This window comes from Haemaphysalis longicornis, unplaced genomic scaffold, assembly GCF_048455015.1.
Source record: "Haemaphysalis longicornis isolate Haplotype H1 unplaced genomic scaffold, Haemaphysalis longicornis Haplotype H1 scaffold_10, whole genome shotgun sequence".
Lineage (NCBI taxonomy): Eukaryota > Metazoa > Arthropoda > Arachnida > Ixodida > Ixodidae > Haemaphysalis > Haemaphysalis longicornis.
The window spans coordinates 31,368,639-31,440,727 of NW_027526204.1; the positions used below are offsets into that span (position 1 = coordinate 31,368,639).

At 44.1% G+C, this 72,089-nt stretch overlaps 1 long non-coding RNA gene across 1 annotated transcript; it reads left to right on the plus strand.

Moving 5' to 3' along the window:
* The first annotated feature begins 26,267 nt into the window (after positions 1–26,267).
* LOC144157677 (uncharacterized) lies at positions 26,268–33,107 on the plus strand. Its single transcript, XR_013319819.1, has 4 exons — positions 26,268–26,368; positions 26,822–26,854; positions 29,153–29,239; positions 32,921–33,107. It is a non-coding gene; the product is annotated as an uncharacterized LOC144157677 (long non-coding RNA).
* Positions 33,108–72,089: the final 38,982 nt, after the last annotated feature.

Consider the following 72,089-nt stretch of genomic DNA (forward strand, 5'->3'; position numbering starts at 1 on the left):
ATCAGCTGCATCAACTTTTCGAAGCAAATACGTCGCTTGCCAAAAACAAATGAGCAACAGAAAACATTCTCTTTGCTTACTTTTTTATTATGCACATCAAATTTACGATAAACCTGGCCTAACAGTGGCAAGAATATGAATGAAGCTTGTTCCAAACACAAACACAATAGTAGAGAAAAAATAAAACAAGTGCTGCTCATGAAGCGCGAACCGATCCCTACTTCATTTAACTGCTTGAGAAGCCTACAAAACAGAAGTATTCAGGTAAATGGAAACGAGATTCTCCCCGGTAATTGGCCGACCGGCCAAGATCACAGTATGTAGTTAAACAGCACTATTGTAGAATTGTCCAGCTTAGAAGGTTTGTTCTCTCTGCTGCATCCGCCACTTGTCCACGCAAATACCTTTACGTTGTTGCGCCTCTAATAAGTAAAAAAATGTTCACTACAATGGTAAATACACGCTGCTTACTAAATACAGCCCCTAGTACCATCCTTAACGCATGAACGTGCGAAAATATTCAGCCTGAACTTTCCGCCTGTTAAACACTCACTATGAAACATGCAACGTACTGCACTATTTACGGTAGCAGTTACTTGGCTCGTTCTTGAGAAAAGAGTCCGGAATTTCACCGAAAATGGACTTCACACTCATTGCAGTCGCGCAAGGTAATATGAAAAAAGTCCAATAGACAAAGCAACACACCAGCGGTTCCGTGAAGTTTTGTTGTGGCTACTGTAGTAACAAACAATTAATTGCGACTGAAATGTCGTGCCGTCAACATTTTATTAGCGCAAGTTCTTTTTTTCTAACAATGCGGGATCAGACCACAAGGCAATGCACTAACTACAAAATGGGTTCGGAACGCACGAACGTTCATTTTTTTTTTTGCACGGCATCTATGCCAACTTTGAGGTAGGTGAGAAGCCTTGGGACCTTTTAATACATTCTATTTTTAAGAGGTAACCGAATAAAGCAAAAATTTAAGTGACGCTACAAACCTAACTGATTGGGTATATAACTGGTTACGGTGTTGTCGCCGTCGCTCACTTCTGCCTCGTCGGACGCGCCAGATGTGAGCCGAACCGAGGGAGAAGCCCAGCGGCGGAGTTGCTCAAGAAAATAATGAAACTAAAGCTTTATTTATAGCTAGAGTTTAATGAAGTCACCTTAATACATCCGTAACTGATACTGCACACCAGTCTCGCTTCAACGCGTACTGAACATCGTGAACCTGCAGTGGGTGCACTGGTGGCCTGAATGTCCAACCAGACAAAAGGTCCAACGAGTCGGAAGGTTCAATTCGTCACGTGATCAGAGAGCCTGAATGTCCAACGAGACGAAAGATCCAACAGGACGAAAGGTCCAATCGAGCCTGAATTTCCAACGAGACGAAAGGTCCACCGAGTCTGAAGGTCCAATCGAACCCAAATGTGCCGTACGTGAAGGCACCACTTTGAAAATATATAATTGCCTTCAATCAGCATCGACGTTCGCTCCTTCGTTTCAAGTATAGTTGTCCATAACTTAATAATTGCATGTTATTCCATCGGGAGCGATATCCGACAGCGGTATTCATTATCCCGATATCCATCGCGAAAATATTAAAGATGAGTTAAAACAGGAATTTAGGGACAAGATATACAGCGAGTATTCAATTGCGGACAGCCATGCATGGTTGGAGGGCTATAGATTAATTGATGACGCCTAGTGATCTATAACGTGCGCTCAAATGTGGACACACTGATGCTTTTGCATCTCCTACGTTACGCTGCGTAGTCACCAACCGGAAGTTTGTGCTCAGTAGTGCAGTCAGTACTTTGCATACTGAGCTGCAGGTGCGTTGTAGTAACTTAAACATAAATTGGAGATGGGCTTAGTAAATTAAACGTACTGTGGGGATGTGCGCAATTAAGCACTGTGGGGCTCTTGAACCGAAGGAGCCAGGTATTTCTGTATTACGTCACCGCTGTCGTCGTGTGGCGTAAAATATCAATGTTTTTCAATTGTTCTTATTGTTCTTTGGTTAAACAAAAGTCTTTGAGGGCTGGTATGGAGTTGAGTGGGTGACCGAAGGCTGGCTCCATCGAAATATACTGTTGCATTTGGCATTCTGAACCCCTTTAAAAAGCGAGACACATAAACACCTGAACAAAGAAAAATGAGAGAGGATTATGAAGACGTGGCAACAAGGGTTTCACAGAAATTCCGAGTGTATATGCGCACACGTTGCTATTTCCTTTTAGCGTTTCGACTCCGCGCACAACTTTATACTAGTTTCTCTGTGACGCCGGTCGACTGAACAGATGCTAACCGTATCTGCCTTTTGAAAATTCCGCTTTCCGATGCGTAAGTGCTAAATTTGGCGAGTAGGCTTTAAGGACGATTTTTCCTAGGTTCTAAAGCTCATACCTCTCGATTATGCAGAAGTGTAAATAGATAGAGTTACTGCAAAAATGTATTTACCGGCATTAGTGCAACGCGTGCATTATGCACAATCAAGAGCACCAAATATACTTTTACCGAAGGCTTGAAGAAGCTCTGAGCCTATATGGTCAAAATATTTGCCTTTTCAGCTTACAGCGTGGTAAGAAGTCTAAAGTTGGAACAAATTCGTGACTAAATGGAAAATATATGTTGTAGATGTCCATTTTCTTTCCCTTTTCTAGCGTGTATTTTACGGCTGACGCTGGTCATCGCATTTTTCAGTTAAATGTATTAGGTTAAGCTATAGTGCAAAACTTTTGGAAAGTTAAACGCAGATTGTTGGTGTGCACCATCAAGCATTTTTACGCCCATGGGAGCCTTAGAAAGTATATCGTGTGTCTTTTATATGTTTCGTTTAAATATTGTTTTAAAAGTTGTTCTCATGCGAACACTATTTTAAGTTGACTCACTAAAAAGTGGTTGGTAATGAAATAGGGTAGGCCTTAACACGTGCAATTAACCAAAATTAACGAGACACATTACTGAGATACCATGAGTGCGCCTTGGTGAGAAAGGGAGCCATATCAAAACTTGTGGGGCGATTTTACTTGAGTTTTGCTGCACACCCCATATTTGAGAAAAAAAAATTTGCCAAGTTTTAATAGAATTCAGTATCACGCAGAAGTTATGAATGTTTGTGTTTGAACCAAGGCCAAAAATATTAATTCTGAGAAAGTCAACAAGAAAGAATTCAAAGAAGCCCAGCGCATGCACAAGATAAGCCTAAATTGCAGCTAGCTTTGTCTTCGGTCTTGCTCTTGTCTGATTTATACCATGCTTCATTGGACTTGCTGAGCAATGACGCCTCTAGGTCAGTCTCGGAGTTCGACTTCCTTGTGTTGCTCGCCGGCAAACTTTCATTGTTTGCCTATTGTTATATACTTACCATATTGTGGCTGCCAATAGAAGAGCTAGTAGGCACAGTAAGCCATCCAGAAAGCAATGGAACAGCTTTTCTGACGCGCCCTCAAAGCCTCCGGAACTCCAACAACACATTCAAAATATTGCGTGTCCGCATGGTCAGACGTTTAGTATTCCAGTTGATAAATACTCTGGGGAGAAGAGCCTTGGGGCATTATTATATTTTTGTCCGTGATATTCTTTTTATAATAACCAGAAAAGAACTGCAAGTCCGGGCTATTTGTGTTACGCGCAAAACTGGAGTACTAGCTGACACAAAATTTCAGAGCTGAGATAACTATGTAAAATGCTTCCTTTGTATATGAAGATATGTCCCACCAAGTTTCAGCAGTAACCGTTCAATATAACATATTGCCACTATGCAACTGCTGTTCACCAGAACTGAAAAATGCTTTTAATGAGGAGAACTTGTTTCTTGCTCTTTTACTTAGAGAACCACGGATGACCGGCTCTACGAGCACGCGCTCACGAAGATCGCCCGTCATCTTCACGGCTGGGCATTGGCAGTGATGGTTGGTCTTACAGAACACACACTCTCCTGCCGACCATGACAATGCGGCATCAGCTTTGTCTATGCTCTGGAACGGGTTAAGCATGCCACACTATTTCCAATTCATTTTAACCTTTGCATGCACGAAAAAGCTCAGAATGGATACCCTTTCAACAGCGGCATCAGCATGATGCCATCTACCCCTGGCTCCGAACTGCCAACGACAGGTCTCCCGTGACGTGCTAACGTGATGGCGGCGGTTGGCAGGTGCTGCTCCGCGGTGTGCATCACGTCGCGGTTTTGGAATTGACGTCATACTGCCCGGGCGCGCGTCCACACCGGAAGTGGTGCGACAAGAAAAATAACGTCACGCGCGCCCTCCTGTCATGGCGACTGCCGCGGTGCTCGTTTTGTCGCAACCAAAAGTGACACGAATAAACGAGGCTGTAAATATTTGGTTACGTTGTTGGGCGACCGCCTAAAGTACCATTCTATGATTAGTGGGCTGATAGGAACCCATAGCATCGAAAAAACATAACAAAAATTTCGTGTCAGTGCTCCTTAATGTTTTCATTTCGTAGAAGCCGGATGTGTTAGAACCTATGGATAATTTAATGATTTTAAATTATGAATGCACTATTGAAAAGACAACATGAGCAATGTGACATTTTTGTACGTAATAGAGTTGGTAAATACCCAGAAAAGAGTCACGAATCATAGCATTCTTTCTTGATACACAAATCTGTCCCTTTCAGTTTCGGTTTCGAATACACCAGGTTAGTATATATTTTTATGCATTTTTAACGGAAAAAACACTTCCGAGGATAACTTTTTCTCAATGACACACTTAATAAGCTTGAACACAAAAAATTTAGATCTACATGTTCGTGATTTTCCCCGTGCTCCATATCTGAAATATTTTTCGGGGCACCGAAGTCTCGACACATGCATTGTAGGCGAAAGCCTGGTGGCACTTTTTTATGAGTGCTGAACTGCTACATCGTATTGGCATCTCTTTCTTTGCGTTCGTTTTGCCGTCTCTCGGCGCTAACTACCTCGACGGCCTTTTTTACTTTTACATCATGTTTGCGTCTCTTTTAAATGCGAATGCATTTATTAGCTGAGGGTTGTCTTGCTCCGTTGGCCGGCGTGCGCCTGCATTCCTCCAGCGCGAGCGCACGTGAGCGCGCGCCTCGTAGTTGTGCCTTCGTCGCCGTCGTCGTCGTAAATGCGAATGCATTTCTTAGTCGGGGGTTGTCGTGCTCCGTCGGCGTGCGCCCGCAGGTGTTATCTCTCCGCCGAGCCGGTGGTGTGGATGTGTTCGTCAAGCGCTACTTGCCTTTCCGCGAAGAACTGCGACAACGACAGGCGTCACTCCTCGTCCTCGATCGCAGTGTCTGCCCGAGTGCTACTGCTGTGGCTGATGACGCCGTCAACGAGTACTACTTTGCTCGAAGCGGCAAGGACGGCGAGTACTGCGGTGTTAGTCTCGTGTCTACGGGTATGGGAACTTGATATCGCACGCCGTTCCCACGTTTCCCGTTCGAGACACGTCTCCGTACAAGGACTTGTACACCCTTGCCTACACCGGAGACGGAGTCTTTGTGGTGACCGTGTACCTCGCGCCCAACCTCGCTCGAGACGCCGTCGCCGCGCAGCTGGACGCGGCTATGGAAAGTGTGCGCATGCGCTCCAAACCCTCTGACCCCATAGTCTTGGTTGGCGACTTCAACGTTGACGTGCGCAAGAAGAGTGGCGAGTGGCTGGTCGAGTACATGCAGACCAGGCACTCTATGCATTGTCTCTCTGCCGGCTTCGACACGTGCGCCACTACCATTCACGGGAGTTGCATTGATCTGGTCCTTACGCGAAACTGTGACGCGCGTATGCTTCTCAAAGACCCTTTGACCGTACACTTTAGCGATCACAAGGCAGTGATTGTGGCCGTCAGGCACAACGATCACACAAACAGGTGCTGATGAATAAATGATTACGTTCACACTCTCGTCATTAATTACGCCATTACTCGCAGCACACTCATCGGTGCACCCAATGCATTCGCATTTCTGCACGATTCCCTTCGGGGAGGTGTGGGGGAATTTTTTTTAACTTTCGTTTCTTCGTCGTATGCAGCAAGTTGCTTCATCAAGCAGGCTGGCACATGCCGCAGCTTCTGTAGAATCAGACTTGAGCGAGGTTGACGTGCACCTCTTCTACTCACATGTGTCACGTTCACGTATTGCGCTGCACACACTGCTCTAATTCGCTCTATGACTGACATTTCGAATAATACCTTTGTGAAGTGCGCACATAATCACCTCAAAGCTCCCGATTCCTCAACAATCCCCAAAGTGGGTATGTGCCGTAAAGCAAGAACCAGCGACAATTTTTGTTCTACTTCCAAAACTTCAAAAGCGCATAAGTTACCACCTTTTCTCATTGTTTCCACGGTACAGATTAACAGGAAGCCGTCATGTGGTTTTCTAAAAGAAGTTGTCGACACTTTTATTTATTTTACTGCGCTGTTTTCTCTGGAGCATATCGTTAGCCTTTCAAGGAAGGCTATGACGAACACTTTAACTGATAATCTGTACCCGGTGTCCGTCTATGACCAGCCCTAATTACGGGACCAAGGAACAGGGTTTTAGACGGTGTCAATCGTGTGTGCGTGCCGCGAAATGACAAAATGTTTTTTTTTCTTTAAGCTTCATTCGCAAAAGCTTTCACTTAAACGTGGCTGCTCGAAAAAGGGATGTTGATCTTCTGGTCAGACTTCTGTTGTTTGTGCAATCAGTAATAAACACCTTTGATAATCATTAATCACCTGCCCTTCCTTGGCTTTTTGTAGCGCCCGTGTCGACGCCGGAGTCATTCAGGATCAATCTCACAACGAAACAAAGCTGTCACTTTAATAAGGTAAATTTTGCGGCTTGTTTGGTTTGTAAACAAGCGGCACACGGAATGCGCCGCAGAATTTAAAATTGAATCGCGCTTGCGCAATTAAGCAAAAATTCATGCATTTCGCTAGGCACATATAGACAGATGTGAAAAAAACTCGGCCGAATCGTATTTGGTGTTTTAACTGCTTTAATTAGGTGGCTGCAACTGGCGCATCAACACACCTGGGCGTCAGCTGCAAGCGCCCGCCGTTCTGTGGAACGTTTATATATATGTGTTCATTTATTGTACAATAGAAACAAAGGAAGGTCCACCAACAGGCATAAATTGTCTCGCCTAAGGGCGGACACCGGAACGCATGGTGGTGTAGGGGAGGTGCGATAGGGAGGATAGAGTACATAGGAATCGGGTAGAGGGCTCACATAAATATATAACACATGGGCTAGAATAAGAAGGGACATAAATTGTGTTGCGGGAAGTGAGCTAGTGGGTCACGTGGTCACCCCTTTTTTTCCTAATAATACAGCTCATTTCAGCGTAGTGTGCGTTAAAAGTAGGTTTAGTAGGGTTCCAATGAGGCAATCGGATTGCCTCGTTATGAACACAAGATTGGTTCATTCGAAAGGCTTTCGAATGAACTAATCTTGTGTTTTGTCTGCATGGCGCCTTTAAGGAGGAACAGACTGACACAGCTTCCACTATAAATACAGAAATCAGAAAAGGACGATGGCGTTCTAATGCTGCGACGCTACACGTAACTCTGCTATGCAGAACAAGCACGGTCAGTAAAGTCGCACCATATCCTCCTGGGACCCGACGTATGACCCCAGACAACGCACATACATCCTAGGTAAGTACTAGGGATGTCCCACCTGGGAGTTTGGGAACTCCCAGGGACATCCCACTTAGGTTCCAAAAACATCCCAAGTGATATACAAAAAGACCTCTCGGATGTCCCAGACTAGGACTTTACTGGGAGGTCTAACATCCCGTGCAGAACAAAGAAAGGAAATTCTTGGGATGTTCCAAAAATGTATTCAAGGGTTCTTTTCAGGACATGTGGGATTAATATTTGTGGGTATAGCTTAACATTCCATTGCAACAGAGCTTTTCCTCCACTCAGGTGCACAATTAGAACTCTATGCAAAACCTCCAAAAACATGGCCCATACCCCCACGTGGGTATGTGCCATGTCAGCGGCCAGGCAGCGCGCGCCCATCTCCCCCCGTTGCCAAGGAAGACGAGGAGATTCCTGGCCAATCCCCCACGTGGGTATGTGATGCGGACATCGCCGGTGGACGCAGGTTCAGGGTCGCTTAAGAAGTGCATTGCACTTAAAAGACCATTGATTATTATTTATACACACTTATTAGATGCAGTTTTAAAGCCAGGGAGAAGTTAGTTTTATTCCTGACGTTATTAGGTATATTGTTCCAAATATGGGCGCCATTGAATTGAATTAATCTTTGTCCGTAGGTGTTACGGCAAACAGGCAAATTAAATTGGTTATTAGTTGCAGCTCCGGTGCTTACTTTAGGGGAGAAAAATATACTCAACGGCAACGGATCGCTATGTTGCACTATATTATGAATTGTTAGAGTAATTTTTTGCTTGTACACAAGGGTAAAGGGCAATATTCGTGTTAGCTGGAAAAGGGGTCTGCTAGGTTCTACTGAATTTGAAAACCTTCTGGGACTATAAAAACTTTCTGGGACTATAAAACATTCTGGGACTATAAAATCGTGCTCACTGACCAAGTCCAGAAAGGACTTGGTCAGTGACCAGATGACCAGAAGAAGTTTTTAGACCAGACGACTTTTCGTTGAACACTTGAATAACAGTTTTCTGCGTCATTTATAAGCGAGATAATCTAGAAGTAAACCGAACCTCAATCCAGCAGATTTATGCCACTAGCCTCAAAGCGCCTTTTACGGCCTCCAATTTGTAATTTTTCTTTCCCGTAAAAACTCAGCAGGGTATTTATGTATCGGTTTTAACATTGCGTATGAACACACCGTTTTGTGAGCTCAAAGGTTTTCTGTGTCACTGTTTTTGTGCCCTTACCTATAAATTAAGCGTATCTCTAAGTGGCAAATTATTGTCATGGCACTAATGCTGGAGGGGCCAATAAATAACATTAGAAACAAATATAAAAAGCTTTCAGTTGAAAATCTTGGGTATTGGTGGAGACAACTCACTTTTATTCATAATGCACTCTAAATAATAAAAAAAACATTACTTTGGGATATTGAAGTGCACAACTAGAGACGTGAAAACTATGAATCACAGTTGTAAAAGTAATATTGTATGTGGGGCCCTCATTCAGTATAAACGGTCTAATAGGTGTTCACGATCATGCCTGATAACTTATAAAAAACATTCCTGCAGTTTTCAACTTGGCCTTCATATTATAAAACCCTCACCACCAAATAGCTGAGCAGCTAAAACACACGGTGGTTTTGCAGTGGCAGAAGCGTTCTACTTGTGAGCTCATAAACGTGGGTTTGGTCCCAGCCGCGGCGGTTGCTTTTTTGATGGAGGCGATAAAAGAAAACGCCCGTCAATAGACATTTTTGAGCACGTAATAGATCCTGCGGTGGTCAAACTTACTTCAGAGCCCTCAACTACTACAAACCTAACAGCTTGCGTTTATGTGCTATAATCCCCAAATTCAATTAAGAGCTGTGAAAGAAATCGATATGTTCAATGTATAACCTAAAAAAACTATTTTCGGAGAACTCCAGGCTTTTAGACCAGCCTAAATTACAAATGAGGTAAAAAAAGAGCTACAGCATGCCGCAAAAACGTTTCACATACCTAGCGCAGCCCATTTTGCACGTAGAATTCAGTGTCTTCAAATGTGGATCCCACAATAAAGAATATACCGGAGCAGCTTCTCTAGTTTAGATATATCGCGTGAAATTAGGGAAAGCACACTTCCTAAACTTTTCTGCTTTGGCGAGAGCACTAGCTATCTGGAAATCAATCGAATATCTCAAAAATATCTATAGAGCAAAAAACGCCGATTGTTCACCTCATGTCCATAGCTAAATGCTATTTTCACTAAAGGTATTTGACGCACAACTATGTTTAAAAGAGGAAAATGAAAAACAGTTGAACACAGCGGTTATTTTGAGAAACGGTACAATGGATTAGTATACAACAAGAGAAGAAAAGCAGCAAAATGAACCGAAAAAATACAATGCTGAATCAAGATACAACTTCTTAAAAAACAGCCAGATATTACTCTATGATAAAAATATATATTGAGTGATACCAGGAGGACACGTGTTAATGTATCAAGCTGTCCTCTATCCTGTTCAATTCTATTCTATCTACACTGTTCAATTCCATTCTATCTTTCAAGGTGTGCTCTTGAAATACAGGTAATATTATTTTATCGGACTAGCCGAGAGGTTCGACGACAACCTACAAGGCTACCCGATAAAAAGTAAACAGAAGAAATAACTTTCGGCCTGCATACAGGTAGTCGCTTTGATATAAAACCGTAACACATAAAATACAAAATCGTAAGTCCAGAAAAGGTGACAATCGTAATTACGGTTTTATTCGACGAAGTTATCCCCGTGATATATATATTCACCTAATCACAATATTGCGCTAGTAAACACATTTACACACAATGTGACTTGCAACGACGCAAGAATGATTTTTATAGGGCTATTCGGTGTAATGTTTAACAGGTACATAGCCCAGAAATGAGAATTTTCCCAAGCAATATTTATAAACCGTTATGCTATGGTGGCACGAGAAGCGCTTCAGTTTGTGTCAGCCCCTATAAAACGTCTCTATGTAGTACTAGACAGAGCAACAGTGAATCCTTAAAACACTAAACATAATTTTGTATTTTGTGTGTTGATGGATTTTCCGTATTACGAGCCTGGGTTTCTCTAACAGCGGTACGTTAAAGGAAGGAACTTATCATACACTGATGACATATCGTAGCCAAGCTTGAAGCTTGCACTTAAAACAACCTGCCCAAAACACAGGCCCGGAACTGGATTTAGAAATCAGTTTCGCGTTAACTTTCGCACACGCAAAAATAACTTTTTCAGACGGTAGGTGCCCGTCTAGGAATTTTGTTTCAATTTGTTAATGTAGCTTTTGTCTCAAATTACCGAATTACGTCTACATGTGGTGCTATTATGCACTTTTAAAATTAAACACACTTTAAAAAGGAAGATTGTTTTTTATTCTTCTAATTACAATGCGAACATTTCTTTCCCGTCTTGTACACTATACTTTCATTTACTTTGTAGGTTGCTTCTGCGCAACAAGTTTCTGTTCAGTACGTTTATTAGGAAAATCGCATTCTTTCCATTGGTTGCTTCATTTTATTAAGCCAATCTGGTGACAAAACGCTGTCATCCTATTCTGTCATTGCGATTGTCTTCTTTTGTGGTCTAGTATGACAAGAAGATCACGTGAATAAAAGAAAAAAAAACACGAGACGATCACGCCAAATCGAGGGTTTCGGTGTTATCGATTAAATAACAGCCTTGTTGTAATTTCCAATACATTTTTTTTCTTCTTAATACAGACGCGAGTATGTCAAATCTAAATGATAAGCTGCCGCTCAGCATGGTAAGTAAGATATGACTGATGCAATATTTGGGCGGGAAGTTCGCATCAAAGCAAAAACATTGGCAGTCATTCGGTATCCCAGTCGGTTCGGTGAAAAGCTGTGCAAGCCGAAAAAGTGAGCAGAGGTTGTGGAATTCCGTGCTCTGGGAGGAAAATGGGACAAGGTTGGTACAGGGGGAAGGAAGTCTACATTAGAAAAGTTAAAAACACAAATACCAAAACCCTAGCCGTTGGGCGATGCGTGACACTGAGGTTTAGCACATGTAGCTCGACAACAAAATTGAGTGGTTTGTTGGGGGGCGATAACAAACCCCGAAAAGGGTGTAGTACACATGTCCAAAGTATGCCCACACAGTTTCGAGTTCAGTGCGTAAGCTAATCGGATAAGATATGATGAGTTTGTTTGTGGCTAGAAGAGCGCGACCGCATTGTAGCAAAGTGCGGTCAAAGCGAAAGGTGGTAAACCGACATGGACTGTTACAAAGTTCAGCGCCGTGCACGCTTGAGTAAAACCGACTTTCTGTTATTGTAATTACAGTCGATGCCGCACATATCGAACCCAGATATATCGAAATATTGCATTTATCGAACAGTCCATACATCCCCTGCGAAATCCTATGCAAAAGAATATTTTATTTATCGAATTATCGATATATCGAACTATTTTTCGATCCCCTTACAGGTCGATATATCCGGGATCGACTCCATATATCAGCTTTGCACGTGTCAGCTAAAGAAATAAATGAATGTCATTTCTCAGCAATACTTCTAGAATAAGCGAGTAATAGAGTAGCAGGGGATAAGGCAGAACTTCACCTTGCGTTTCTCTACGTGGTAGGAGATTGTAAGCTGTGTGCTACGCTTTCGTTCGCGTGTGGTTTGTGAGATGCATGTGTTTTGGGAACTCCGCGAGCGGATTCGTTTGTGGTTTTATTTCGACAATTGTAGACATAGAATTTCTTACCAAGAAACAGCATGTTTTGTCGCAAATAAAACTCGGAGGGATTTGGTAAGTTTTTGTGATATACAGAAGTCTTCGCCTTTATTGGCGAGTAGCCGATGAGTAGTATTCCTATACACTGATGTTGTTTTCTTATTTTGAACGCAGTGCTAACATCTGTTTTTTTATTTTAGCGAAGAGAACTCATTTGTGAGGGGGTAGCATTTTGGAAGAAAAATGTTCCGATTAGGTGCCCACGCTCTATCTCATTCGTACAGAGCTCACTGGCGAGCGCTGCTGCTGACACAGAAACTACCATTTGCTCGGTCTTATCCTATGTTTCGCACTCGTCTGGACTGCCATACAGGAGACGTTGTTTCGTACAGATATATCTTCTAAGTTTTGTAGTTGAGACGGCATGGCATCGGCCTAAATTTTGAAGCTATGAAATTATGCTGTACCATCGTCATCGGTTGCAGTTTCAAGGGATACAATTCGAGCGAATGTATCTAGAATTTGATGTAAGTGAAATAATGTTAGTGCTGAGCTCTGTGGTGCACGCGTCTTGGTGTAAGGTGATAGCATTCGGAGCGCCCCATGAACTCCTACGTCACAGCAAAAGGCCACGCAACAGCAGTCATCATCATCGACCTCGTGCGCTGCAATTCTGGGGCGTGCGCGGAAAATTTAAAACCGGGGCTTGGCCCTGCTGCCAATCAGCTTCAGTGAGTTAGTGAGCGAGTTTGAGAGGGAAAGAGGTTCCCAGCGTGCACCACATATGTATCGCAGTATCGAATGGCGCCATTTTTGAACCAGTAGGAGAGGCTGTATGACCCGAGCGCCCCCCTTGAGTGGAAGTTACCTTGTTAGTGGCGCCATCTGACGACGTCTCTGCGAGCCTAAGTTTTCGATTACCACCTTTTTAACTACCTGCTCACGCGATAGATGGCGTGGGCATTCTGCTCTTCGCGAGCAGGGCTGTGAAAAGAAAATTGCTTCCCAGATCGGCCGGGATCGAAACTGTCACTCTCGGGTTGCGAACCCGACGTCTATCAGGGAGGCTATTCTTATGCAAAGCGTTCGAGGTGATCGTGGCTCTTCACCGTTGCCACGGACGCTGCCGTCGTTATCCCGCGCTGCGCACTGGGAATTTAGCGGGTAATTTGAAATGGCGGGGCTTGGGGTTGGACACCGCTGCAGGCACTTGTTATTTCCAACCACAGCGCCGTTGCCATGTACGCTGCCGTTGTGAGGCCGCGCTACATGCGGAGAAATGAGCGGTCAATTCGAAAGTTGTAGAGCGTGGTGGCATTGCAGAGAAATGACACTGTTCACAGCAGCTGCGTTGCCTTGAGCGCTGACGTTGCTAGGCCATAGGGTGTATTCACAGAGCCTTGGACCGCGCGGCGGCGCTACCTGCGCGACGGCGGCGACGCCATATTTCAGGTTGCACTCCGCCGCGTGGGCAGCGCGTTGCGCGACGCGAAACGTTGTTTGCGGCGTGGTGCTGGCAAGAACGTTCGTGTGGACGGTGTTTTTGTCTGCGTGATTCGTGTGTTTGAGAATGCCTGGTCGTAACGAGTATCCAGCATTGTTTTCGCTGCGAAACTCCGGGTGCGCTGTTCACGTCTACAACCGCAGACCCGAAGCAGGCCGAACGACGAAAGCAAGCGCGCCGTTTTTTTTTGTTGTTGTTGATGTTTATGTTATTGTTGTTGTTGCTGTTGCTGCTTCGAAGCGAAGGCCAGGGCAGTGCTTTAAGACGGTATGATTTTGCGGGACGAATGCAACTGTCCGATAGTTTGACAGGCGCGGCCAGCGGCGTGCATACCCCGGTCTGTTTTGGCGATTTCGCGCTATCCCCGTGCGCCGATTTCATTATTTCCTGCGTTGCTTGAAGCGACCGTGGCGCGAGTTGAGAAAGTTTCTTCACCCAAGGCTGCGAGGAATTTTATGTGGTGGTGGAGTGTGAGAGAGGAGCTGGTTTTACCGTGCACCACCCAGGCATGTTGCACGCTTCTTGAGGAGTATGAGATACTCTGAGGTGCTCTGGCGACAGTGTTCTGTGCGTTGAACGCACGAAGGTCGTCCATTTGAGCTCCTAATGAAGCGGAACAATTACGCACAGGGTCTGGGTGGAAACCATGGTCGAGGTAAGTACGTGATAAAATTAGGTATGGTGGCGACAACAAAGATCCCACCGATGATTTTCAAGTCTTTCCCTTTCGGTAAAGACGAAGCGGAAATTATAAGCAGAAAAAGATTATGGAACACGTACGCTTTGGCTACTTCGAAAGCAGCGCAGAGACAAGTGACAAAGGCTGCTCTAGTTTGTCCCTGCATACGTTAACGTTTTAGTCTCTGCGCTTTTTTTGATGTATTCAAACTGTCTACCCAGCGTCAAGCTTTAGTGTCTGATCACGTAACACGCTTGGTCATTAGAGAACAGTCGAAGGGGACGACGAAGAATTGGATCAATTTGGATGCGCGCAATTACCTGGGAAGCAGTATTGCATGTACGCGTGCGTTCACCTCAACACTCGAAGTATAGCCCATGTTGAGGCTGAGACGCCAGTATGGTTCGTCTCATCCATAAAGTACGCCAGCTACTTTAATTTGTGAACATTTTAAGCATGCGAATGTTTCAAACATGTGACGAGGTGTAAGGTGAAAGCTCCGACGCCCATCGTCCCGGGGCCCACCTGGATGAAACGGGTTCCAACAGATTCGATACTGATTAGCCATATTATCGATAACGTCTTTGGGAATTCGTCGAATGAAGACAGACAGCCGTCAAGCACTGCCCTAGCCGTCGCTTCGAAACAGCGAAAGGAAAAAAAATACACGGCGCGCTTTTTTTATTTTGTCGTGTGGCCTGCTTCGGGTCTGCGGTTGTAGGAGACCAGCGCAGTCCGGATTTTTGAAGCGAGAACAATGCTAGCTACTCGGTAGGACGAGGCATTCGCAAACCCACGAATCACGCAGAAAAAACACCGTCCACACGAACTTTCTTGCCAGCAGCACGCTGCAAACCACGTTTCGCGTCGGGAAACCCGCTGCCCGCGCGCCGGAGTGCAACCTCAAATGTGGCGTCGTCGCCGCCGCGCAGGTAGCGCCGCCGCGCGGCCCAAAGCCCTGTGAATACACCCTATACTGCATGCCGCAAATGTGTGCTCGGGTAATTTGAAAGTTGCCTTTACTTGTATTTTACACGAATACCGTTAGCAAAACAAAACAGAATCCATATCCATGCAATTTGCTCAAGCGTGAGCCGGCGCTAAGCGTAAGATGGCCGAAGTTAAAGAATGCTTCAAACGCGATCACCTAGCGCAGAAAATGAGTTACCTTTTCCCACAGACGAAGGTCGTTATCGGAGATAGCGCGGTCATGGCGGGTAAATTTTCTGTAAGTTTTTTTGTTAAATTCACCACTGTCTGTCTTTTTCTGCGACAGTTTGGGCAAGTATCGAGGCAAACCATCGCAGACGCAACGTTTTCACCATGATTTTAGTGTTGCCCTGGTCGAATAGTCGTTGCCTTTCGTAATGCAAAACATAAAGCGAAGAATGAATTTTGTTGGCTTACTAAAAGCCGGAGATAATGGGATATTCCGGGCGAACATGAGCTTACGCTTGCGCCAAACCATTCCGTTATTGAACACCTGAACGCGATGCTCTCCAGACTGTATGAAAAAACAGATTTCCGTACTTTCATTTGTGATCATTTTGAAGTTACCGCGAAGTGCGACGGAGCCCTCGAATTTTCCGCAAACCTTGCGAGGCTTCTCGGAATGCTAAGAAGGTTTCACGGAAGAGATGTAGGAATAAGGGGTGGCATTATCGCTGTTTCTTCTCTCAAGATGCATGGAAAAGTAACCCCGCATTGTTTTGTAAGGAGCCAGTTGAACGATTCCATTCGCACCGAATTGTACGGGTTGGCCTCTAACTACGTGAACATAATCAATGACTCATGCGTGCAGGTCGCGCAGCATAAACTTCTCAACTAACGTCCGAAAACAAACATGTTAATCATGGGAACAGGTTAAGCGCCAGACACAACTGGAGGAAGGAAAACAGACAGGAAAGGGGCGCCCCTTTCCTGTCTGTTTTGCTTCCTCCAGTTGGGTCTGGCGCTTAACCTGTTCCCATGATGACGTACCAACTAGCTCGCATCGGCGCATTAATTCAAAACCTGTTGAGCCTATAGCTGCCGGTCGAGGGATGAGTCTTGATATACCCCGAGCTTACTTACATGCTCGGATTTCGGGAGCAGACAGCATTAAATGCAGTTACCCAAGCTGGGCACGATGCAATTCTTTTTACATCTCTTCAGAGCCTGTTGTGTACGTGGACATTGTCAAGGATGAGCATGAAGGCGACACGAAAGCACCACTCCGGCGACTGCTTCCAATGCGTACAGTGAACAGAAACGAGCTGCTATCCTACTCGTTTTTGCAATATTTCTATAAGAAATGCTCGCGAAGGGAAACTGGCGTCACTTCCATTGAACTGGTGAATGAGGGCGAAGAACCATTGCCCTCTACAGCCGGCTCGACTAAAAGTGTCGGTGGTGTTGCATTTCAAAGGAAATCTATCTGCTACCTGACCCCTACACCGCGGTGTCGGGGTCAGGTGCTGCCTTGCACACTTTGGTGAAGAAAATAGAGATGTACCGTACTACTGTACCGGGTGCGTGTTCTAAGTGGTTTCGGGATTTTTGAGCGATGCATCGGCGGGAATTGCTGCCATTGTACGCACACTCGTTGCGCCCTAACTGCGTAGTAAAATAATTTCTGCGAGCCGTCAGACGGCGCGACAGTTGATTGATTTGATTGTGAGGTTTAACGCGCGGACGTTATGCATGCGATTTGGCGCGAAACAGTTTAGCTGTAAATCGGCGGATCGGATCATAATGAGACTACTGTAATTTTGTTTCCCAATACTTATGTATTTAATATCCACCCTATTGCGCAATAGCGCTAAATTCTACCCCCTTGATTTCGTTTCATAGTTTTAGAATTTGTCCTTAAGTTTACACACGTTCGCAACGAATTTTTGGCTCATAGGGAAAGTTGAGTCCAAGCTATAGGTATGCTTGTTAAAAGCCACACTCGTTCAATGTTCTCGACCTGCCTCAGACGTGTTCAGACACATCGCATTTGATCTCACATTTTATCCGAGGAAGGATTCGACGTTGTATACGAAACTTGAGATAAATCGCGTTGCCTTTCACCCGGATTTCATTCAGTTTCTCTGCAGTGCAGGGACACCAGCAGAGAGGGAAAACGCTATTCTCATGACTGCCATAAAGAACCAGTTCTTTTTCCGGCGGGAAATTTGCAAGAACGTGCGCGCATGGTCGCTGATTCTCTCCAAAGCTGTAAATGAGTGTCTGAAACACTCCTGTCATTCGAATACTCGGTGATAAACGCGTACAAAATTGCACAGTGAGAGAACAGCGTGTACAGAGACGTGGTTTCTACCTCTCCTAGCCCCAGCAATCTTTGGACATCTCTCGAGATTCCGTAAGTAAAGGGTGCGCGAAAATGAGTGCCAAGTTATATCTGGTACTGTTTGAGGACGATATTAACAAAATGTCGCGCAACGTATCACCGGACGATGTAAAGGCAAAGAAAATTGTCGAGGTGCTATTCCTATATCTAAACGGACGAGAATATGTCGATGCGTGCAGCGTCGCCGGAACACAAGTATCAGACAACTAAATCCGGCGCAGAGCCTTTTAAAGACGTGATCACTTTCATTGCTCCATACTTTAGGCGGAAAGCGGGAACGCTATGTGAAGCTACTCGACCCCGAATTACAGGGGAATATGCTAGAAATTAAACTCAAGCCAAGAGCGCTGGCGCAAACAAACGTGAGAGACCTGATTCACCCTGTCCTGAGTAACGCAAAAACTCTAAAACCACCGGCCGAGGTTCTTGAAATTCTGCCTGATTTGCTAGAGCTTAATTTACCGGGAACGGTGGTAAGCACAAGTAGAAGCGGCGAGCCGGAAGCTAAGCGTCAGCCTGAACGCGCCAAGCGAGAACGTACGACATAGACGCGGTGGTGGAATACTTTGAGTGCCCATGCCTCCTTAGCCATTTTTTCCGCAGACACCGAAAGAAAGCATCGCATATACTATGACATGTGCGTGACGTTACAAAGTTGACGGAACTCGAAGAAGACGGGGGCGAGTCAACAAGACTACACCAGCCTTGGCGGACTACGACGATTCGCGACCGGCATCCGTGTAACGCAAAGCTAAGGAGATTGTTCAACGAATTGACAGCTGCGTGTATCGCGAGGCACGCGGGAGACACGCGCAATTAAAAAAAATGTGTTCGCAATGTATGCGCACTATGAAGAATATTTGGCTATTACAATATATTGCACTAGTTTCTCCGGCTCTGCAATAATTGCTTCAGTCGTTTACTTGCGTTGGTGCCGCTATTTAAGAAGTGGCCGATGAAGTCATTCGGGGTTTCCCGAATGCATGCTATTCGACAAGTGTACTGAATGTGTGTCGAGAAATACTCAGGCATACTCTCGCGAAAAGAATATAGATCATTTAAGCACTCATTCCATCTACAAGGCTAAAATGTTGGAACGTGTGCAACGGACAATTTAAAGGCGCACGTTTCGTTACATGAGTGGTACCAGGGCTAAAAGCTAATTTTCCACTCTTCCGCTAATGTCAGCTCGTACAATTCTGGCCCCCATAAGCGTCTACACGGTTTCTCACCACGGGTTGTAAAATCCGAGAACGAAGTGTTTTTTGAAATGCTTTATCCGCCAGCGAAATGCGAGATGCGTTTGCAACAGGAGACTGTGCGTCTTCAGTTACAAAAGTGAGCTTCTCACAACACTTTTCGGCAATAGTTTAAGAACGAGATTTCCAAGGTGAGCGAAATTGTCGTTGAGCAAAATGCCATTACATATCGCCCGGTTTACCTGAATTATGGGATAATCTCGGGTACTTTTAATGCCAATCAGCTGACCAAAGTTACATTTATTCAAGCAGAACACATGTATGCCGTTGACCGAATATTCGCACGGGGCGTCCGAAAAAGTGCAAAAAAGAATAAAGTACATTGACGTTGCTTCAATAATTCCCCGATAACTGGAGAAACGAAACGGATATGGCGCGGTAGAAGTATACGACTGTTTTGTCTATCGGGAGGGAGGAAATGTCGTTCACCCTAGAGCGGCCTAATAAAGGCTTGCGAGACGTAAACAAGGCCAATAAGAGGAAAGGAAAGGAAAGCTTTGTTATTAAAGTTCCAAGGTTCTTTCCTGTACTTGATGGCGGTGTGATTGGAAGGAAATCAAAGACATCGCCGATATTTAGCATCGTCAAAATGCATTGTCGTCTGCGAGTGTTGCTGCTCACGCTCGGAGCACTTAAGGTGCGGGGTTTCGGGTTGTTATTATATGCTCCGTGGAGCAATCGTTCTACGTACGGAAATTGTAGGCTGCTCGTCACGCTGCACGAAAACAACAGGAAATCATCCTGCTATAAATGTCGGCGCAATGGGATGCCGCGATTAGAGAATTTACCAATAGAGCGCCAACTAGAAAATGGGTTTTCTAGTTGGCGCTCTATTGAAACTCATTTTGAAACTTGACCACACCCGTTTCATCAATCAGTTCACGAATGGCAGAGAACAGTTCGTAAAACATCGAAGACTTGTTTTACTCTGTGCCCCATGACGAACTGTTCTCTGCCATTCGTGAACTGATTGATGAAACGGGTGTGGTCAAGTTTCAAAATGAGTGCGGTGTCAGTGCTGATGCTTTCCTTGAGTTGGTGGCTTTGTACCTCTCGTCGACTGTAGTTCAATTTCGTGACCGCACTTTCATTCAAAAGACAGGAATCTGTATTGGTTCTGCCGTGGCCCCTGTATTGTGCAAGATGTTCCTGTCTAAGTTCGATCAAAAGCTTAAGGGAGTCACAGAAAGTGACGTCAGAGTGCTTCGCATGTTTCGTTACGTGGATGATTTTTTAGTAGTGTTAAAACTTTTGCCCTCTGACTGCCCGAAACAAGTGGCTGAAGACATTTTAAAGCATTTTAAGGCGTGCTCCGAAACCCTAAATTTTACCTTTGAACTTGCTGAGAATAAAACCATTAGGTTTTTAGATTTAACGCTAACTTTTAAAGACGACAGCCACGTTTGCTGGATTTACTCACCTAGGACTAAGAAGGCGCTCCTTCCGTTTGATTCGAGTCACTCCAAATTGGTAAAAAGAGGCATAGCCACATTATGTTTCCGCAGTGCACTCCAAAAAAGCTGTGTCCACGCAATCCAGGAAAGCCTGGACTGTCAGGCTCAGAGGCTAAATGCAGCGGGGTTTACCAGCACAGTGCTTACGGCAGTCGCTGAGTGCCTCCATGTTAAGCTTAAAAGGCAACAGAAAAGTGAACAAAGGCCTGATGAAAACAAAGAAAAAAAAAATTTCAAGTGATGCCTTACCTTCATAAAGTGTCACACAACTTAAAGAAAATTGCTTCGCGGCATGGTGTGCGATTAGTGTTTTCCGCGCCATGTAAGCTGTCTGGGTTGTGCACGCGCATTGAAAATGCGGGAAAAAAGAGAGGTGCGTGTAAAACGAAGCATGAAAAGCAATTCGTAAAGTGTGACGAAAGAGTCATTTACAACATTCCGTTGACGTGTGGTAAGGTATATATAGGCCAAACAGGTCGATGCATCAACGACCGGTTACGAGAGCACTGCGCGTTGATCAGAGGGCAAGGAGCCGGTCATCTTTCTTATCACTGTCGTCAGTGCAAACGTCAGGGCAAATGTGAGGCTTTGTTTGAAAGAGTGACGATTCTGGGAAGAGGCAGGACTAAAACAGAGAGGGAAATAATTGAATCGCTCTACATCAGCCAACAGGAAGAAGGAAATTGCGTGAGCGTTTCTTCCATCTCCCTCAGCGATAAAGAGATCGCGTTCCTACAAAGCTGAGCGGAAAAAAGTGTATTACGATAGCGTTTTATCAGACCGTGCGTACTTGTTGCGCATGCGTAGGCTTGGTCGTTCTCTGGTTGTTTCTGTTTTTCAATTAAATTCTCAGTTGCTAGTCCAGCGTGTGTGTTGTCTCGTCTCTTCTACGTCTTCCGTCTATTTCGCTGGTTTTTTCACCTTCAAAATGTACCAACTGGCCCAGCAAGCTGCACTTCTTCAGTACATTTCTTCTCCTCTGGGCTCTTTTCTTCGTGTTCAACCTGCCAACAACCGAGCCAATTTTTGTGTCAGCGCTATCGCCTATACCTCGTGCCGTGCTCGTTACTTCTCGTTTTGCCTCAAGTCGGGTGCACCTCCTCCTGGAATCGTCTCGTTGTTTGGTCTACTGGAACCTTCTGCAGGCCACTGGAGAAGATTATGCCGGATTTTGAAATCGGAATGCTGGAGACAGGTAAGCCACCTATATGACTGGCTTCGAATCCTTTGTGCAGAGGGACAGAATCCTGTGACGGGTCAGCGCAGGTTCCAAGAAGAACGGCAACACGCCGCACAGCTAACCGAATGGTACTGGCATGTGGTTAGACGGCAGTTTCCCCCAAAAAGCAAGAAACAATCTTCGGGAAACTCTGTGACGTACCTTTCTGGAGCCTCTCTGCCACAAGGCCTTGAATGCACCTTGCGAAAAGGCCCAAAGTACAGCGTGGAGCCTACCATGAAGAAACATGAATTGCTGGCCACCGTACGTGGTGTCACTGACAAGGTGTCCGTGCAAGAAAAAGACCACTGCGTCTCTGAAGGAGTTGATTGCTTGGCAGGAATACAAGAAGGTAACCGAGGCGGCAAAAACGGAGAGTTGCAAAGGATTGTAAAGTATTTCGTGGATCACAACCTGACGTTGCTGACGTCTGACAAAGAAGGAGGTTTCGTAGTGCTCCCAAACGAGACTTTTGGTGAAAAAGCGTCGGCAGCCATTCGTAAACATTTTAAGCCTGCGGGGATTTTACCAAAGAAGGCAAAGACGTCTGCTGTCAAGAAACTGAACGAGTTGAACCTGGAAAGTCTGGCAAAAGCTGTAAAGAATAGTGATGGTTTAGAACTGAAAGTCTTTTTCGCTGCGAAGACACATAAAATAAACTGCCCGCTTCTAGCGATAGTTACTGAAGATGGATCATGGCAGAAGATACTCGGACGGTTTCTGCAGCGCCAACTCAACTCCCTGAAGCCACATGACCCTTTTGAAACCCGTAGCTCTATGGACATGGTTTCATCGTTACAAGAAGGTCTGCCAGGGGCTACTACTGCCTTGTCAGTGGACATCGAAGACTTGTTTTACTCTGTGCCCCATGACGAACTGTTCTATGCCATTCGTGAACTGATTGATGAAACGGGTGTGGTCAAGTTTCAAAATGAGTGCGGTGTCAGTGCTGATGCTTTCCTTGAGTTGGTGGCTTTGTACCTCTCGTCGACTGTAGTTCAATTTCGTGACCGCACTTTCATTCAAAAGACAGGAATCTGTATTGGTTCTGCCGTGGCCCCTGTATTGTGCAAGATTTTCCTGTCTAAGTTCGATCAAAAGCTTAAGGGAGTCACAGAAAGTGACGTCAGAGTGCTTCGCATGTTTCGTTACGTGGATGATTTTTTAGTAGTGTTAAAACTTTTGCCCTCTGACTGCCCGAAACAAGTGGCTGAAGACATTTTAAAGCTTTTTAAGGCGTGCTCCGAAACCCTAAATTTTACCTTTGAACTTGCTGAGAATAAAACCATTAGGTTTTTAGATTTAACGCTAACTTTTAAAGACGACAGCCACGTTTGCTGGATTTACTCACCTAGGACTAAGAAGGCGCTCCTTCCGTTTGATTCGAGTCACTCCAAATTGGTAAAAAGAGGCATAGCCACATTATGTTTCCGCAGTGCACTCCAAAAAAGCTGTGTCCACGCAATCCAGGAAAGCCTGGACTGTCAGGCTCATAGGCTAAATGCAGCGGGGTTTCCCAGCACAGTGCTTACGGCAGTCGCTGAGTGCCTCCATGTTAAGCTTAAAAGGCAACAGAAAAGTGAACAAAGGCCTGATGAAAACAAAGAAAAAAGAAAATTTCAAGTGATGCCTTACCTTCATAAAGTGTCACACAACTTAAAGAAAATTGCTTCGCGGCATGGTGTGCGATTAGTGTTTTCCGCGCCATGTAAGCTGTCTGGGTTGTGCACGCGCATTGAAAATGCGGGAAAAAAGAGAGGTGCGTGTAAAACGAAGCATGAAAAGCAATTCGTAAAGTGTGACGAAAGAGTCATTTACAACATTCCGTTGACGTGTGGTAAGGTATATATAGGCCAAACAGGTCGATGCATCAACGACCGGTTACGAGAGCACTGCGCGTTGATCAGAGGGCAAGGAGCCGGTCATCTTTCTTATCACTGTCGTCAGTGCAAACGTCAGGGCAAATGTGAGGCTTTGTTTGAAAGAGTGACGATTCTGGGAAGAGGCAGGACTAAAACAGAGAGGGAAATAATTGAATCGCTCTACATCAGCCATCAGGAAGAAGGAAATTGCGTGAGCGTTTCTTCCATCTCCCTCAGCGATAAAGAGATCGCGTTCCTACAAAGCTGAGCGGAAAAAAGTGTATTACGATAGCGTTTTATCAGACCGTGCGTACTTGTTGCGCATGCGTAGGCTTGGTCGTTCTCTGGTTGTTTCTGTTTTTCAATTAAATTCTCAGTTGCTAGTCCAGCGTGTGTGTTGTCTCGTCTCTTCTACGTCTTCCGTCTATTTCGCTGGTTTTTTCACCTTCAAAGCGTATACTTCCTCAAAAGTGTTAGTTATCCCTTACAATTCTAGTGAACTATACGTCCTGTCGCATTTCCTTTTGTTTACACCACAAATGCATTAATTTGTGGTGTAATGATCATGTTTTCATGCTGTGACTCTTGGGGACGGCTCGCAGGCATGCCGAGAGTTTATCTCGACGCTCTTTGGCCGGCTTCGGCTGAGCAACTGCAAATTAAAAGTCGTTCTTCTGTTGCTGTGTGCCATGAACCACCAGATATGTATTATTGTAAGGCGAAGGCTGCAACTCGATATGCTTGATGGTGTCGCGGCGACTATCGCGTGCGGCTTGTATATGTATCTGAACTTGCGGAGGGGCTAGATTCGTCTGGCAGCGGTCAAGCTAAATGGTATTATCATCCGCATCTATAGTACCTTGAATGTGGGGTAGTTGTCGGAGGTGGCAGGCAATTTTCGACGTCATATATTTGTAACTGTTGGAGACAGAACAGTGCTCTCTGGTACGTGCCTGTGGTTGGGACTAGACACTTTTTGACAAAAGGGGCGATTCTGTGACCTAGGTTAAGTTCCTCCAAAATTGCAATAATTAAACCACAGAAAATAGTGTCAAATACTTTCTTGTGGTCAATAGTAAGAAAAGCCCTATGGGGTACCTAATTTTTTCGTCCCTTTCCTATTATTGGTCTTAGTGCGTGCAGGCTGTCATGAATGGTAATACCGGGAAGGAAACCGGGCTCTCTAGGGTCTCAGGTGAGGTTTTTCGCCACCTTGAGTATAATGGTGAGACGGTTAAGTAAGAAGTATGCCAGATTACCATAATTTTCCACTAATAACTGTCTTTTGGGTTGCTCATCAAGGTTGCAGTGCATTTGCCAAGTAATTTTATTTTTCTCGGCTGCCCTTTTGGTGTTAACGTGCTCCAGGGCCCTGTGTAGTTCTGAAATTGTGAATACGTTCTCAGCCTACAACAGATTAGAGGTGATTGGGGCATAGAGAGTGAAGTTGCCAGAATTGTTCTTTTGGAGGAAGAATAATTATCCCACAATTGTGCACGTTATTTTTCTTCTATATACTAAGCAAGTAGGAGGTTTGCGCTTGGTGTTTAGTGAATTATTTTACCCAACAGAGCTTTGTATGAGCTCCACAGCTCTTGGCAACCCGTCCGCTGGTTGAAGCTTCCGCGGAAATCAAGCCAGCTAGTTCTGCTGAGGTGCCTGATGTACCTTCTGTCCTGTCCTGCGTAGTGAACTTTGAGTATGTCTTTGGGTTGTTTGCCATTGCGGGGATATTGAAAGAGGAGTTTTTAGAGGGTGGACCATACGTTGATGAGGTAACGCTTTTGAAGCCGGGAAGCCTTACAGCGAGTAGTGATTTAAGAAATCGCCTCCCTTTTGCCCTCCAAGTCAGTATTAAGAAATTAAGTGAGAAAAAAACTACTAAATAAATAAATAAATCAGTATATAAAATGAATTAATGAATGATTGAATTTATTTAGAAGGAAGAGGTCGAACGTCTCCTTCGGGGGAAGGGGCGGAAGATAAGGGGGAAAAAATCTACGGGGGGGGGGGGGTTCGAATTAATCACAACGCGTGTCCTCCCCGCATACGGACCACCCGATTTAGGTCATTTTCACAAGGCCAGTAGAAATAAGTACAAATAAACTTATCCCTAAAGACGGAAATACTGAAAAATATTGAGTTAACCATGCACAACTGTTTTATCGTAAACCACGTACGTTGAACTCAAAATCAGTCACCCGAAACTGAATTTGCCGTCACGCGTAATCACTTGAGCCCTAGGAAAAAGCTCAGGAGACAGTTATATGTTCATTGCCTGGTGCGGGGTTTTTTCCTACATGTTGTCTAATCGTTCAAGTTAACAACACCGAGTTCAAGAAAAAAAAGGAAACGCTGCGTCGTCGGTAACCTAACTGTTCAATACGAATATAAAAATATCCCTCCGGAACGTAAAACGTGTTTATTCAAAATGCTTTGCCCGAACAGCTGCAAGCTGCTGCCGGATGCTTGCTTTCCTGTTTTGTAGTGCAAAACAAAATAAACGAAATTCCGGGGATGAAAAGGATGGGCCGATGCGTTTTTTGTCGTTATGATTGGGAGCAAAATTGAGGATGCCTTCGTGGAACACGTGTCGAAGCTTTCAGCCTATAGTTTTCTGTCCGTCTGTTAGTCGAATTTTCTGGGTATAAATGCATGAACAGCATTCGTGGACACTTCAGTTTTCTGCATACAGACCTTGCTCGAGAGGGACGGCACTGTGGTAAGCGCACAAAATTCAATTTTGTTTTATGCGGTTAGGATTTTAGTGCAAAGTTCTGTGTACCAGAGTAAACCAGTCAGCTTGCGGCCAAAAATAGTTGAGAAGGGCAGCACCAAGGCGACATTTCTCGTACGTGGCTTCAGCGTAGGGTTGGTTTTATTCGTTCATAAGCCAACTTAGAATCCTTCTTTACAAAAAGAGTGTCTACAAGTTGAGTGGCTCTGTATCTGAAGACGTATTGACGAAATGTGCGTGTTAAACTATGAAGGAGGTAACTATATAACGCTCCTGCGTTTTGCTAGCACAAAAGGGTTGAAACTAGCCAGGAAATTTTCATATTGCGCCAAAATGAAAGAAAGGATTTTTTATGTATTTTCTGTAACCGTCTGGTAGTACTTAGTCAGCAAAAACTTTGATGAAAATATGTTGAGAATATTTTCAATGTATTTCCAGATTCCCGGACTGAACATGGGTTTTTTCTCTTTGGTAAGAATCATTCTCGGAAGAGTAGTTTTCCTGGATGAAGCTGTCTTAAAATTTAGGCATTAAATCATCGCGACTTATACCAGAGTACTCTAACAAACTCTGATCATGTGTTTTACAGCACCAATAAGTTTAGAGAAAATTACGGTACCGAGTTCTCTGAGTAAAATACCAGGCATTTCAAAATGCGACGAATAGTGCCGACAAACTTCAAAAGCACAGCGTAGCCTTTGTAAACCGTCGTGTTGGTTCTCCGGACAATACTCACCCCATTAAAAAAACCTAGAAAAGAACAAAAAAAATGCTCTAATGAAGCAGTCAAACCAGAACCAACTCGCTTATGCGTCACAGTGGTTGCACGGGCATCCCGGTATCAATTTTGTCGTTAGCTTTCCCTTGAGGACTCGGTATTGGGGACCCAAGAAGAACTGTCGTGCTTCACAATCATTCGAAGCTTTGCCAAAAACATTCTGTAAAAGTATTCGGTTGAAGGGAGACTGAATGGTAAAATGGACACCTAAAAGCAAAAATCGTAATTTAATATTTCAAGGAAAGATTTCAAGGACAAAATCTGACACTGCACTTTCGTTTCGAGGTTCTGAGTTCGGATTCGTAGCAGCGTAGCCTGTGTCTAACCAAGGTGCGACAAAGAAAACATCTGCAAGTTTGCAAAATTGCTATGTGTGACAGGTAGAATAACTTCGTAGACAGATCTCAACATTTTGGCTATAGCACTACCGGGGCGCTGCTTGCTGGGTAGATATTTTCAGGCAAGAAAACTTCACGATTGCAAACAAGACAAAGTGTTTCAAAGGGTATCATTTGACGTTTTCTATACAAGCTAATTTGTATGACGCAAAAGGATCGGCATTTTCTCAAGTAGGTGTCTTAGGCATTTTGAACGGGAGCTTAGAAGACAAAGACGCGAGGGAAATGAATACGGCAGGACGACGCTGTACTGTCGTCTTGTCAGCGTCGTCCGATCATCCTGACAAGGTCGTCCTATCGTATTTTCTCTCGAGTTTGTGTCTACTACGGTGCCGCCCAAGAAGGCATGCCTCCGACCGGAGTATTCAGGTACCAAGTATGCCGTTCCGGTTTCAGGTTCGCAGTTTCATTTCATAAATTGCGAGCTGTAGAAGGGATATTTAAACGCAGTGATTAACTAGAAGCAAGGGTAGTATTCGCGTCTCTGTAGAGTAATAATTTAAAGGTTTTTATGCACCGTCTGTTCTCTTAGAAAAGAGGTGGGGTGTAGCTTAAACCTCTATTTCAGGTTGTACTGCACGACGGCAGGGATAGATCTTGTGCTGTAAAAAACCAAGACAGGTTTTTCCCCTCAATTTATTATTGCAAAAAAGGTTCTGACATGAAGTCTGTTCGAAGTGGCACGAATGTTTCTTTTATTAGATTGTGAAACTTGTGTAAATGATCACAATGTAACATATTCTACCGTATTTACTCGATTGTAACGCAAAGGGTGAGTTTTTTAGGTGAACCAAAAAAGCAAAAAAAAAAATAACCGCCGAAGTACTCGCACGAGGCCAGCGGAAGCACGGGAAGTCACATGTATTTTTTAAACACCGTCGCTTGACGCCCAGCTGAGAATATTTGAACTTCGTTCGCGGGAGGGCCATCCGAATGGCCGATTTTTTTCGTAAAAAACAGCTGGTATCTTGAAACGGGCGTCATACCGAGCGCGACAAGTTGCTATCGCTAGGGAAGCCGAAGAGGGGTCGGAACACCTCAGGGCAAGGAAAAGCGCCGAGGGTAGTGCACGCTGCCTACGCCGTCCCTACCAACATAGAAAAGAAAACGAACAAAAAAACGAAGACAGCCAATGTTGGCTTGTACTGCATCCAAACGGCTGTGGCACATATTGCCAAAAAAGATCGGGAAATGGCCAGAACTGTAACCATTGGTGAGAATTGGGTGTATATTTGCACTCTCTAAGCAAATTTATTTCGATATTGGATTTTAACGCGAGGGTCGAGATCAGATCGCAAAAATTAGAAAGAAAACGCGTTACAAAAGAGTAAACACCGTAATTATCATCAGGGTATTTTACTAAAAATAGTATAGGCATGTTGAAATATGGCCGTTATTTTAATGTCGAAAAAAGTGTTTCTCTAGTGACGACCATCTTACTTCATAGCATTATGCCATAGTAAAGTGCTGTTTTAGTGGTAGAACTCTGCTTACGAAATGTTATACGTTCCGAGTTTCCGCAACAAAATATGCTGCAACTTACCCTCCATAACAACTGCTGTTGTCACAGAACTGTTGTACGTTTAAAAACAGGTTCTCCAATTCTACGCTGTAATGGCAATCTTTTTCGTGGTGCAAGTGGCAGGAGACGCCGCGGGTTGTATCGGTTTGGATCAAACGGTGAGAATATAAAACACGTCTATTTATACGGTATCAAAATACGCATCTATAACGTATCAAATGTATACCTACGAACTGAGGCTATACCTTAGTAAATATGTAGTGATAAAAATTGAAAATATTCTAAACCTCTGCAAATAATAAAGCTGCATGCGATCATACCGGACATCGCATGCGCAGTCATCCCCTGCAGTTATTCATTAGTAGTTTCCGGTAAGTTCGGAACAACTGTAGTAATGATACGCCTTTGGATAGAAAGGACATCCGGAACGCAATCGGAAGGTGTAAGTGTCAGAACAACGGGGAACGTTCCTCGCTGAAGGGGAAGACTGACTTGTTACCGATCTGACTGATTACTCCAGCACATTGGAAAGCGACAGTGAGAGAGTACACAGAACCTCCGCCAAGTATGACTGACATGGCCAGCTTGTTTAGCCCACAATACAACAAAATGTGTAAAGGTTTTGGGAAGGGGAGTTGCTTCTGGCTGCCTAGAGTCTGCTTGCAAATATGCTGCGCACATGCAGTACACACGGCCTTAACGAAAGAAGTGGTATTGTCACGAATAAAGGTAGAAAAAAAAGGAGTATTTACTGAGTTTAAAAGACCTACAGACGGCACCGAAGCTGACGCACAACCAGAGCTGCCGTGGTAGCACCTTAGTCTCTTTTCTTTTCACACGCAACGTTCCGAAAGACACATACCCAAACAGGGAGATTGCCCCAGGCATGCGGCAATATTCCACAGAGTTTGCTAATCAGGTTATAAAGGCGGTGGCGGAAGCTCTGGTGAGGGCGAATCGTGGTGTACGCACGGAATAATCTAAGGCTGAAGCGTATGCCCACCGTTTTTCTCGCAACATCATAAGCGATGCCAGCCAACTTGGTGCGGCACTGCTGTTTTTTCTTACGAAAAATTCCTATGCAGTTTCTAACGCATACCAAAAAAGGCTGTCCGCAGCATGCTATCCATCATGCGTGCCGTATGCGACATTCCGTTGATATGTGGAAAGGCGTATATAAGGCTGGCGGGTTGCTGGCTAACGACCACTTAAGCGAGCACGCGGAAAATTTAAAAAATTTGGTGGGTAATCTTTCGTGCAACTGCCAAAAGTGCACTTGTGAGCCGATTTTTCATGAAGCCAAAACTGTACGTAGAACACGGGAGCGAAGATACCGTAAAGGTTGTGTGGCCCATTACAAATAAAAGGATCTAATTGGGCGATGGACACGTCAGTTTTTCTGCGAGATTGAGAAAAAACCTGCTTCGATTCGTCCCGCACATAGCCTAATAAGTGGTTTTGTCAAATCACGTGCACGGCACGTTAGGAATTCCTGCCCTGTACACCTCAATGCAATAAATAAGTTGTTAGTAGCACCTGTCCGATCACCTTTTGGGTCTTCCATTTGGGCGTTAAAGGCATGTCATGAAGTATTCACCAACTCACCCAGCAACAGCTTCTTCCATAAACAGCATACGTAAACGTTCCCAATATTGGATTTTGAAGTGTTTCCTGCGCAAAAGTAATCACTGTTTGCTTTGTAAACCACATATATGCATTTTAGTTTGAATTGTTTTTGTTACGAATCCAAGAATAAAACTTGTATCTGAGTGGTTAAACGTAAGTACCGCAAGTTCTTAAGAAGGGCTACCATGCAAGCGTGCATTTGGTTATTTGTTGATGACATAGAAGATTAATACAAAATAGACGAAGTGATGAAAAGTCGTCGAGGTAATTTGGAAACATCCACTCACAATGTGACCTACATAAGCGCGAGTAAAACCTCAAAAAACGTCATTTATCTCTGAAAGCCCTACAATAATTGTCTATGCTGAAGTTGACGCTCACGGCAACCCCACCAGTAGAATGGGGTGACATTTATTTCGGCTGTTGTGGTTTTAAAGTGCCAATGGGAAATCCACCACTGTCACTCAAAAACTAATAAACTCTTTTCCTACGCCTACCTCTACTTTTACAAGTGTGACGCGTTTATTTTTCTCCAGAAAGGAAATACCGCGATGAGGAAAGGCAGAGACTTTATTAGTTGTGTTTTGTATTTCGGGTTGCCTCCCTGGCGTCAGCCCGACTGTGCTAACTTCTCAAATTTCCTGGTTAGTTCCATCTGTATCTCGCTGTTCTTTGACGCCGTATTTTGACACAGTTCTTTTACCTTTTGGATGAATCAATACAACATAAAGCTTAACGTTCCTTTACGCATGGTAATTGTGCACAAAATTGTGGAAGATTTTCTCTGTCTTGAACAATGTGCACCGGCTTGAGTCGTGTCGCCAATGCTCGTGCTCAAAAAAGTAATGCCTATTCGTGCTTTGTGTTCGGCCTGCTTATTACAGCAAAAAGGCTTTTGCAATGGGCATTGGGAATTCCTGGCGAGAAAAGTAAAAAAAAAGCAGTGAAAGTTGAAATGGAACGCCAGAAGGGCGGTGCAAAAATTAAAAAGAATATCTTGCATGGTTCTCTAAACAATGCTCCCTATACGATACTGAAATCGTATATTCAGTATACGATGTACAATCACTGAAGCCCATAATTAGGTCCAGAAATGACGTCACGTTGCTTCGCGTCGCAAGAAGACAAATGCCGAGGGAGAAATGTTGTGGGGGCTACTTCGTCGCAGCAGGCATTCGCCTCCGTAGAACTATCAACAACATAGACCTGGCCCCCTTCGAACGCAAAACTCTAGCATCAATACATGCCATTGTAGGCAAATACATTGCAATGCCGCCTTTAACACCGGATATGCGCATTACACTAAAAAAATGTAACGTTCAATTAAAACAAACAGGGCAGTTTTTTTGACAACATTGCTGCCATGAAAACGTATTGAATCGGGATTTGCTAGCCAAGAGCAAGCATACCATCAGGTGAAAAGGCCTAGGCAGGGCAGCACTATCTTATTGTTACCAGCTGTTCGTATTTTTGAGTCTGCACACTGCATAAACCCTAAATATGATCACCTGCCATAACAAACCTCTATTAAAAGTATTCTGTGTACTTGGGTGATACTTGAATTAGATTAAGTTATACCAAGTAGCCTCGGTGGTTGTGCTATGACACAAATGTTGATTTATTTCTTTGGAAAAAGCCTTTACGAAGCTTTGGGCTCGATGTTTATTTCTGAGTTTTTATTTCTTACGTGACTGTCATTCCCGATTAATAGACAAACAAACTCATGCAGAAACTTCTCCCAGTACCCGGACGGCGGTGTCGGTGGCTAAAGCGTTGTGTTATTGAGGACGAGGTACGCTTCTAAGTATTCCAAAGAGTCGCCATTGTTGCCATGAACGAAACAAAATAAATCACGCGTGGGGAGATAGCGGTACACAGACAGTTGATCTAGGAAGTAAAAAATCTGTCTTACAGTCACACAGTCATTACAGGGCGCTTTCGGCGCGTAAAAACGCGGACATTTTTGATGTGCCTTCATGGCCAATTACTGCTCTTGCGTAGCCCACCTACGAAGTCTGAGGTACGAGGTCACATTTTATCTGAAACGCAAAGGGAAGTAATTTGGTCTCTTAAAAGTTTCCGCGTCAACGGGCGCATTTTAAAGTACACTTGCTTCATTGTCTTTAATAAAATTTTGATATTATCCGTGGTGGCGTATCTGTTACGTGCAAGGTAACTGCTGGGGAATAATGCTTCTCCGTTTTTTTTTTCAGTGCCCGTTTTCTGGTAATCCGCCCTGCTGTGCAGGAACTTTCTGTTCCGGCTATGGCAAATGCCAACCAACTGGGTAGAAAGGAAAGCCTCAATGCCTAAATTCGCAAAGCGTGCAAACTTTAGGCTACATGTGTGATCAAGGTTCCTTCCCCAGACTGAGCTTGAATAAAAGACTGAACAATTCTGAAAGAATGCCTCCTCATTATGCACAGAAGAAACTTTCGTATCTTATGCTTTACCAAAAAACCATGATTCACCCGTGATGTCAAACGTCTTTTAAACAGGAAAAAAGGGCCTACAGAAAGTCAACTTGAACCAACGATCCTGATGACTGGCAGAATTACAAACAGATTTCTCATATAATTGAACAAAGAATACGTGAGGCAAAGCACAAGTATTTTAATGTTACGCTCCCAAGTAACATGAAAACCGACCCAAGCAAATATCCCGAAGAACAAACACAAGGTACGCGAAGAAGGGCTTGCGTTCGGGCTAGTTGGTATTCCATAACGTTCATTTTAAGCGCAGAAAAAAACAGGGACACAGTAGACGAGGACAAGTGCTACTTCCAACTGAATTTTATTGAAACAGGGGGAAATATATAGCAGCGAAAATACAAGAGATACAGAAAAGGTTACGATTATACACAGATTAAAATAACGGAATCGCTTGCCGCTGTCCCACACATGTCAGCTAGTCATTACCACGACCAGTTCTTCTTTAAGAAAGCTGCCTCCTTATCGGACAAGGCTACTGATGTCGTGCTGACACACTCAAAATCACCTAGTTGCATTTCAGCTGCCTCTACTATCTCACACGTGCGCTGATCAGAGTCGTGAAACAATATCACCGAGTTTTTAAAGTATGGTTCACACTTGAGGCATTCACCGCAGTGAGTTGTACGCGTCCTAATCAATGCAAGTGCGAATACGTTATCATTGCAAGAGTGTCCCGATAAATTTAAGAGAGACTTTGCCCAAGTTTTGACTACCGAGTTGCCTTTTAGTGACTTTCTGGAGCCGTCGCAACCAAAGATGGCTTCTGGTCTTACGCCCATTGTAATTAGAGCCCATGGCGTGGCTTGCGCTATCGACCACCTAGCTTCCAAGACTATCCCCGTTCTTGATGGCATAACAGCGCAGCTCTTGAGAATAACTTCTCCTTTCTCAGCTGACCTGCTTTCATGGTTATTTCAGCAATCCCTAGATTCAGGTTGTTTGCCGGACCATTGGAAATTTGCCCATGCTCTGCAATTTTTCAAATGTGGCGGCCGGTCTGATCCCCTTAACAATAGGACTATTTTACTTACCTAATCAGCTGCAAGTTACTAGAACATTATCTTTTCATGCATGGTACTACATGCGTGACCAACCCTAACCAGAATAACTTCTTTATTAACAACCAACACGGATTAGGAAATATTTTTCATGTCATACGGTCTTCGGCTAACAAGCTGCGCTAACCCTTGGTTAAATAAAGTGTTATCTCTGTCTCTCTCTCTTATGTCAAACACAACTTTTTAAGCTGGTCACTGATCTCCACGATTCGCAGCATAGGTTGCTTTGTACCGATGTCATTTTTGTCGATTTGTCTAAGGCTTTCGATTAGGTTCCACACCAGTGCCTAATGCTTAAAATTTGTAACCTTAATCTGGCTGATAAAACAACTCACTGGGTTCGCAAATTTACCAAACCGTTGCAAACTGTAAAATTGAACGACCACGTTTCTCACCCGGGGGGTGTCTCATCAGGACTACCCCAAAGGACCGTACTAGGCCCTTTACTTTTTTTAATTTATATAAATGACATAGCGTGTAACATTTCCTCGTCAATTTGCCTGTTTGCCGATAAATGTGTAATTTACAGAGAAATTGTAAATTCTGATGACGTTTCTGCACTCCAGCATGATTTATTTGCCCTAACTGAATGGCGCGAAAAATGTCTGATGAAAATAGGCGCAGAAAGAACTAAACATGTGCGATTTTTTTTCGTGACAAGATCAGAAACATAATTTTTTAATAGATAGTGCCAAAATTGAACCCGATTCATGATTTCAATATCTTGGAGTTACAATCATCAACGATTTATGCTGAGCCCCCCATAAACGAAACAATCGCATCCACTTGGCTAATTGCGAGACATTGCTTCACGCGTATAATACTATTCTCCGTTCTTGAATAGAATATGCACAAATGATCTGGCATCCCCATCAAATGTGTCTAACTTAAATGCTTGAATCCTTACAGAACAAGGCCGCAGGCGTTATTCTGTCGTCGTACCTAAGATACCTGAGTGTATCTTCCTTGAAGGACCAACTTATTCTTCCCCCTCCGATCCAATGCAGGCAGTTTTCAAGATTAACTTTTTTTCACACCCTGCACCATCATCTAACACCACTCACTCGCAAATTCTTCCTTCCAGCACCCTATATATCGGCACGCACCGACCACGCTCACAAAGTTAGCCCAGTTTTTGCCCGAACAAATATCAGAACTCACACCTTGTATTGGCTATCAATGAATGGAATTCTTTACCAAAAAGCCCAGTGTACCCAACAGACGCCTCTTCTTTTTAAACCGCACTCCTCGCATTTTTAGCCATTCAAAATACTCTGTAGCTTGTCTTATCATGCTGATCCTTTCTAGGCTGCAATTGTGTGTTCCTGTTTTTAAAATCCAAGATTCTCTGTCACTTTTACAGTTCTTGTTTTTGGATACAATGTTTAACGCTGTATTTTGCAATTGTATTGTGTACTTCTCGTGCTTTTATGGTATTTCAGTGTCACTCTTATTGTGTTGATTCTTTTCTTCTGCAATATAGAATGTTTCGTCGGTTTTCAACTCGTACCCTAAGGGCCCACTTCGAAAATTCTGATACGCAAAGGTGAAAGTACGCTTATACTTCGTGTAAAAAGTTCCAATGATTTGGACCGCTTGAAATAAGTACTGGGCTTTGTAAGGTCTAGAGAAAGAACACATGTAATGTAATGGAATGCTCTTATCTCCTTCCAACTGACCTTAACTTTCTCAGCTACTCCCGTAAAAGCTATACATGTGAACGCGCGATTAGTAAAAAATAAAAAGGAATCCATAGTTCAATTTTGTAGCGAATTTCAGTTCCAGTTAACCGCGATTATGTTGTGAAACATGGAGCACAAGCGCCAGTAAAGTCTTTAAATTGGCAAACTAAATTACGCATTACCTCAATAGATCTGTAGGCCGTGGTGGAGGAGTTGCACTGCTGCTCGATGTGAGTGCAAATGGTGAAATACTAGCCCCGTACAGTGTAATTACACCTAACTACGAAATATTATCACTATGTGTGGGCAAACTAATTTACTTTGTTTGCTATCTCCCATCCAGTAGGGATGTTACAATGTTTCTGAAATTTTAGGAAGAGTTCTTATCGTTTGTTGCTGATGGAAACTAGATGCTTATTGCATCTGGAGACTGAAACATTGATATGAGCTGTAATATCTATTATGTCAGAGAATTTAAAACTGTCTTGGCTAATTGAATGATTTGAATAACAACTGAAAGCCAATCCACTTTAGATCTTTTCATTACGAAGATTTCCCATCCAAGACTTCAGGAAGGTGTCTTATTATGCCCGATTAGCGGTCATCTTTGAGTATTCTTGTGTATTGATGCGCTAGCTAAACCACTAAAACATCAAGTAGGCCTTATATTTCAAAGTATACATGAAGCTTCGCTCACTGATTTTTGGAACGCACTTATTGAGGTTTAGTGGACCCCCATTGTCACGCTTAATAATTCAAATGAGGTTTATAATAATTTTCTGCGCATGTTCACGCAACTTTATCCTTTTAATTTTTCTTTTCAACCTGAAAACTAGCTAGAAAGACTCGTAAACCGTAGATCACACCTGAGCTGCGTTACGGAATTAAAGTGAAGGACAAGCTGTAAAGAACGTGTTGAACGACGCACACAGTCAATGATTGCAGGTTTTTCTAACAGTGCAGAAATAGAATGAAGAATGAATTGAGAGCAGCGTGAACCAAATACTATTCCGCATTGTTGCTCATAAAGAAGGGTTGTTTTGATGTTGTTACGTTTTGGCCGAGCTGGGCTCCAGACCGACGCAGAAAGTCGACACCGGACGCCGAGGTCGCCACGTTTATTGCGGCTCACTCGCCGACAGAAAAAGAAAACAACCCAGCGGCGGAGCTCGCGTTTCGTGGAGGAAAGAAAGTCGCGTTTTCTTGCCGTCGCGAGGGAGAGTGGGAAAAAGCACTAGCATAGTTATTCCACGTGCGCTGCGGTACGAGAGAACGCCGATCAGTTCTCGATTCGATTCGATGGTGGTTTATTTATTCTGGCCTTCGTCTTCCGTTTCTTACACGTGCGCTCGACTGCAGACGCTTTGGAACGACTGGTCTTGCTTCGACGCTGATTGAACGCACACACATACACAAACACACCTGTGCTCCAGCGCCACAACTATCGGCCGGTTTGGCTGGTACTAACACGAGCGCTCCAGTGCAGATGCTTGGCCAGGCTGAAGGTACGCTTGCGCTGCAGCGCAACAATGTTATCTGGAGTCGGGTAAACTCATTACTCCACCGTAATCAGTTCAGAACCAAGCGCTAAACATGAACATTGATGACAAAGAACTAACTGGAAATGAGCTGGCTAATGCGTTTAACCATTTTTTTTGGCACCAATATGAAAGCAGACAGGTCTTTGAAGGACGCATGCGAATGTATGCGTGTTCAGAACGTACATACAGTATTCTCAGAACCTGTGCCAACAGATGAAGTGATATCAGTTATAGATAACTTAAACTATAGCAAATGCCCAGATATTGACGATATTCAAGTAAGACCCCTGAAACATGTTGCAGATATAATAGCACCAGTACTTGCACATATATTTAGCACCACATCAGTATTTCCAGAGAATGCAGATACCCAAAAAACAGCCCGGTTTAAAAGTGGAGATCGCAAAAATTTCAGCAATTAGAGACCTGTGTATATGCTCCCTATTTTCTCGAAAGCCTTGAAAAAGGTTTTGCATATCACACTCTTTAAATTCATAATTATTGTTGTGGGGTACGCCAGATTGCGGACCGGTGACGATGAAAGGGATGTTTATTCTTTGCTACATTCTAACGAAAGAGGCCCCAGGCCTTTCGTCGTCCGGACGAGCGTTCCGTCGACAGCCGTTCTCTACCGCTGCCTAAAGACGACTCTCCCGTTTCTCTCTCCCCCGGAGGTCCCGAGTCGCGTGCACCACCACGACCCCGCGGTTCCGAAAAGCCGGCCTTCGGTCTTCTCTGAAGCCGCGACCCGCTGTCCCCCCGATTCCGCCGGAGCGCACACGTGTTGCGGACACACAGCCGGCGGTCTAAATCACCCGCTTCTGTTCGGCCTTGGCTCCCCTCCCAATGTCTTTCCGACGCGACAGGGATGCGCAGGCGCGCTCGAGTTTATGGCCACAGAGGTCCTCCCCCAGAGTCCCGCACGCAACAACATACACCATGTCATTACACCATGCCAATTTGGATTTCAAAAAACAAATCTATCGAGCTTGCTGTCTTGGAACAAAAAGAATATATTCTTACACAATTTGAAAATAGTGCATTTGTAGTGGGAATCTGATTTAATTTTAGAGGCATTTGATTTGATGAACCATGAGTTAATTCTAAAGAAGCTAGAGCACTACCGAATCAGGGGCCCAGCTGCATTACTCATAAAGTCCTATTTGTGGTAAAAGAAAAAAACCGTCAGTATAAACAATACATATACCGAAAGAAAACCTGATTCTTCTGGCGTACAACAAGGAAGCTCGCTTGATTCGTTGCTGTTTAACATTTGCTTGTTCTTCTGACGTCCCACAAAGAAGCGTGCTTGGTCAGTTGCTGTTTAATATTTACTGTAATGACATTATATATGTGAACCGGGATGCAAAATTTGTTATTGAATCCGATGATGTGAGCGTTGCGTTCTCTGGTGGAGATTTGCATGGTCTTATACAGGCCTGTAACACATTGATGGTCACGCTGGAAAAATGGTCCAAGTTTAATTACATGCACGTAAATGAAAAACGAAAACAAAAGCAATAATATTTCGTCCGAAAAACAAACCAGTTCTCTCACACGATCCCATTATGTTGAACTGTCGACAAATAGAAGTGGTAGACCATTTTAGGTGCCTTGGTGTAATATTTTCTTGCACGATGTCATGGGCAAAATCATGTGAACCATGTTGTCTCACGCTTGGGAGGATAACCGGTACCGTTGGATGTATCAGATATATCCTCCCAAATTTTTTAAAGCAACTATTGTGTAACTCTTTATTTTGTTGTATTTTATTAACTCTTTACTTTATTGTATAACTCTGCTATTGTATTACTCTTTATAACGCACCCACTTCTACAGAAAATTTATCTATTGCAAAAAAGTTCCTCCGCTATGTTTTCAATGGGAAGTACGGCGCGAAGAGCAAATGTCTCTTTTTTGAAACAGGTGTAATTACAGTGTATGACTTGAAAAATACCGACTGAGTGTTCGATTTAAAATAGAAACCAAAAGGAATGTAAACCATATACGGAATCTGGCCAATCTTCAACAAAAGGAAACAAGTTACGCTTTCACAATGCAAGAAAACTGGTTTGTTCCAATGGTGAGGCGAAATACCGGTAGGTTGTGCTTGAAAAACGCTGTCTTTTTTTTTAAATGTTTAACTATGTCGGTTTTGATTTGTTCAAATGAGCGCGCCGGGAAGCGCGTTGCAGGTATGAATAATGTATTTCACTAAATTTTCTGCACGTCATTATGTTCTAAATATTTTCGTTTCTATTTGTTGTTTGAGGAATGTGTTACTCCTTCACCCATTTGTCATGTTACGCACGAGGATGATACGCGTGCTCAATTTTGTTTGTTGTAACGGCTTCGCTGTACATTGCTGCTGCTGCTGCTGCTCGTCTGACCGGGGGCTTCGGCCTAGTCAAGCCTTCATGCCGGCTTTTTCTACAGCTCCTATGCCTCTTTTAGTATCTTTTGCGGCATAAATAAACGTTAATATTATTATTATTATAATAATATCATCATCATCATTATTATGATGTAAGAAGGTTTTCTCGAGAATTTCGGTTTCCTTCTTCATTCCTAAAACTATTCAGAACGCTTTGTATTCCGCAACTAGAATATGCTTCTGTCGTTTGGAATGGAACCTGTAGTTCCAACTGTCAACGTATAGAGCGTGTACAAACCAAATTTTCATCAATATTTAGGCATCGTTTTCCTTCGGAGCCTATCCCTATAACTGTTTCTCTAAGTTCCCGGCGGACCCACTCAGACCTTCTTTTCATGTACAAATTGCTTCATGGTATTATTTTTTGCCCGGAACTACTTGAATCAATCAGTTTTCGCGTTCCACAAAAAGCTACAAGGCTCGCCCACCCTTTTAAAGCAGCTGGAGCTCTCAGCACACGTTCTCCTCTTCAAAGGATGCAGCATCTGCGTAATGTTCACTCCGAGAAGCTCGATATCTTTCAGCGTCCTCTTCGGGAGTTTTTGGCCGGGTTGTCAGCTCTGACACACTAGGTGCATCTTGGCAGTGCTCTTTTTCTTCACTTATCGTCCTGACGTGTGCATTGACTTCACCGAGCTTGTTCTTGTTCCTGGTTATTCATGTATTGTGCTGATACTGCGACTGTAATTATCGTAGAATTTTTCTTTTTCTGCCGTTTTTATCATTAAAAGTTGCCATATTCACTTCATGCGTCCATTTGAAACTGAAAATGTACGCTTCCAGAATCTTGTAAAAACTTTCTTCTTTTCACTCACCCTTCCGTATAGTTACGCTTATTGTAAGATGTATTCTTGCAATTGACCAGACATTACAGTTTCTATTGATTGTGTAATGTTGCCTAACATTACACTATGGCATTTTTACTCTTCTGTGAAGTTGTAGTTTCTTCTTATTTTTTGCTCACTCACTGTTCTTTTACCAGCTGTTGATGCATTTCATTGCTGTCTTATACCTTTTCTGTGCGCCAGCACGACTTGATTGTGTAAAGTCGGTTGGATTGCACTATTTTATTTCTAATCTTCTTTGCCGTTTTTTGTAGGTCTTTCTTTCTTTTTTTTTTGCTCACTGAGTGTTTATTAGCAAATTGTTGATGTACTACAGTGCTGCATTTTCCCTTCTGAGTGCTCCAGCACGAAGGCCTCCGCTGTTCCTGGGCACTATAATAAACATTGATTGATTGATTGATTGATTGATTACGAGAGTTTCGACATATACTATCAAAACACTCGAGGTATACGAACTAAGTCCTCTGAATTTATTAGAAATATTGTATGCTCTAAATTTTCTGCTGTTGTCATTACTGAAACCTGGCTTTCCGATGATATCTCGTCTTCCGACTATTTCCCTTCTAACTATCAAATCTTTAGAAACGACAGAAAATTAACTGGACCTAAACAAAAAGGTGCCGGGGCTCTCGTTGCCGTTGATCATTCAGTGCAGTGCATGCGGCGTGCTGACCTCGAGACCCTAAACGAATCAGTCTGGCTTGAGGTGTGCCTCATGAAGGGCGAGAAGCTACTCATCGGTGCATTCTATATATCCCCGGATGTATTACCTTCTCAATTTAATCGAACACTCACATCCATAGAAAATGTCTCAAATGCACACTCCAACCATAAGCTCATTATACTTGGAGACTTCAACACCCCAGGTATTCTCTGGAACAGTCTTTCCTTTGAGCACAAAAACCATTATGCAGCGCAGAAATGCAGCATATTATAAGATTTTCAGTCGTTCACCTCCATGCAGCAGTTTTGCCGCATAGAAAACTCTTGTGGTAATGTTGTAGATGTGTGCTTCTCAAACTTAAAAACCTACAAGTGTGTGCTTCCGAAATATCCCTTGTGCACCCCGACAAGTTTCACCCCCCTCTTGTTGTTTCTGTCTCGGTCGCGACCCAGCATCGCTCTGGCGGTGTTGACAATTAAGGATAGCGCCCACAAAAAGGCCAAGCGTTCTGGGCTTGACAAGTGGAAAGCGGAGTTTAGTCGGTATCGCTCACTTTGTAAAATCCTCTACCGGCGTGACCACCAGCTCTATATAGAATCGTTAGAGGCTGCTGCGTCTCAGCAACCGGCTGAATTCTGGAGGTATGTACGCGGCCGTTCTAAGGCGTCTAAAGAACACGTTAGCCTGCTTAATTCCGATGGTGAAGAGGTTGAGGATGTTGCCACCAGTTTTGCTCAGTACTTTCATTCTGTCTTTCAACTGCCAGATGGCAACGACGAACGCCTATCGTTTAATAACTCTAATTTTAACACACTTAGGTTTGATGAAAAAAATTGTCAATGATAGCCTTCAACGGATGAAACCATCATTTTCCTGTGGTGCAGATGGAATTCCAGCAGCCCTCATGAAGGCTTACGGCAACATTTTTGTGCCTGTCTTAACTTCCATTTACAATAACTGCTTACTTTTAGGTAAATTTCCTCGTGCATGAAAGATCGCTCGAATTTTTCCAATATTTAAGTCTGGTGATAAGTGAGCCGTTTCTAACTATCGCCCGATCTCACTCCTTTGTGTCGCCTCAAAACTCTTTGAGTCAGCTCTGCACAAAGTTCTTGCTGCCTGCGTCAAGAACGTTGTGATACCAAATCAGCACGGCCTTTTCTCGGGTCGATCGACGGTCACAAATCTTGCAAGCTGTATGACACAGGCTTCGGCTGCAGTTTGTGAAAACGGCCAGTTGGACGTTATTTATTTTGACCTCAGTAAGGCGTTTGATGTGGTGAACTATCAGTTATTAATTAACAAGCTTGCTAAGTCCGGTGTAGACGCAAGCCTTGTTGCCTTGTTGTCCAACTATCTCCTTGACCGGTCCTTTTATGTCGATGTTAACTACAAAAAGTCTAGTGTTTTCTGTCTTTTCTGTTTTCTGTCTTTATCAATGATGTTTCAACAGTGTTAACAAACTCTTCTTTTCTTCTCTATGCTGATGATGTCAAACTATTTAGGCACATTAGCGGTGTTCAGGACTGCTGTGCCTTGCAGAGGGATGTGTCGGAATTATCGGTCTGGTGCAGGGAAAACTGCCTAATTTTAAACCCCACTAAAACAAAGGTTGTCACTTACAGCCGGAAAACCCACCGTCTGCTGTTTTCCTACAGTAATGAAGGAGCCCCTCTGCAAAGGGTTGAGGAGATCAGGGACCTAGGGGTGCTTTTCGACAGTACCCTCTCTTTTTCTCCTCATATTAGGCTCATCACCCGGCGAGCACTCTGAAGCATTGGAAATGTGTGTCGGATTACAAAGGAATTCTCTTCTCCAGATCCATTTCTAACGCTATACAATGCAATATGTATACCGCAGTTAGAATATGCTTCTGTTGACTGGAACGGCATCTCCAAATCTAGTAGTGAATTAATAGAACGTGTGCAGAAGAAGTTTTTATCCATATTTAAGCACCGTCATCACAATCACAGTTCTCATCCTGATTCTGACTTACCCATAATCCCTTCCATCACTTCCTTGCACTGCAGACGTATGCGTGCAGACCTTACATTTCTTCATAAAATTGTTCATGGTGACCTTTCTTGCGCAGACCTGCTTAACTGTTTAGAGTTTAGTGTACCCCAAAGGCCCACCAGGTCGCACCGCCCGTTCTTGACCGCTGCGCGCAACTCCAAGCATTCTCCTGTGCGCAGAATACAGAATTGTTACAACCGCTTCTTTGAACGCCTTTACATCTTTCAGAAATCCTTTACAATTTACCGTACAGCGCTGTTGAATACAGTATAATAAACATCTATGATGTGTCTGTCGTTCTTTTTTTTTCTGGAATTTGGTTTTTCTGTGGTTGTGTCTATCCAGCTGATAGTTGCCTATTTTTTAAACTGTTTACTGTCATTTGTTCGTCTTATCTTTGTCTCTACACTCTTGCCGTTTTTTTGTTGTATTACTGTCAAACTTTGTTACTCTGCCTGTCGTGTGGTGTTTACGACAGGCAGAGCAACATAGGCATCTTCTTTTTTTATTTTTTACCTGTACCCAGGCTCCGCCTGTGCTTTATTTCTGTCATTTTCACTACTTCAATTTGTGTGTGTATTGTCGCTTGTTTGTTTCTTGCTATATGTTTCTTGTATTTTGTTTTCATGTAACTATCCGTGCGCCAGCACTCAGGCCTCTGGCTGTTCCTGGGCACGTAAATAAACATGATTGATTGATTGATTGATTGATTATTGTTCCAATGGCGCCTAGCCATTGGAACAATTATTATTATTATTATTGCCGCAAGATGGCGCCTAGCAACGATTGCTGTATTCTGTGCTCCTGTGTTTTTTACGGTAAGCAAGTGTTTTTCCGCTGAATTTTCTTTAAGAAACGCGTGCACGCGAAGTGTGTTGCATGGCCGGACGCTGAGCTTCAGATCCTGAGATCTGGTGCTCGGCCGTTCAAGTGTAATTTTTGTGAAACGGCTGAGGTGGCGGCTAGGCCTTGCGTAGCCAACGACGACATCGGCCCGTCCGCAAGCACGGCTCCTTCCCCCTCCCTTCGACGAGACTCGCCGGCAGTAGTCAAGAAAGCCCCGCCGCCGCCGTCCCAACCGTTTGACCTTGGAGGGGAAGCTGCCGGTCTTCGCGCACTCCTCATCGACGCGTTGGACGGCATTTCTTTCCTCAGCGACCAAGTGTCCCGGCTGCGGGAGGACAACGACCTCCTACGCCGAGAAAACGCGCAGGCTTTCGACCGTCTCCGTCAGGGGAGGGAGGGTGACCGCGCCCATTATGCGCAGGTGGTTGCCTCCTTGCGAGCGGAGGTGTGCTCCTTGCGTGCCCAACTACTTCGCCACCCCGCCGTGTTGCGGAAGGAGTGCGTCACAGCTCAGGGCAGCCTTCTTTTGCCCAAGCTGTAAACAAGGAAGTGCTGCCTTCGGCTACGTCTGCTCCGCTGCAGTCGGTGTCTTCGGCTTCTCCTGCACTGCCTCCTACTCCGTCCCAACTTTCCCCGGTGCATTCTGCGCCTGTGCTTGACTGTCTCCCTCCTACTGTTGAGAAGAAGCGTCGAAGCCGGGCATGTGTAGGTGCATCGGACACATGTGGATTGGTCGTCGTTCCGCAGCCGAAGCGCCCCAAAGCAATGTTCGTTTCAAAGCTTTCTCCGTCCACGACCTCTGCTAGTCTTAATGCCCATCTGTTAACCTTAGGTGTCTCGCCCTTGAACTGCCGACGACTGAAAACGAAATTTGAAACGTATGCATTCTTTTATATTTCCGTCGGTGAAGAGTTTTTCTAGCGCTTGAATGACCCCGCTGTTTGGCCGAAAGACTGCCTCTTTAAGGAGTTTCGAGGCATGTTTTGCGAAGGCATGCTTCACAGCTCTGAGCGCAACACATCAGACAAAGAATAATGACTAGTTTAGATGTTTTTTATGAGAATGTGCGAGGTCTTCGAACTAAGGCGACTGAATTTTTTGGTAATGTTCTGGCTTCTTGCTTTCCGTTAATAGCTATATCTGAAACTTGGTTGTGCCCTGATATTCTATCCAATGATTATTTTCCTCAAAATTACCATGTATATCGTAATGATCGTGCCTTAACGGGATGCAAACAAAAGGGGGGCGGGGTACTTCTCGCAGTTAACAAATCTCTCCCGTGTGTGCTACGTAGCGATATTGAAAACGCAGGTGAGTCTTTACGGGTCGATATTCATATCTCTAAAACTGAAAAACTTCTAGTTGGTGTTTTTTACGTTCCTCCTGATGTAGTTCCTCACGCGTTCAATAAGTTAGTCTCCTCCATTGAACAGGTGCTCACTACTCATTGCGACCTCAAGGTCCTCCTCCTTGGAGATTTTAACGCCCCTGGCGTTCAGTGGAGCCACCTCACCTGTTCCCACTACAACCACCACTTTCAACAGAAGGGTAATAGGTTACTAGATTTCTCGTCTTTCCCTTCCATGGCACAGCGTAATCACATAAAAAACTGCAGTGGAAGCATTCTGGACCTGTGCTTTTCAAACTTCGATGGCGTTAATGTGTCGCGCTCTGATTGTGCTTTAGTAATACCCGACAAATATCATCCTCCTCTTTCTATTTCCTGTTGCCTTCCTACAATGCTCCACCGTTCTGTAATTTCAAGCAATGCGCAACCTCGCTACGCTTTCGCCCGGGGAGATTACGTTGGGCTGTATGGCTACTTTTCTGCTGCCCCTTGGTCAACAGTCATTGACCACTCTGATGTCAATGAACAAGTTGACAGTTTTACTGAGATTGTGCTTTTGGGCATGAAGAAATACATCCCGCAATATTTACCAAAGAAGTTCAAGTTCCCACACTGGTTTTCTTCTGAATCGCGGGATGCCCTGAAACTCAAAGAACGTGCGCACAGAAAGATGAAGCGCTTTGGTGCGAATCAGTTCGCTCAGGAGTTCCGGTGCTACGTGCCCTATGCAAAATATTGCACAAGCGTGATCATGCTTTGTACCTAGCGTCAGTTGAAGCTAAAGCAACTCATCAGCCGGGAGCCTTCTGGAAGTACATTCACTCTAGATCTAGTACAACGAAATAATCTTTTCGTCTACTGGATTCCAACGGCGATGAGGTTGGAGATGCGGCCGACTGCTTTGCTCGTCAGTTTTCTTCTTTGTTTGGGCTTAGCAGAGGGAGTGATGACGGCAGCATCTCTTGTCACCAGGACGGTAACTCCGCTTGTTTCCAATTGGATGAGAACATCGTGCAGACCAGCATCAAGCGGCTAAAGCCCTCGTTTTCGTCTGGGCCAGATGGTATTCCTGCTGCAATTCTAAAAACGTATGCAAATATATTTGTTCCTGTGTTCACCTCAATATTTAATAACTCTCTCCGGTCTGTCACGTACCCTCGCTCATGGAAAATCTGTCGTGTATTCCCTGTTTTCAAGTCAGGCCCAAAAACCGACCCCATGAACTATAGGCCAGTGTCGCTTCTTTGTTCTGCCTCTAAAATATTCGAGTTATCTCTTCATACGGTCTTGTCTTTCTCACTTAAACAGGTCCTCATTCCTAATCAACATGGCTTCATGCGTGGTCGCTCAACTTCCACAAACCTCGCATGCTTCATGGAGCAGGCTGTCCCAGCAGTCGTTGGTAGAAGCCAGCTTGATGCGGTCTACTGTGACATGAGCAAGGCCTTTGATGTAGTCAACCACTCTTAATTGCTTGCCAAGCTCATTCTGTTAGATGTTCACGCTTCTTTAGTGGGTCTTATACGTTGCTATCTCCAGGAGCGATATTGCTATGTAAGTTATAATGGTCAAACATCATTTAGGTACAAAGCAACCAGTGGTGTACCCCAGGGCTCCGTTCTGGGCCCCCTTCTTTTTTTCATTTTCATTAACGATGTTGCTTCTGCCATTCAAAATTCTTCTTTTTTGTTGTATGCTGATGATACGAAAATCTTCAGAGAAGTGCGTAATGTTCAGGACTGTAATTCTCTTCAGGCTGATATCGTGTCATTCCATCGTTGGTGCACCAAAAACGACTTAATTTTGAACCCCTCAAAAACGAAAGTTGTTTCCTATACTAGGAAAACTCAACAGCTACAGTACTCCTATAAAATATGCTCCAATAAAATATACTCCTATAAACAGCTGCAATACTCCTATAAGGGTGACCGAAATTCGGAACTTGGGAGTACTATTTGATTCTTCTCTGACTTTCTCTTCCCACGTTACACAAATTACCGGACGCTCTCTTCGATGTCTGGGTGCTGTTTGCAGGTATTCTAGAGAGTTTAAAAGTCCTCTTCCTTTCTTAAAGTTGTATTCGGCTCTCTGCTTACCTCTTCTCGATTACGGTTATGTTGTTTGGAATGGAACTTGCAAGTCCAATAGTGACCGCATCGAAAGGGTTCAAAATAAGTTCCTTTCTATCTTTAGGCACCGTTTCCGTCATGTACAAGAAGACGCAAACGGCAGCATGTTTTGTCTCAAAAGTATTCCTTCCCTTTGGTGTCGACGAATGAGAGCTGACATTATCTTTCTTTATAAACTTCTTCATGGTGATATTTTGTGTGATGACTTGGTTGCACTTATGAATGTCAACTTGCCGAACAAACTTTTCCGACGATTTCGAACTTTGAGAACAGATGCTTTAAGTAGACGACGCTCGTCCAACTGCAGAATACAATGTGCTTATAATGAATATTCCGATCGGCTTGATATATTCGAGAGCTCTTTGTCTTTGTTCTCTAATGAATTGAAAAGTGTTGTAGCTTAAGTGCCTTTATGTCATTTATGTGCCGTATTTCTGTTCCGTATTTATTTTATGCAAATCATCATCTTGCTTGTTTGTTTTTCCCTTTTCCTGATTTTGTGTTGCTTGAATTTCTGTCGGTTTAAGTGTCAGTGCTTGTAACGCTGAACTTCGTTTTTCCATTTTGAAACTTCCTAACATTTTGTTACAAAACCTTTGTTTTATGTGTATAATCTTTCTCCGTCATGTTCATTGAGTATTTGCTTGTGTATTTTCAATTTTTCACGTGCCTTCAACGTTTTTGCTGGCCGGGTGTCATGGCTTCTAACACTAGGCTTCCTTTTTTTTTTGCTGTTTTGCTTTCTGGGATCTCTGTAACTATTTTTACCTTATTGTTTCTTTCATATACATGGTTTTCTGTGCTGTGTTGTCTTGATTTTAGTTTGTTTTTATGAATGCTTGTATATGGTGTACCAGTACCAAGACCCTAAGGTTGTTCCTGGGCACCAAAAATAAAGGTTGATTGATTGATTATTATTATTATTATTATTATTATTATTATTATTATTATCACCAGTTTATCATTCTAGGGGATTTCAATGCACCTGGTGTACAATGGGACAGTCTAACTAACCAGAATTACAATTAATACGTACAGCAAAAATCTCGCATTGTTTTAGACTTCCCAGATTTCACATCCATGGCACAACTGAATAACATCAAAAACTGCTCCGAAAATATCTTAGACCTCTGCTTCTCAAACATACAGAACGCGCGAGTATCAATGGCGGATATCTCTCTTGTCAAACCCGATAAGCTTCATCCTCCATTTTCAGTTTCGGCTCCCGTTTCGATTCGGCATTGTGGTACCTCACTAAAGTATAATGAACTCTCTCCCTTCTGTTATGCACGTGGGGATTACATTGGCTTGTATAGCTTTTTTTCTTCGTTTGATTGGACGGAAATTCAAGAACTTCCTGATTGCAATGCACAGGTCGAACGGTTCACCGAAATTGTCAAAAGCGGTATGGACCAATTTATTCCCAAGTATAAACCAAACCACTCCAAGCACCCACATTGGTTTTCGAAAGAACTTCGTACGACTCTTAAATTAAAAGACCGCTGCCACAGAAAGTATAAGAAAACCGGGAGTGACGAATGGAAACAGAACTTCTGCTCTTACCGTAAATTATGTAAAAACCTTTATGAGCGGGACCAGCGCTCCTATCTCGATTCTGTAGAGAGTAGTGCGAATTCTCAGCCTGAAACATTTTGGAGATACATCCGGTCCCGTAAGAACAACTCACATGATCTTATCAATCTTGTAGATTCCTCTGGGGAAGAAGTTCATAATGTCGCCAACCACTTTGCTCAGCACTTCAGTGCCACATGCGGCCAGCGTGACGTCTCTGAAATGAACATATTGTTAAATCGCGTACAGGGCTCCAGCGTAGTGCTTTTGGACGAGCAGTTGGTTTTGGAGAGCCTAAAGCGCATGAAACCGTAATTGTCATGTGGAGCTGACGGAAGACCTCCAGCTATTCTCAAAATATACGGCAGCATTTTTGTACCTGTTTTGACGGTGATATTTAACCAGTGTCTAAAAACAAACGTGTTCCCTCTCGCGTGGAAAATTTCTCGAGTCCGTCCTATTTTCAAGTCAGGCTCCAAATCGGATGCAACAAACTACAGAGCAGTTTCTCTCCTTTGTGCTTGTTCCAAGCTGTTTGAGACAGCGCTGTACAAATTACTGTCAAGTTCTGTACAGAATTTTCTTGTAAGAAACCAGCACGGCTTTATATCAGGAAGGTCGACAACAACTAATCTCTCCTGCTTTATGGAGCAGGCCTCGGCAGCCATTTCCGAGAGGGGCCAGCTCGACGTTGTCTACTGTGATCTGAGCAAAGCATTTGACGTTGTCTGCCACACGCTGTTACTTAAAAAGCTTTTACAGGTAGGAATTGATCCACCACTCGTGGCATTGTTGGGTAGTTATCTAGATAACCGGTTCAGTTTCGTTAGCGTTAACGGGCAGACGTCTGCTCTGTACAGATCAACAAGCGGTGTGCCTCAAGGCTCCGTGTTGGGGCCTCTCTTGTTCTCCATTTTTGTTAATGATGTGTCAGCCGCAATTTAGATGTCTTCTTTCCTTCTTTACGCTGACGACATTAAAATATTCAGACGGATTGAGTCCATTAATGACTGCATTGCCCTGGAGCAAGATATATCCTCATTTTCCAAGTGGTGCTCAGACAATAGATTAAATCTTAACTCTACAAAAACAAAGGTCATGTCTTATAGCAGGAAAACGAACCGCACTTTATTTTGCTACAGTATTAACGGCGGTTACTTGTCTAGAGTTGAAGAGATCAGAGACCTCGGCGTGCTTTTCGACAGTGCCTTAACTTTCTCACCTCATGTCACTCAACTTACTAGGCGGGCGCTACGCTCTCTTGGGGCTGTATGCAGGTTTTCTCGAGAATTCCGGTTTCCTTCTTCATTCCTAAAACTATTCAGAACGCTTTGTATTCCGCACCTAGAATATGCTTCTGTCGTTTGGAGTGGAACCTGTAGTTCCAACTGTCAACGTATAGAGCGTGTACAAACCAAATTTTCATCAATATTTAGGCATCGTTTTCCTTCGGAGCCTATCCCTATAACTGTTTCTCTAAGTTCCCGGCGGACCCACTCAGACCTTCTTTTCATGTACAAATTGCTTCATGGTATTATTTTATGCCCGGAACTACTTGAATCAATCAGTTTTCGCGTTCCACAAAAAGCTACAAGGCTCGCCCACCTTTTTAAAGCAGCTGGAGCTCTCAGCACACGTTCTCCTCTTCAAAGGATGCAGCATCTGCATAATGTTCACTCTGAAAAGCTCGATATCTTCCAGCGTCCTCTTCGGGAGTTTTTGGCCGGGTTGTCAGCTCTCACACACTAGGTTCATCTTGACAGTGCTCTTTTTCTTCACTTATCGTCCTGACGTGTGCATTGACTTCACCGAGCTTGTTCTTGTTCCTGGTTATTCATGTATTGTGCTGATACTGCGACTGTAATTATCGTAGAATTTTTCTTTTTCTGCCGTTTTTATCATTAAAAGTTGCCATATTCACTTCATGCGTCCATTTGAAACTGAAAATGTACGCTTCCAGAATCTTGTAAAAACTTTCTTCTTTTCACTCACCCTTCCGTATAGTTACGCTTATTGTAAGATGTCTTCTTGCAATTGACCAGACATTACAGTTTCTATTGATTGTGTAATGTTGCCTAAAATTACACTATGGCATTTTTACTCTTCTGTGAAGTTGTAGTTTCTTCTTATTTTTTGCTCACTCACTGTTCTTTTACCAGCTGTTGATGCATTTCATTGCTGTCTTATACCTTTTCTGTGCGCCAGCGCGACTTGATTGTGTAAAGTCGGTTGGATTGCACTATTTTATTTTTAATCTTCTTTGCCGTTTTTTGTAGGTCTTTCTTTTTTTTTATTGCTCACTGAGTGTTTATTAGCAAATTGTTGATGTACTACAGTGCTGCATTTTCCCCTCTGAGGGCTCCAGCACGAAGGCCTCCGCTGTTCCTGGGCACTATTATAAACATTGATTGATTGATTGATCGATTGATTGATTATAAAGATTATTATTATTATTATTATTAGTTGGTTGTGGTACACCGACCACCGAGCTCCAGGGTCATCTTTGTTTCAAAACTGTCCGCTAGCACCACATCTGCTCAACTGTTGGCTCACTTGTCAACTGTGCAAGTTACGCCATTTTCTTGCAAACGCCTTAGGACCAAGTATGACTCATATTCTTCTTTTTGCGTAACTGTTAACGAGGAGTGTTATAGGCGCCTGAGCGACCCGTCTATGTGGCCAAAAGGCTGCCTTTTCAAGCCGTTTCAAGGCAAGGTCCACCCTGGTATGCTGCACAGCTCTGAAATAACTGAAAATGATCAGTAAGTACGACAGTTTTGACATATACTATCAAAACACTAGAGGTCTACGAACTAAGTCCTCTGAATTTATTAGAAATATTGTATGCTCTAAATTTTCTGCTGTTGTCATTACTGAAACCTGGCTTTCCGATGATATCTCGTCTTCCGACTATTTCCCTTCTAACTATCAAATCTTTAGAAGCGACAGAAAATTAACTGGACCTAAACAAAAAGGTGGCGGGGTTCTCGTTGCCGTTGATCATTCAGTGCATTGCATGCGGCGTGCTGACCTCGAGACCCTAGACGAATCAGTCTGGCTTGAGGTAGGCCTCACGAAGGGCGAGAAGCTACTCATCGGTGCATTCTATATATCCCCGGATGTATTTTCCTTCTGTATTTAATCGAACACTCACAACCATAGAAAATGTCTCAAATGCACACTCCAACCATAAGCTCATTATACTTGGAGACTTCAACACCCCAGGTATTCGCTGGAACAGTCTTTCCTTTGAGCACAAAAACCATTATGCAGCGCAGAAATGCAGCATGCTATTAGATTTTCAATCGTTCACCTCCATGCAGCAGTTTTGCCGCATAGAAAACTCTTGTGGTAATGTTCTAGATGTGTGCTTCTCAAACTTAAAAAACGTACAAGTGTGTGCCTCCGAAACATCCCTTGTGCACCCCGACAAGTTTCACCCCCCTCTTATTGTCTCTGTCTCGGTCACGACCCAGCATCGCTCTGGCGGTGTTGACAATTGTGCAGTCCCGCGATATGCTTTCAAGCGTGGAGATTATGCTGGGCTGTATCACTTTTATTCATCTGCTGAATGGTCTAGTGTTTTGGATGTCAATGATGTTGACGAACAGGTTCGACGTTTCACTGAAATCGTCAGAAGGGGCATGGAAAAGTATATCCCTTCTTATAAGCCTGTTCCTTCCAAATTTCCCCACTGGTTTTCTAAAGAACTTCGAAGTTCGCTTAAACTTAAGGATAGCGCCCACAAAAAGGCCAAGCGTTCTGGGCTTGACAAGTGGAAAGCGGAGTTTAGTCGGTATCGCTCACTTTGTAAAATCCTCTACCGGCGTGACCACCAGCTCTATATAGAATCGTTAGAGGCTGCTGCGTCTCAGAAACCGGCTGAATTCTGGAGGTATGTACGCGGCCGTTCTAAGGCGTCTGAAAAACACGTTAGCCTGCTTAATTCCGATGGTGAAGAGGTTGAGGATGTTGCCACCAGTTTTGCTCAGTACTTTCATTCGGTCTTTCAACTGCCAGATGGCAACTACGAACGCCTATCGTTTAATAACTGTAATTTTAACACACTGAGGTTCGATGAAAAAATTGTCAATGATAGCCTTCAACGGATGAAACCATCATTTTCCTGTGGTGCAGATGGAATTCCAGCTGCCCTCATGAAGGCTTACGGCAACATTTTTGTGCCTGTCTTAACTTCCATTTATAATAACTGCTTACTTTTAGGTAAATTCCCTTGTGCATGGAAGATCGCTCGAATTTTTCCAATATTTAAGTCTGGTGATAAGTCAGCCGTTTCTAACTGTCGCCCGATCTCACTCCTTTGTGTCGCCTCAAAACTCTTTGAGTCAGCTCTGCACAAAGTTCTTGCTGCCTGCGTCAAGAACGTTGTGATACCAAATCAGCACGGCTTTTTCTCTGGTCGATCGACGGTCACAAATCTTGCAAGCTTTATGACACAGGCTTCGGCTGCAGTTTGTGAAAACGGCCAGTTGGACGTTATTTATTTTGACCTCAGTAAGGCGTTTGATGTGGTGAACCATCAGTTATTAATTAACAAGCTTGCTAAGTCCGGTGTAGACGCAAGCCTTGTTGCCTTGTTGTCCAACTATCTCCTTGACCGGTCCTTTTATGTAGATGTGAACTACAAAAAGTCTAGTGTTTACCCTGCAACAAGTGGTGTACCCCAGGGTTCCGTGCTGGGTCCATTATTGTTTTCTGTCTTTATCAATGATGTTTCAACAGTGTTAACAAACTCTTCTTTTCTTCTCTATGCTGATGATGTCAAACTATTTAGGCACATTAGCGGTGTTCAGGACTGCTGTGCCTTGCAGAGGGATGTGTCGGAATTATCGGTCTGGTGCAGGAAAAACTGCCTAATTTTAAACCCCACTAAAACAAAGGTTGTCACCTACAGCCGGAAAACATACCGTCTGCTGTTTTCCTACAGTATTGAGGGAGCTCCTCTGCAAAGGGTTGATGAGATTAGGGACCTAGGGGTGCTTTTCGACAGTACCCTCTCTTTTTCTCCTCATATTAGGCTCATCACCCGGCGAGCACTCCGAAGCCTTGGAAATGTGTGTCGGATTACAAAGGAATTCTCTTCTCCAGATCCATTTCTAATGCTATACAATGCAATATGTATACCACAGTTAGAATATGCTTCTGTTGCCTGGAACGACATCTCCAAATCTAGTAGTGAATTAATAGAACGTGTGCAGAAGAAGTTTTTATCCATATTTAAGCACCGTCATCACAATCAGAGTTTTCATCTTGATTCTGACTTACCCATAGTCCCTTCCATCCCTTCCTTGAACTGCAGACGTATGCGTGCAGACCTTACATTTCTTCACAAAATTGTTCATGGCGACCTTTCTTGCGCAGACCTGCTTAACTGTTTAGATTTTAGTGTACCACAAAAGCCCACCAGGTCGCATCGCCCGTTCTTGACCGCTGCGCGCAACTCCAATCATTCTCCTGTGCGCAGAATACAGAATTGTTACAACCGCTTCTTTGAACACCTTGACATCTTTCAGAAATCCTTTACAATTTACCGTACAGCGCTGTTGAATACAGTATGTTAAACACCTATGATATGTCTGTCGCTCTTTTTTTTTTCTGGAATTTGGTTTCTCTGCGGTTGTGTCTATCCAACTGATAGTTGCCTATTTTTGAAACTGTTTACTGTCACTTGCTCATATTATCATTTGTCTCTACACTCCGTTGTTTTTGTTGTATTACTGTCAAACTTTGTTGCTCTGCCTGTCGTGTGGCCTTTACGACAGGCAGAGCAACATAGGCATCTTCTTCTATTATTTTTCACCTGTACCCAGGCTCCGCCTGTGCTGTATTTGTCATTTTAACTACTTCAATTTGTGTGTCTTGTCGCTTGTTTGTTTCTTGCTATATGTTTCTTGTATTTTGTTTTCATGAAACTACCCGTGCGCCAGCACTCAGGCCTCTGGCTGTTCCTGGGCACGTAAATAAACATGATTGATTGATTGATTGATTGATTGATTGATTATCTTGTGCCAAGATGGCGCCCAGCACAGATGTCTGCGTGCTGTGCTCCGGTGTTTTTTACGGCAGACAGGAGTATTTTCGATGCACATCGTGCAAAACACATGCCCACTCCAAATGTATTCAGCTGCCCGAGATGGAGCTGCAAGCTGTGAAGACTGGTGAGAGGCCCTTCCAGTGTAATCTGTGCCTGTGTTCGGCGTCGGAGGTGGTGAGTAGGCCTACTGACGATTCCGTACACGAGAGCCTGCCGGCCACGCAGCCACCCGATCCTCAGAACAGTACTCCTCGACCAGGAGACCTTGGAGGGGACGCGACCGACATCCGCGAAATGCTGCTACACGCTCTCGAGGGCCTTTCATTCCTGACGGACGAGGTGGCAAAGCTACGAGAGGCCAACGACCGCCTGAGCAGGGAGAACGCGCGTGCTTTCGCCCAGCAGTCAGGCATAATTGCTTCTCTGCGGGCGGAGGTTCGCAACCTTCGAGGGGAGCGGCTCCCGCGGTTACCGTGGGCCGGTCCTTTGCCTCCCGAGCGACCTGCCCCCCCTTCGACACCTGAGCTCAACGTGACGATGGTGACCCCTTCCACGCAGCGAGTGGACCTTTCATCCTTTGCCACTGTTGTGGCGAAGATAAACGCAGCGTCTACGCTTTCAGCGAACGAGCAGCTGACCCCAGCCCCTTCCGAGGCTTGCCTTTTGTTAAATGATGCATCCGGCAAGCCACCTTCCAACGACTCGGCCCAGTCAAACAAACGCAGAGGGAGTGCAGTGTGTGTGGGTGCTTCAGATGCGTGTAGCATCTCCGTCGTTCGTCCATCTAAGCGTCCGAGACACATCTTCGTGTCTAAACTGTCACCGTGCACCACTTCAGCCCAACTGACGGAGCATCTTTCGACGGTACATGTCATACCTCTGGCTTGTCAGCGGCTGAAGACCAAGTACAGTTCATATTCTTCCTTCTGCGTTACGGTCGATGAGGACTCTTTCGAGCGTTTGAGCGATCCTTTGTTCTGGCCGAAGGGCTGCCTTTTCAAACCTTTCCGCGGAAAGCTGCATCCCGAAATGTTCTGTTCCACTGATGTCCCACACGATGAAAAAGACTAACAATAGGGTGGACATTTACTATCAAAATGCGCGCGGCCTTCGCACTAAAGCTTCCGAATTTTTTGCTAATGTACTTTCCTCAAATTTTCCAATTATTGTAATTTCTGAATCCTGGCTCTGTAGCGACATTAGTTCAAATGATTATTTCCCTCCAAATTACCAAGTTTTCCGCAAAGATAGGAATTTTACTGGGGCTAAACAAATGGGAGGGGGCGTATTGGTTGCGGTCGATTGTGGTCTTCAGTGTAAGAGGCGTCAAGACCTTGAGGGCGACAATGAGTGTGTCTGGCTGGACATCGGACTGACTGGGGGCGAGATGCTCTTAATAGGGGCGTTTTATATTCCCCCCGATGTTCCTATTTCTTCGTTCAATGAGCTACTTACTTCTGTAGAAGAAGTTTGCGCTTCAAACCAAAATCACCAGTTTATCATTCTGGGGGATTTCAATGCACCTGGTGTACAATGGGACAGTCTAACTAACCAGCATTACAATTATTATGTACAGCAAAAATCTCGCATTGTTTCAGACTTCCTAGATTTCACATCCATGGCACAACTGAATAACATCAAAAACTGCTCCGAAAATATCTTAGACCTCTGCTTCTCAAACATACAGAACGCGCGAGTATCAATGGCGGATATCTCTCTTGTCAAACCCGACAAGCTTCATCCTCCATTTTCAGTTTCGGCTCCCGTTTCGATTCGGCATTGTGGTACCTCACTAAAGTATAATGAACTCTCTCCCTTCTGTTATGCACGTGGGGATTACATTTGCTTGTATAGCTTTTTTTCTTCGTTTGATTGGTCGGAAATTCAAGAACTTCCTGATTGCAATGCACAGGTCGAACGGTTCACCGAAATTGTCAAAAGCGGTATGGACCAATTTATTCCCAAGTATAAACCAAACCACTCCAAGCACCCACATTGGTTTTCAAAAGAACTTTGTACGACTCTTAAATTAAAAGACCGCTGCCACAGAAAGTATAAGAAAACCGGGAGTGACGAATGGAAACAGAACTTCTGCTCTTACCGTAAATTATGTAAAAACCTTTATGAGCGGGACCAGCGCTCCTATCTCGATTCTGTAGAGAGTAGTGCGAATTCTCAGCCTGAAACATTTTGGAGATACATCCGGTCCCTTAAGAACAACTCATATGATCTTATCAATCTTGTATATTCCTCTGGGGAAGAAGTTCATAATGTCGCCAACCACTTTGCTCAGCACTTCAGTGCCACATGCGGCCAGCGTGACGTCTCTGAAATGAACATATTGTTAAATCGCTTACAAGGCTCTAGCTTAGTGCTTTTGGACGAGCAGTTGGTTTTGGAGAGCCTAAAGCGCATGAAACCGTCATTGTCGTGTGGAGCTGACGGAATACCTGCAGCTATTCTCAAAACATACGGCAACATTTTTGTACCTGTTTTGACGGTGATATTTAACCAGTGTCTAAAAACAAACGTGTTCCCTCTCGCGTGGAAAATTTCTCGAGTGCGCCCTATCTTCAAGTCAGGCTCCAAATCGGATGGAACAAACTACAGAGCAGTTTCTCTCCTTTGTGCTTGTTCCAAGCTGTTTGAGACAGCGCTGTACAAATTACTGTCAAGTTCTGTACGGAATCTCCTTTTAAGTAAACAGCACGGCTTTATATCAGGAAGGTCGACAACAACTAATCTCTCCTGCTTCATGGAGCAGGCCTTGGCAGGCATTTCTGAGAGGGGCCAGCTCGACGTTGTCTACTGTGATCTGAGCAAAGCATTTGACGTTGTCTGCCACACGCTGTTACTTAAAAAGCTTTTCCAGGTAGGAATTGATACGCCACTCGTGGCATTGTTGGGTGGTTATCTAGATAACCAGTTCAGTTTCGTTAGCGTGAACGGGCAGACGCCTGCTCTGTACAGATCAACAAGCGGTGTGCCTCAAGGCTCCGTGTTGGGGCCTCTCTTGTTCTCCATTTTTGTTAATGATGTGTCAGCCGCAATTAAGATGTCTTCTTTCCTTCTTTACGCTGACGACATTAAAATATTCAGACGGATTGAGTCCAATAATGACTGCATTGCCCTGGAGCAAGATATATCCTCATTTTCCAAGTGGTGCTCAGACAATAGATTAAATCTTAATTCTACAAAAACAAAGGTCATGTCTTATAGCAGGAAAACGAACCGCACTTTATTTTGCTACAGTATTAACGGCGGTTACTTGTCTAGAGTTGAAGAGATCAGAGACCTCGGCGTGTTTTTCGACAGTGCCTTAACTTTCTCACCTCATGTCACTCAACTTACTAGGCGGGCGCTATGCTCTCTTGGGGCTGCATGCAGGTTTTCTCGAGAATTCCGGTTTCCTTCTTCGTTCCTAAAACTATTCAGAACGCTTTGTATTCCGCAACTAGAATATGCTTCTGTCGTTTGGAATGGAGGAACCTGTAGTTCCAACTGTCAACATATAGAGCGTGTACAAACCAAATTTTCATCAATATTTAGGCACCCTTTTCCTTCGGAGCCTATCCCTATAACTATTTCTCTAAGTTCCCGGCGGACCCACTCAGACCTTCTTTTCATGTACAAATTGCTTCATGGTAATATTTTCAGTTTCAGTTTCAGTTTATTCAGTTTTCCCAGAAGCATCTGGACGACTTCCTGGCTAAAAGCTGCTCGAGCAGCTTGACAAAGGCGCAGGAAGCCGTTACAAGGCATGGAGGACGGACCACGTAACACAGATGTAATCATAAGTAACAAAAAAACAAAAATAAAACACGATTTCAATTTACCAAATCAGTTCTACAAATTTCATCAAAGATAATCAAAATTAGATGAAGGAAACACAGATTAGAGAAACAGGCCACGAACAGAATGAATAGTTTACATTATCAATAGGAGATTCAAGCACACTGAAAATAAAAATTAAAAATAATACGCTAGAAATATGTAGGAAAAAACATGATTCAGAACACAGTGCATAATCGATTCCAAACACACAGTAAACATACAATAGGACAGAAATACAGAAGTAAAAACCAGTTAGGTTCAGTTACAGTAGGCCAGGAATACAGAAGTAAAAACAAGCTAGGTTCAGTTACGATTGCAGGATGTATGTTCGAAGTTGTTTTCTACTGTACCCAGAAGTATGTTGGTGTCTATTTAGTGTCATGGGAACATTATGAGATAATGACTGAAACTTGTAATTTGTACGAAAATGTGGTATAGCCCATATATCGGTGCAGCGTGTTTTAACAGTCGATGCGTAATGTTGTAATGATGCAAGAGAGGACAGGTAATTAACGATTTGAGGTGAGGAGCAATTAAAGATCTGTAATAACCGAAACTCATACATTTTATTGGCGCGAAGTACATTATTCACTAGAAATGCCTCTTTTGTCGTGTCGGTGCGTTTAAGATTTGACATTTGTCGTATAATTCTTTTTTGTATAGTGACAATCCTATTCATATTTCTTTTAGTTGTGGTAGCCCAAACCTGGTTGCAGTAATTTATGTGTGAGTAAAATAAAGCATAGTAAATTTGAAGCTTTGCTTGCTGCGGAAGAATACTACAGCAGCGCGACAGTACCCCTGTCACTGCAGATAACTTTTTACTAAGAGAATCAATGTGAGTGTCCCAATTCAAGTTTGAAGAAAAATATACCCCCAGAATTTTGTGGTCACTGACAATTTCCACAGGCTGATGTTCATAACTAAGGTGGTAAGACGAGGAAACTTGTTTGTTTTTAGCACGGAATATGATGGCCTTGGTTTTATTGGGATTAATTTCGAGTTTATTTATTTTAGACCACAATGATATCTTATTGAGAAGTTCATTGCATTTTAGAATTACCCGATCTAAATTACAACCAGAGACTGTAAAAGTGGTATCGTCGGCGTAGATCATAAATTTAACTTCGGGATCAATCAGGACAATGTCATTAATATAGGTATTGAATAACAGTGGACCCAGTATGCTACCCTTAGGTACACCGTGAGTAACAGGTAAAAGAGACGATTTGTGGTTGTTAATAAAAACACATTGCTGTAGGCCGCGCAGGTAAGACTCTAGCAAGGCTAAAGGGCTCCCGCGAATCCCGTATTGTTTAAGCTTTATCGTGAGAATGTCATGGTCTATTAAGTCAAAGGCCTTACTAAAATCTAAAAAAGACCTACTGTATATAAATTTTGTTCAATGTTTCCAAGGATGTTTTCTTTTAAAGTTAATAAAGCCGATTCTGTGGATTTTCCCGCTCGGAAGCCAAATTGAGACTCAGCACATTTTTTGCGTCGAAGAAATTTGTTAATCGTGAACATATAATTTTTTCTAACACTTCAGAAAAAAACAGGTAGAACAGAAATCGGTCTATAGTTCGATGGATTGTTCTTGTCTCCCCCTTTGTAAATCACTGATACCCTTGCTTTTTTCATGGCATCGGGAAAAATTCCGTGCTCATACGCCAAGTTAAAAATATGAGCAAGTGGGGAGGCGATGAAAGGCAAAACATACTTAACCGGTTCAATTTGAATGTTTTCAATATCCAGTGCCTTACTGTTTTGCAATAGCATAAATGTATTGTTTATTTCAATTTCATCTGTTCTTTGAATAAAAATACTGTCGGTAGAATTGCTAAACTGAGTGCTGATATCGGGTTGGTTATTATCAGCCACTTTTACATTAACAAAGTGAGTATTAAAGTAGTCTGCAAGTTCTTCGCCTGTCACTTCACGGTTGCCTACGGTTAACTTTTGCACACCAGATCTATTGGTGTTACGACCAAGAACATCATTTATCGTCTTCCAAGCAACATCAGGGCGTTGTCGAGTGATACGCCCAAAGATGTTTTGATAATAGTTTATTTTGGAACGTCGCAATTCTGTGTTCAGGTTATTTCTAAATCTTTTAAACTGCTTTAGCGTTGTTTCCGAGCGTGTCCGCAAAAAAAATTCCCGGCATTTCCCCGAGGGGAAGAATGTGAAAGTGCGAATGCACGAGTTGAATTTGCGCGGTTCGGTAATGTTCGCGAAAGAGAGATCACACACACACACACAACTACAAAAAAAGAAAGATGCATTTATTCACAGACACCTATTTGTGTTGTCGTTGTACTTGATTGCTAGAGCGGATCTCAGCTTTGAAATTTCATGTCAGTACTCCTTTAAGCGGGTGCATTAGCCCTTCTCACGCCCGATTCCTGGCCAATCCCCCACGTGGGTATGTGCCATGCACAGACACCTATTTGTGTTGTCGTTGTACTTGATTGCTAGAGCGGATCTCAGCTTTGAAATTTCATGTCAGTACTCCTTTAAGCGGGTGCATTAGGCCTTCTCACGCCCGATTCCTGGCCAATCCCCCACGTGGGTATGTGCCATGCACAGACACCTATTTGTGTTGTCGTTGTACTTGATTACTAGAGCGGATCTCAGCTTTGAAATTTCGTGTCAGTACTCCTTTAAGCGGGTGCATTAGCCCTTCTCACGCCCGATTCCTGGCCAATCCCCCACGTGGGTATGTGCCATGTCAGCGGCCAGGCAGTACGCGCCCATCTCCCCCCGTTGCCAAGGAAGACGAGGAAATTCCTGGCCAATCCCCCACGTGGGTATGTGCCATGTCAGCGGCCAGGCAGCGCGCGCCCATCTCCCCCCGTTGCCAAGGAAGACCAGGAGCGCGCGCACCCGCTGCTGTTGCTATGCGGACGGCGGCGGAATGCGGACGGCGGCGGACGCTTCAGGCTCGCTTAAGAAGTGCATTCGCACTTAAAACGAGTGATAGAGGAAATTTTTGTTTTTTATCATTTTTATGTGCTCTTGAGTCACCCAGGGCTTCCGTATCTTTTTCAATGGCTTCACCACAGTGAACGGAAAATGTCGCATGTAAATGCGCACAAAAGCCTGCATAAACTCCGTGTACGCATCGTTTACATTGCTTATATTAAGCACAAATCACCAGTCATGGTTCATGACGTCTTGATTAAATGATAGTAGCCTGTCTTGGGTGACTCGCTGAACAATCAAAGGCCCAGATCGAGCATCGTTTTCCACGCATTGGGAGTGGTAAATGAGAAAAACTGGACAATGACAATGATCACTTAAACCCGATGCTACTGTCCCAGCACTATGGACGGTAGTTTCAATATCGGTAATAAGCAGGTCAAGCGCAGAAGAGGTAGATTGTGTGACTCTGGTTGCAGTTGAAATTAGGTTGGCAAAACCATAGGAAGAAAGCAGAGTGTTGAACTCTCGAAAAGACCAATCTTGGTCCAGGATATTTAAGTTAAAATCTCCGCCACAAAAAAGGTAATAGTTGTTCTTGCCTATGTAATCTAATAGCCCTTCGAAGAAATCGAAAATTGCAGTACATTCCCAGTCGGAGGGCGATAGATAACGCAAATTCCTTGCTTTTTGCACATCACAGTGAGCACTTCATAATCATCGGTGACACTAGTAAATTCTGATAAAATTTCACAGTTTCCGATCTGTAACATAGGCGGCAACTCCACCACCCCGTTTATTATTCCTATTTATGTAAAAAGCATTATAACCCGGCAAATTTATTATTTTGGAATCGTTTTGATACCAGGTCTCCAACTTATGCCCGGAACTAATATTTTGGAATCGTTTTGATACCAGGTCACCAACTTATGCCCGGAACTACTTGAATCAATCAGTTTTCGCGTTCCACAAAAAGCTACAAGGCTCGCCCACCCTTTTAAAGCAGCTGGAGCACTCAGCACCCGTTCTCCTCTTCAAAGGATGCAGCATCTGCATAATATTCACTCCGAGAAGCTCGATATCTTTCAGCGTCCTCTTCGGTAGTTTTTGGCCGGGTTGTCAGCTCTGACACACGAGGTTCATCTTGGCAGTGCTCTTTTTCTTCACTTATCGTCCTGACGTGTGCATTGACTTCACCTTGCTTGTTCTTGTTCCTGATTATAAGTGTATTGTGCTGATACTGCGACTGTAATTATCGTAGAATTTTTCTTTTTCAGCCGTTTTTATCATTAAAGTTGCCATATTCACTTCATGCGTCCATTTGAAACTGAAAATGTACGCTTCCCGAATCTTGTAAAAACTTTCTTCTTTTCACTCACCCTTCTGTATAGTTACGCTTATTGTAAGATGTCTTCTTGCAATTGACGAGACATTACAGTTTCTATTGATTGTGTAATGTTGCCTAAAATTACACTATGGTATTTTTATTCTTCTTTGAAGTTGTAGTTTCTTCTTATTTTTTGCTCACTCACTGTTCTTTTGACAGCTGTTGATGCATTTCATTGCTGTCTTTACCTTTTGTGTGCGGCAGCACGACTTGATTGTGTAAAGTCGGTTGTATTACACTGTTTTATTTCTAATCTTCTTTGCCGTTTTTTGTAGGTCTTTCTTTCTTTCTTTTCTTTTTTTTGCTCACTAAGTGTTTATTAGCAAAGTGTTGATGTACTACAGTGCTGCATTTTCCCCTCTGAGTGCTCCAGCACGAAGGCCTCCGCTGTTCCTGGGCACTATAATAAACATTGATTGATTATTATTATTATTATTATTATTATTATTATTATTATTTTTAAGTGCGGTGAATAAAGAAGTGCAGAGAGGAGATCTGAAGGACCACCTCAGGTAAGAAAGAATGCCGAAAATCATGTGGTTCATTTAACTGCTTATTATAGACGTGGCAGAAAAATTCGATAATAACGTTCCATATTTAAAGGTCCGGATGAAAATACAAGAGATCATATCAGGGAGGGTGCGATGAAAGCGTTTGGTAAACTCACTTTCTTGATGGTGGCAGCTGTACATGTTTTTGTGGGCAGTTTCGGTGGCACAAAAAACGTCACCAACCCGTCTGGAAAAAAAGCCACAGCCTCGGTCCCTAAACTGCGCTCGGGGGGTTTCATGTCACAGGAATACCACCTGCAGAATGAATTTAGCCCCATATGTAGCGCAACACGTGCGAAAAGAAGCTTTTGACACGAAGCTTGTCATTTGGTCTTCGGCTGTAATGATCCACTGCAACGATGTTTCGATCCGGCTCTAACAATTCTTATGTAATGATGTCTAGATGATTTCACAGGCAGAGGACCATAAAGGTTCATTCGAACAACTTCAAAAGAATATGGAGTTCAATGCAGGTGCGGAGTGTCCCTGCAGGCCAAAAATATGGATGGTCATGGTATTGACACGACCCGCACGACGTAGTGCATTTGGCCACAAAAGTGAATTTGCCAAGAACGAAGGGGCTTTTGATACAGTTGTATGTTTAAGGTAACCTGCAGTAGCGTCGTCGTGAAATATCAAAAATATTTGGCTTTGGAGATCACGGGGAATGAACGGCATCTATCTGTCGCCGGTTGGGTGGTATTTGTTGGGGTAAAGGGTGCAATTGATATTTCGGAATTCATAAGGTTTCCGACGCGGCTGGCAATCGCGTGGTTGAGCCAAAACGTCTAACACGTCAATGAGGTTTCATCAGTAGGTTCCGTACTTTTGAAGAGAAGTGAAATCAATATATAGTTCCGCACGGGTCCACCGAGGCAATTCGCAAGGCTACCGTTGATTAAGAAGACGCCTTAATGCCATCGTGGGTAGAGGATCACAGGTAGCGTAAAAGTGCGTATGCATACCCATGTTTTTTTGCCAGTCTTATAGACAACAGTAAAACTACTGTTGTGAACGGAGTATCCATCCTCTGATTCGCCCATCCTGACCTTTAGGGGAGAAAACCAAATAAGAGAGGCGGGTATTGACAACAGTGAACTGACACCCGTACAGATATGGACGGAAATTTTGAATTTTCCAAGCTATGGTGAGGCACCCTTCTTCTGTTGTGCCGTAAAAAGTGTCCATATCATTTGCAGTTACCAGTTGTACTGAGGATTTCCGGAGCTGTAACACCACAGTCCAGCTCCCGGTCCGATTACGTCGGTGTATAGTGTAGTGTGTGCTGTTCTATCAAAGGGTAAAGAAGTGGATGGGAAGTTAAGGCACCTTTTGCTCCAGTTTTTGGCTATGTGCGGGACACGCCAGGCGTCTTCGTGAACCTGGTCAATTGGTGAGACAGAAAGGGAAATCGTTTATTTGGCACATGGTTACTTAGAGTTGGTGGCGGCCGGGCGAAAGCGAGCCACGACATCATTAGGTCTGCGTACCAGGGGCTCGTGAATCTCATGGCTAGATCTATTCCATGTCTCTCCATAGCTCGCTGCTGGAGATTCAAGGAAGGGGTCCTAAGGGAAAGCCCACATAAAGTGTGCAAGAGTGGCACGTTGACGACATTGGGGACAGTCGGGAGCCATGAAGGAAGAGGAGTGGAATGGTATAGACGAGCTGTGAATTGGAAGTTTGTTTACGAACGTTGACAATAACTGAATTCTTGAAGCGTAGTGGAGAAATGGGCGGAAGTTATTTGAGGAGGGGGTTCTAATGGAAAGCCCACATAAAGTGTGCAACAGTGGCACGTTGACTTCATTGGGGACAGTCGGGAGCCACGAAGGAAGAGGACTGGAATGGTATAGACGAGCTGTGAATTTGAAGTTTGTTTGCGAGTGTCGCCAATAACTGAATTGTTGGGGCGTACTGGAGAAAAGGGCGGAAGGCGAAGCACGCCGAAAAAGTTGTTAGTGCTCCACTATGTCATTGAAAGTGATTGGGCGTTATCTAGAGGAGCACGCGCCGTGTAGGCAGATGATGCTTACACCAGCCCGTAGTGTAAAATTGCGGGAACGGCATGGGCAAGTTCATTTCCCGGCAGTCCAGTGCGAGCCGGGGCCTACACGAACTCGACCATCTTTTGAGATGAGTTACCCTGGATGATGAATCCTCAGTGGGGGTGGTCCACTGTACAAAATTCAGCAGGGCCAGCTTGGTGTAAGAAATATCTTAGGCGAGGTTGGTCGTTGTGTGAGAGCGAGTTACATGGCCGCTTCGTCTACAGTTGTGGAAGAGGTAGTGACGATGGTCAGCGTGCTGAGAGGGGTGCTAGTGGGCTTGCGTATGACCACCAGAGTGAAGGCGACGTCATGGCGGTATTGGGTCGCATTACAGTTTACTGCTTCAGCCCATTTTGCCAGTGGGTGGTCCCAGGCCCGTGTACGGGCTTGGCGGCGCGCCGAGTTGTAGACGGCGTGTATGTGTCGGGGGAGAACTCTTGTGAACATGATTGTCCGAATTTAATGGGGAATAGGCATAACCCTTTTAGCTTATTTGAACGGTGGAATGCCTTGATCAGCGCGAACAGACTTGCCCGCTTCCTTTAGTGGTGGCCGACTTCTCTGTGGGGATATATGTGCTTCAATTACTTGAATTTCGGTGTTAAAAACTCCGAGCTGGAGCAGACGATCCGTGGATGCGTTATGAGGGATGCGAAGGGTGGCGCGCTAGACCTTGCGGATAAGGCCATTGATTTCTTCAGTTCCACCTTTGAGGATTTTGTATGTGGCAGGGTGTAGAGGAGCCTTCTGATGGAAAGAAAAATGTAGTTGATCCCTCTTTTCATAGGAATCGGTAAAACACGAAAGTTAAATGTGCCGTCGCAGGAGAAGTTGAATATTTATTGTTCGTCGATATGAACTTGCACATCGGTGACCATATCAACAGGCAGCGCATAAAAGGACGGAACAAAAGAAACATTAACTGCGACACAGCGCTGAACTCTTAACTGAATTTTCTCTCAACTGAATTTATCTTGGAGGGTTAATTTTTTAATTGGTGGTGCGTCAACTGTTTTTTTGCAGCCGTGCGCATAGTTTGAAGATAAGAATTGTATTTGATATTTGGTCTGTTACAATATAGTCATGAAAAATAATTTTTCCTTGGGTACTGTTTTCAAGCACAGAAATACAAAAAACTCCCATAAGCTGGATGCCAGGTAAGAGTTCTGAGCATTGTGTGTGATAGCACAAATAGGATTGCAACGTGAAAAGAAAAGGTCGGCACCAGTGTTGACTTCCAGCTCATTTATTTTGCTGCGAATATGGCGTTATGAATTCGCTGGCAGCTAAAGAGAGGGTAGCATATTTGCACTTGCGTAATGTCTTTTCCTTTCGCCTTGCGACCGTTCTAGCGCTTTGCCCCACATGGCAAGCCCCTTAAATTTGCCGTAAAGAAGACCGTTCGTTTGATAACAGAACATTGATGTAACTAGGAGTAACGCCTCTGAAACTGTACATGCCCATCCACGTTGTTGTTTCTGTGGGCTACTCCTACGGCATTCCGCCTGTAAACCTAGTCCGGAAATTTCGCCTTGAGCATCAAGTACGGCTTCACGTTGTACTTGCATGGTACGGCTTCTCACCTTAGCCCTTGCGTTACGGTAAGTGTGCCGTCTCTTGCAACTACAGCTTCAGTGGTGTTCTTTTTTTTGTTTTATGAATACATACTGCCATTACGAGTCAGCGGTCATTGTTACTGTAAATTTACGGGAATATTTTTAACAGTGAAGGCCGCTCGCCCGAGTTCGGTCGACTACCCGGGAAAGTGAAGAAGGAAGATGTCGCGACCAGCACCATAGTCAACCAAGCCAATCCTGCTGTCGTCCTGCAGCAAACTCGGGAGCCCCCATCATTCCTAGGATCCTTTGTAGAAGCTGCACTTTCTGAGGCGGGGGGTTAAACAAGAGATCTTCGTTGGACGCATTCGGAACACTTGCAAAACCGTCGCTGAGTTCGTGACCCAGGCTTCCATGATCGAGAGGACCCTTTACATGTGCTCGAGGCAGTATGATCGACCACTCAACGCGTTTTTAGTGAACCCCGTCAACGCCCCTGGATAAGCGATGAAGACGTACAGGAAAAAATCCACACCTTCGTTCGCAAACTGCGGAAACTTTCCCCAATAACGCCGCAACCCCAAGTCGCCTCCCTGACCGATGTGATCCGAGATGAAGTTCAACACGCACTGGGAACTTCTACGCCATCGGAAGCAAAACGTGAGCCATAAGCTATGGCCTACTCCGAAGCTGTTCGTCGACCCCGCCCAGCTCCACTTCGTCGTCAGGAGGGCCCGCTGTACCGCCGTCCACTGTCGCCCGCGAGACCCCCGGTAGGCCGAAACCAGACGACGAAGAAGACGGACGTATGGCGAACCCCCGACAATCCCCCGCTTTGCTAACACTGCGGAGAGGGCGACCATATCTACCGTTGCTGCCCATAGAAGAGGCCCAGTTGGCGAGGGTTCTCCGTAGAAGCACCTTGCCCCCGACCTGGCCAGTGCCCTACTGAGATCCAAGAGTACCTGCCCAACACCAACTGAGGTTCAGCGCGCTTCAACCATTCGCCGTCGCGCTACCCATACCCATGGAAACTTGGCGCCCAACAGTGAACGGCTGCTCCGATGGTTTCGACGCGACAGGGCTGGCACTCTCTGTATAGAGAAGGGCATGGCGGAACACAGGCAACGGTGGATATACAACGAATCCAAGCCAGGCTCATCGATCATTTAATTTTTTGTTCATAAATAGGGGCTCTGACCTGAATACTGATCCACCTCCTCCAACACCTTGCCTCGTACAGTAGGAAAAAGTTTGTGGAGGAGAGAAGTTATATTCACGTTGCCATTTTAGGCCAACTTTCTTTTGTCTATTTAGTGGATAATATTGGAAACATTCGGTGCAAATTTCAGCCGTTGCTGCCGCCCTCAACGATTCTTTTCCTCTCCACGTGAATAGAATAAAATCACGAAAGGTCAATACCTTGGCGCAATAGGGCCCAGCAGGATTCCCTGAACACGTATCAACAAACGCGTGCTGGAAGCTGATATTTTCCCCAGTCGTTTATACGTTTATAGGCGACATACTTTAGAACCCGCTCCCAACCCGCACGCGCACATTTCAGCAGCTGCTGCCAGCTTGTGACGCGATTTTTTCGGCGGATACGCTAGATGCCCTAGCGGATGCCCTCCCAAAATTTTGAAACGCCATTGATCTTGATATCAATAGCGCCTAAAAGGGTTTGCAGAACACGTAGCAACACACCCTTGTCTCCAAATAGTTTTCTGCGTCATTTATAAGCGAGATAATCTCCAGGTGAATTGAACCTCAATCGAGCATATTTATGCCACTGTTGGCAGTCTCAAAGCGTCTTTTTCGGACTCTCATTTGTCTCAACAAAACTTGTTGAGTTATTTGGTTCATGCTTGCTGGGAAGAATAACCGGGGCGCTAGAACGTCGAAGACGAAATAGACACACGTGAAGAACACAGACATGGAGCCTGTATGTGTTGTTGTTATCTACTTCGTCTTCGTCTTTTTAGCGCCCCTTTGAACCTCATTTGTCATTTTTCTGTAACGTAAGAACTCAGCACGGTATCTGCAGCTCGGTTCTCAGCTCGCATAGGACAACACACGTTTTGTTAACTCACATTTTTTCAGTGTCACTGGTTATGTTGTTACCTATTAATTAGTGCATCTGTAAGTGGCGCAATATTTGCCCGGGACAAATGCAGGAATGGGGCGCCCAAAAATGAAAGTAGAAACAAATATAAAAAGCTTTCAAACCAACATTTTGGGTATTGAGGGACACAACAAACCGGCTTTCATTCGTAATGCACTTTAAATACAATAATGTAATGAATATTCAATTTATTTCGGTTATATAAAGTGCAAAACGTGGGACTTGCAAACACCTACAAAATAATGAATCAGAGCTATAAAAATATTGTTTGTGGGGGCCTGATGCAGTATGTAAGGTACAAAAGGTGTTCAAGAACATGCCTGATAACACTCTATGAAAATGAAAAGATTGCTGCTGTTTTCAACGCCAGCTTTATATTATAGAACACTTCCCACCAAATAGCTTAGCAGCTGGAAACACACCGCGGTTGGCACCAATATTGACGAGCACCAACAATACTGGCAATACTGCAACAATACTTTGCAGTTTTGAGGGTGTTAACTAGAGCAAATATACCAACAAATTGATTGTGGGGTTTAACGCGCCGACGCAACGCAGGCGATGAGGCGCGCCGTAGTGGAGGGCTCCGGATTAATTTTGACCACCTGGGGATCTTTATCGTGCGCCGAAATCAAATACACCAACAAATTGATTTCTCTGGTAATGTAACTTGATTCAATTGATTTATTTTATCTGCTAAGGTCCGATTTGCGCGCAACAGTTGCGTAAAGTGATATCACTGGGAGCGCCCCGTTACCTCCTCCGTCGCCGCAAGACGCACGTCACAGCAGCAATCATCATTGATGTCGCGGGATACATGCCAGACGTGCGCAGGAAATTTAAAACCAGGGCGTGACCCTCATGCCAATCGAAACCATCGGGATCCGGTGGCACCATACATGATCGAGTAGGAGAGGTTTAACGATGGGAGCGCCGGATGGCGTATTCCCAAACGATATCCCATAGGGGCCCAGGCCGACCACACCCCTTAAGAAGGGGCGCAGCCAATGAGGTTAAAAAATTGCAATTTTTTAACCTCCTTGGACGCAGCACCGTGACGTCTCTACCTATATGTGCGCGACTTCATGCGAGGTGGATTTTTTCTTTTTTCCCCCTCCCCTCGTTTCGGCTGCTTTGCGGGTGGCCGATGGTTTCGCTCCGCGGGCAAATTGTGTTGTGCTATTTATATTTTTATTCCTGCTATTTCTTGTTTATACATTTGTATACTTTTTGCGTGTGTGTGGCTTGCAGTTGAGGCACGAGCTCTGACACAATGCTGGCGAATTAAAAGGCCAGACACTACAGAAATATATATATGTGGTAGCTAAAAATGCGTCGCAGGAAACAGACACAAACTGCTCATCTATACCCATTAGTGGATCTCTAAAAGTGACAATTTTTTGCCGCTATTTGGACTCCGAGATCACTATCGTAAAAAAAGTGCGCCAAGGAGACAACTTTTTTACTTAGTTTTATCTCTGCTGCGACTACCGTGACTTCAAGCTCACGGGCAACTACTCATTAGTCCCAGCGAAAAGTATATACGTATCTGAGTGAGTGTAACACTGCATTAAATGAGAGGCCATGGGGCCCCTGGGGGGGAGCAGGATGAGGAGAAAAGGGGAAGGTCACAACTCGCACAATGAACACAGTTGCAGTCTTGGGGTCCTAATCGCAAAATGAACACATTAAAGTCAGTCAGTGGCAGCAAAACGCACAGTTAACACTTAAATGTACAGTTCACACTTAAATGTACAGTTCACACTGTGGACAATGCGGTTCACACTGAAAACAGTGCACGCTGCATACAGTTCACATTGTATACCGAACGGGAAAGTCGGCCAGGCTGCTACACCAATTTGTAGAGTCTGTTTTCAAGGGCGTACTCGGTAATTGCTTCTAATGCGGTGGGATCGTCACGGACCCGACTAACATGTTCCTGTTCAGTCGCAAGGCCGGGACCCCGAGTTAAAAGCTGGTGGTGATTACGGTCGAATAATGGACAGAGCCAAATTAAGTGGTAACGATTTCGTGTGCCTTCCCGATTACAGGGGGGGCATCAGCGCCATTCGGATGCTGCTGGAGCTGTCTATTTATAAATAACGTATCTTTTGCAGCAAAATCTCTGTGTGCATGAAGCACAAATTGTTAAAAATAACTAATCGACATTGGCAACAGCGTGAGTGGTAGCACGCATGATTACTGATATTGTCACGAAGACAAGGACGATGCAGTGGTGTTGAATGAGAAACACGTTTATTGGAGCGAACTTGTGCT